Source organism: Phaethon lepturus, unplaced genomic scaffold (genome assembly GCF_000687285.1).
Source record: "Phaethon lepturus isolate BGI_N335 unplaced genomic scaffold, ASM68728v1 scaffold1212, whole genome shotgun sequence".
Classification (NCBI taxonomy): Eukaryota; Metazoa; Chordata; class Aves; order Phaethontiformes; family Phaethontidae; genus Phaethon; species Phaethon lepturus.
In genome coordinates, this window is record NW_010522362.1 from 9668 (window position 1) to 81756 (window position 72089).

At 37.9% G+C, this 72089-nt stretch overlaps 2 protein-coding genes across 2 annotated transcripts in view; one reads left to right on the forward strand and one right to left on the reverse strand.

Annotated features, from left to right (window-relative positions):
• CEP95 (centrosomal protein 95kDa) overlaps positions 1-7565 on the forward strand; it is a 17117-nt gene extending 9552 nt beyond the window's left edge. The window contains exons 12-23 of the mRNA XM_010281767.1: positions 454-572; positions 875-1004; positions 1185-1299; positions 1764-1942; positions 2217-2309; positions 3207-3357; positions 4547-4707; positions 5198-5272; positions 5788-5940; positions 7008-7154; positions 7247-7318; positions 7389-7565. Coding sequence (XP_010280069.1) covers positions 454-572; positions 875-1004; positions 1185-1299; positions 1764-1942; positions 2217-2309; positions 3207-3357; positions 4547-4707; positions 5198-5272; positions 5788-5940; positions 7008-7154; positions 7247-7318; positions 7389-7565 — 1572 coding nt within the window. The remainder of the gene's footprint in view (positions 1-453; positions 573-874; positions 1005-1184; positions 1300-1763; positions 1943-2216; positions 2310-3206; positions 3358-4546; positions 4708-5197; positions 5273-5787; positions 5941-7007; positions 7155-7246; positions 7319-7388) is intronic.
• Positions 7566-13467: 5902 nt separating this feature from the next.
• SMURF2 (SMAD specific E3 ubiquitin protein ligase 2) lies at positions 13468-53638 on the reverse strand. The gene is made up of 19 exons (XM_010281766.1): positions 53474-53638; positions 48188-48226; positions 46454-46562; positions 38107-38240; positions 36848-36913; positions 32900-32984; positions 31521-31604; positions 29914-30116; positions 29652-29736; positions 26736-26894; positions 22220-22430; positions 20599-20702; positions 18940-19054; positions 18312-18490; positions 17697-17834; positions 17337-17457; positions 15696-15897; positions 13868-13943; positions 13468-13567 (listed from the first exon to the last, which is right to left on the reverse strand). Exons 1-19 carry the CDS (start codon positions 53484-53486, stop codon positions 13468-13470), a joined length of 2223 nt encoding a protein of 740 aa, XP_010280068.1. The 5' UTR covers positions 53487-53638.
• Positions 53639-72089: the final 18451 nt, after the last annotated feature.

Here is a 72089-nt window from a genome sequence, read left to right on the forward strand (position 1 = left end):
GTACTAAACCAGTGTAACTAAATGGCATAAGGATGTGTTTTCTTTTAGTTTGCTATGAATTGCAGCTTAGTCTATACTCAGTGAGGTTCAGCTTACTCGCATTACTTAGCATTAGTCCCAGCGTAATGAGGTAGTACATGGTGATACTCATAACTTCACCTAGACCTTGTTCTTCTGATTCTTGTGATTTAGCTGTAGATGATTCTTGAACTGATCTTCTGCAGTTTTGCTAGTCTGTTTCTTTACACATCTAATTCTCACAAGCACACTATCTTCAGTCAGGGACTGGAACACATAACTTTTATATTTGTGTGTGTGTATATATATGTATGTAAAATCACAGGGTTTGAGAAGCTGTTGTAGGATCTCTCTACTCATGTGATCTATAGTATTTCTGATCTTTACTGTGAAAATCTTAATAAAATCTTAATTTACTTTTACTCGTTTTCCTAGGTTCCCTGGGTATATGGGACTTCATCTGCTTCCTCTTTACATCAAAAACTCTTACTACATGCTGAAAAAGTAACACAAAGTCCAATACCTGAATCTAGATATCTGCCTAGAAAGAAAAGGCAAGTTCAGTTTTTTGGTGCTGAGCCAAGCTAGCACTTTCATATACATGGCCACCCCGTGCCCCTTTTTTAAAATAAGACCTCTTCCTCCTTGGCTGCATGACAGTGAAAGATTGATTTTAACAGAAAGATTTCCTGACATATATGAGTTTTCTTAAATATAGTTATAGGCATTTACACATTCATCTTCTACTTAATCCTATAAAATTCTGCTCATGCAGCAAGTGAACTGGAATTGTACAAGCTAATGCTTATCTTCAAGTTTTTAGAATAGAAATGAAATCTGTTTTCTGTTTTAGCAGATATAAAAATTCTACCACAGATTCACTTGAAGAGTCTCTTTCCCACAAAACAACAAAGGAAAAGCCATCTGACCAAGAGCTTCATAAAGTATCAGAAAAACTCTCTCGTGGGTTAAATGAGCTCGATTTAGTAAGTGAAAACTATTCTTTGTTGTATGTGAGCCTTAGTAACGATAGTGGAGAGAACCAGAATATAAATTTAATATTGAAGAAAAGGAAATCGGCAACTAACAGACTAACCTGACTTTAGACAGTTCTAAATTTTGAATGAACAATTGAACCTGATGCCCCAAAAAATTCTATCCAATAGATGTTAGAGAGAGCTTTGAGTGGGCACACCAGAGAAGAAGAGTTGACAGATGAAGACAACCTGTCTCAGCACAGTGACAGCGTCATGGATTATCGCCGAAGGAAAGGTGAACAAGGTAACAATTCTTATGCCACTTAAGTATTAGGATGGGAAGGAATATTAAAAAAAATCCTTCTCATGTAAAGTTGATACACAGAACTACTCCTAGTGAGTTCCTAAATTTTGTATTGTTAGTTCCCTTCTATTTTGTCTTAGATCCAAACTTGAGCAACAGTAACAATTACAATTAAGTTCCCATTTAACACTTAAATAGCAGCCTACCTTCAGTTTTCTTTGCTGCTTTTTCCTTTCCCTCTTGAATATCTCCTGGCACCCTGGCTATTATATAAGCACCAAAATTAGCGATTTGGGGCAGGGATAATTCTAAAGGAAAAGGCTTTAGCTTTTTATGACTTAGTTTGTGCTAAACTTTTTTACTTTTATGCTGTATGTCTTTTTGGGGGATACTTTTCCTTGTGTTTGGCTGGAGGTTTTGTTTGTTTCAAGTTAGATACTCAATTAAATCACCTTTCCTTACAGACACACCACATCTAAGATACCCAAGCAGACCCCGATCCCTCTCTCCATCCTCACCCTCATCTCAGCATCAGCTCTTTTCTGAGTTGGAAGATAAACTTTGCAGTAATGGAACAGGCCAAATAAGGAAAATACGCAGCCAGTTGCAAAAAGAAAGGGATGAAAGGACAAAAAAAGCAAAGGTAATTTTTAGGTTAGACTTACTGGTCTTTCTTACCAACAGCTATACTAAAAGCATTAAAACTGAATGCTTTTACTTAATGGGGACATCCGGCCTACTTTAATAATTTTTGTACTGTTCCATCTGTAGACTGCTGAGGAAAAGACTTAAGCCCCAAATTTTGAGAGAGAGAGAAGTGGAAGAAGCTTCCTTGACCCATACACTGAACAAGTTAATGAGGTGATCATATGGACTGATGATTTTCTACAAGAAGTCCTCTTATTTTTATTTTCTAGATGGTTGATAAAGCTTATGAAGATGAACTAAGAATTTATGAAGCTAGGGAGAGGCTTAGACTTTCCAAGCTCAGAGAACTCATCAAGGAAATGGTATGTGATGCACTATGGTTATTGTTGGTTGTGTTTTGTTTTAAATTTGTCTAGATGATGTGTCCAGACATTGGATATGTCTTTTGGGTACAAAAATCTCCTTGCCTTCCAGTGTTATAGTTAGAGCATTGTATACTACTAAAATAGTAAACAGAAGGACAGCTTTTCCTGAGATAGGTAGAACCAAGGGACAGCTGGTTTTAGAAGTTTCAGCGCATCATGTATTAAGAATAATACCTGTTCTTATGGGTAACTGAACACCATGCTTTTCACATGAGGTGGTAACTTCAAGACCCTCAGGTTTAAAGAATTTAAGCTAAGTGAGCAAGTAGATAGCTTCCACAGACTGGCCTAAACTTCTATACACATGGGCACTTCTCACACACACACATCCCCAACAGCTAGGTTAATAAGGTTGGAGCCCCTGTACACTGTAGGCAATCATCTGCTTAATATTGTCCTAGCCTTTAACTACTCAAAAAGTTGGGTTTGTGCAAGGATGGTTCTCCATTATGAATGGGGCAAAGGGGTTTTTGCTACTTTCTGACATACTGCAACAGCAAAGAACTTAAGCTGAAAAGCTCTGTCATACTGACAGCATGAAAAGGGCCAGTGCAGCCTACATTGTCACCACCTCTGCAGCAGCACTCTATAGGCTGCTGCAGTAGCGTTAAGTGCAGTAAAAGAGCTGAGGTTATGCAACAGTGAGATTTAACCTTTATTTGAACCCTGACCTGCATCTGGTAAATTCTGGCCTTCTGGAGAATCCAATTCAAAATGTCCAAATTCTCATTCTAAGCTTTCAAAGACATGTAAGTTCTGATATCCAAACTATCTGATCTATCAGTCTTTCCCTTCTCATACCTGTTCTCCATCTGTTTTACATCTGCTCCGAAGGAACAAGAATACAAAGAAAACATCTTTAAAGAACCTCCAAAAATGCCTCAGCCAGTGAAAGTTTATTCTAGAAAAACCACACCTTGGAATCCCAAATACAGCCAGTGGATTCCAAAACGAGGGACTATGAAGCCAAAGAAAGCAGCTCCAAGTAAGAACTGCAAAACTATACGTGGTGGAAAACTGGCATCTTTTGAAAGCATGTGTTGAACTCCAAGAATAAAAGCATCAGTCCAACATATACCAGTCAGCTGTAGCATTTTCCCCTTCTTATGACCTCTGTATGTCTGGATTTTTGTTAGGGAAGATAATGCTTTAAGTGAATGTAAACCACTAAAGCACAATCAAAGCTGACCCATTTGCTACCTCCTTAAAATCCCCTGGATTATTTTCAAGGTTTGATTCCATTACTGCTACTCCTATGCTTACTCCACTATAGTCTGAGCTCAGTCTTTTTTTTTGCCCCACCCTTTTTTTTTTTTTTGCTGAGCATGTATCAGATTTAAAATTGGGCCTTCAGCTTGAGCAGGCTGGTGCTGAGCCATGTACAGGTAATAGACCAGAATCTTTCCATTGCTGTCATCTTCCTTTCAAGACCCTGCTGTGGTGCTGTTAACATTACCACTGGTTCTGCTGAGCGAGTGATGCTGCAGGAACAGCCAACGTGCAAGTCACAGGCTCAGTTTTGGTAAATGGCATTGTGCATGCTTATGTATAAGATCATGGTGCAATCCCCTACATATGAGTGTTGCTTTTTCACTGTTGCTGAGTATTGTTTTTTCAGTGTTTAAAAGGGCATATACTTGGTTAATACCCATTTGTTTCATCTCCCCATCATCTTTTCCTGCCAGAAAGGTCAAAGATGTAATGGTAATGAGCTGGCTGCAAACCAGTGTATTTTCTACATGTTTACTTGACCTGGATCTGTCACTACTACTCCTTTATTAACATATTATTTTAAGTTGCTGCAGACAGTGAGAGACACAAAGAAATCACTGATTAGTGATGGTCAGAACCATTTGAAGAAAGAAGTGAATACCTGTGTTAATGCAGTGTGGTGGTGGGAGGGAAATAATTCCTCAGCTAGAAATAATTTCTTCAGCAGGAAAAAACACCACCACACAAACAACAAAAACTTGGGACTACTTTCTCCGTTGCTGTACTGACAGAGTGATGTTATGTCCTGCTGGATTTAGTTTGACATCATAACAATAGCATGGTACTTGTATATAGTGTTCAATCTAACATATTTCATAACCTAGGCTGACACTGTCTGGAAGAATTTACCAGTAAATGTATTCTCCAGGAATTTATTACTTACATCTGTCTTTACCTTGTAGTGAAAGTAAGAGATGATGACCTCCTATTTCAGCTACTGGAAGAGTTTCCCCACCTGCATATTTCCCACCATACTATGAATAAAATGTGGCAGCAGCAGCTTGCACATACTGAACAACTTAAGGCAGCTTCTGGCAGAACTAGACCAAAACTCCAAAGTGAAGTGAGCATTCTTATTCTTACCTTCTAAGTATCAGCAGGGATAGTACCTCCGACAATAGTTAGCAGTCATCACTTTGTATTGCATAATAAAATTATCCTGACTCTTTGTATGCATCATAAATAGGGTACATGCACATCCTAAGCACAACATGAAAGGATGTATATCTGAGCTTGATTAGTTAAATAGGGATGTACATACCTAGACACGTGGGTTCAACTTTTTATCAGCTGCTGATAAATAGTAATGTTAATTTTTTATACTAGTTTATCTAGGATTGATTAAAAAAAATTTTGTAGTTTTGAGTGCTAGTTCTGAACAGTCTTTTAGTTTAAAAGTTAGTTATGAGATGCAAAAGTTGATTAACTTCAGTACTGTAACTCTCAACATAAAAACCAAAACGTAGCAGAGGGTCAATGTTTAAAACTCCTACACAAAACTGCCTGTCCTGCAGAATGATGGAATTAATTAGCTTTTTTTTTTAACCCCTCAGGTTCAACAAGCCCTGAAGAAGCATGAGCTTCTTGTTGCAATTATTAAAAAAGATCAAGACCATAACAAGAGACTGGTATGTTCTTTGAAGGATATTTGTTACATAGGACAAAAATTTCATGTTCAACTAGCTAGAATGCACATTCCCTGGCCCATTAAAGGGGCTTTTTATCTTACAACAGTTTTATGCCTCGAGTAGCTTTGGTCTCAAACGCCATGTAAGCTTTTTGTGTGTGGCTATTGAGGTCATGGGAATGGAATATTATTATTACACTGCACTGTTGCTTTAAGAGTGCAGGTAAATTCTAAGAATGTGCAAGGTGGAGAAACTTCAGGGTCCTGGTGTTGCTGGTAAAACCACCACCTACCATGGCAATGCTGACTCCTTAATTATATAGTGCTCTTGATTGCACCACTTTGCTAAATCAGTGGTGACTAAAGCTTTAAACCATAAATGCAATGTAAAATTGGCATGGGGAGAAGGTCCTTAGGGTAAAGGACCCTGTTTATTTAGCAGTGATGAACAAAGCTTTGCCTGCAGCAATATCTATTGGAAGCTTGGTGGTCTTACAGCTACTGTTCTCTCTTCAGCAAGAATTTAAGCAACGTATCTGCCGACAGAAATGGGCTCAGAATAAAGTGAGAGAGAAACGCCAGCAAGTTGCTCGAGCCAGGAAATATTATGAAGATTACCGGGTTCAGCTGCGTGCCAAGATGATGCGGGCTAGGACACGGGAAGAAAGGGTAAGTACAAGATATCTTGCTCTCCAGGCGTGGAATTCTTTTTTGTTTGGACCCCAGTGCTGAGGACCCATAGTCCAAATAATGGTACAAGTAGACAGAGAGCAAGTTAAGCAAACAGAGCAGAGGAGGCAGGATTAAATGGTTGGTCAGTCAAGGCCCCAGATTAAAAGGTTCCTTCTTTGGCAACACTGATGCAGTTTAGGGCAGACCACTGTAAAAAAAGAAAGGATGCTTTATGGGGTTAAGAGGAGGAGAGAAAGGGTGAAGTATCAGTATGGAAAAACAGGGCTGGTAATACGAGAAATTGGGGAAATGAGTTTTCAGAAATGGTAGGATTAAGAAGTTGTTCCTATAGTTACTATCCAAAGAAAACAATCTAAATCTTCAGTTAAGGAAACTGATCAAAAAGTCAGCTTTGTTATTCAGTTATGTTTGTTAAATAAAGTAGACTTTTGGACAGATACGATCTGTAATTAGGGTTGGACATCAGAGCTAAGGAAAGCAAGAAGAGTTATTACACTTTGAGAATTGTATATCTACTCTTGCACCTTTTAAAATAAAAGACTAGAAGGTTAGTGCATAATCCACTGCTAGTGATTTGAGAAGTGTTTGCCTCGAGCTGCAAAGCACTGTAGCTGGTAAGTGTTCTTTTGTATAAATGAAAAGCCTGAGTACAGGTTGGATTTCCTGCTATTGGAAATCTGGATTAAGGTCCTGAAGTTAGACAACAGAATGTAGGGTGGGCTGTAAATCACAGTGCATGTCCAAAAACCTTGGCTTGCTTTGTTGCGTTGTCTGAAGTGATTTAAAAAATGTAATATACATTTGCTGTTCTAGCCCCTTTTTAATCATATGACTAATCTGACATGAAAAATTTATGTTATCTATCAGAATTTCAACTGAGTAATACAAATATAGCTCAGCTGTATTTGTACCATTACTAGATACCTAACTGTGTACTTGTTTATGGGCAACAACCTATCTTCATATGATCACCATTCCATCAGGAGATAGAGCAGCTGAAAAATGTAAATGTATATTAGGTTTGCTTTTTTAATTGCTGGCAGATATTTAAAAACTTATTTGAAGAAGGCTTAGAAATTCAGAAGCAAAGACTGAAGGACCTGAGAGCATATGCTCATGAGAAGCGTACTGAGCAAAAAAGAGCGCACCAAAATGAGCTGGAGTCTATGGAGAACTATTACAAAGATCAGGTAAAGCTTAATCTGCATCAAAGACTTAATACTTTTTACACTAGAAGTCTGTCCTTTCTTTAATTGATTCAACTCAAACATGTTATGCTTAGTTTTCCATGCTAGCAGAAGCTTTATCTCAAGAACGCCAAGAAATCCAAACCAGAGAGAAAGCACAAGCACAAGTATGTATTTTTAATTTTGTGTAAATGTCGTCTTCTTACGTGCTGTGGCTAATGTCTGTAATTCCTTTAGATGCTACAGAAAGCAAAAAGAGAATTGAGATCCAGGATGGAAAAGGAAATACAGCATCTGCAAGCAGCAATAATGCAAAGTGATGATGACACCTTTTTTCAAGAGCTAGAAGCAGACAGACTGAAATCCAGACTTCAGCTGGCTTCCTTTCAGTATAGCAAAAACTGTTTCTTGTAAGACTTACGGTAAATATCACTGCAGTTCTCTCTGGCTAAGGTGATGAGAGTCTTTGAGAGCTGCTCTTAACAGGAAGATGGTGTGTGGCTGTTTTTCTCTAAAATATCTGGTCTGTCATTTTGACATGTAAGAGATGTAGCTGCTGGTATCTAGGATCTCTACAGCACTTTTATGATCACCAATAAAGTTTTGGAACTACTTTCTACCTTCTTAGTAAGGCTGAGATAATGCTGAGCTGCACACAAAGGAAGCGGGATGAAGTCAGTGTGCGTTAGTGGAACAAGTTGAACGCTCAGCCTCCTCTATGCTTGTGCTGGTTCTGTTGTTGCTGGAGTTGAAAAGCCACAGTAACACCATTAGCCAGAAGTTACTGGATGAGAAGGCTCACAAAGAATAAGGTGATCTTTAAAAGAACATGAGTGGTTCAAGTTTCCTCTGAAAGGACAAGTTAGAGAATGCCTGCAATAAACCTGACATAAAAATGAGTAATTTAAATATATTACGCAAGGGAGGACTACTTCTACACAATAGTATGTTTGCAGTTTTGGTGTTGCTGGCTTGTTAATGGCAAAGCATATGAAGTACTACTTCCTATGCTACAACTGTATTGGAAAAAGTAGTCTGACATAGAAAACAGTGAAAATTCTTCTGAAGCAGTAGAATATAAGCTTCTGCAAGAACTGAAACCTGGGAAGGACCTTTGGACAGCATTCCTAATTATTTCAACACGAGTATACTAACAGGTGTATTCTCTGTAGGGATTTCAATTGTTGGATTTTACACAGGGGTTTTAAAAATTACATAAACCCATGTGTAAACAAGCAAAGTTTTGTTTGAATTGATCTATTTCAGAAAGGAGCCATAGTAATGCAATATACAAATGGACAAGCAATAACAACTGAAGTAGTTTACAATGTTTGCTCTTAGAAGCAGATTATTGGCACAAAAGTTTTACAAGGGTAAATGTATTGAGTAGCCAGTTTAGTTTTTTTAGGGAAGAGCAGATTAGTTTTAGTTCTGTCAGTGTGCAGCTAGAGTAAATAGTGATTAAAAATTCCAGCATTCAGCTTTTACCATATTTTAGGTTGTACAGTTTGCTTCTAGGCAGAGTAGGAGCTGACAGTAGGCACTACATCTATCTTTATAGCACACGATGATTCTACAAAGTACATTGTTTAGTAGAAAATTCAAGTTTCAGCAGCCATGCACTATGGGCCCTATGAGATGCAAAGACAGAGGGATGAATACTTAAGCTGAGAACAAATTACATAAACCCAGACAGATAATTAGTGAAGCCTGGTACTGCTACATTCTCTTCTGCTTGACAAAATTGCAATTTTTAAATAGTTTATCGTAGTAATGAACTAAAGTGTAATTTTAAACAGGCTCTAGTAGAAGAGTTCTTACTTAAAATCACACATGTGAGGAAGTGGTACAGAAATACTGAAATTAATTGCATTGTATATACAGTATTTAAAGCTTGCCATGAGATGGTGTCTCTTATGGAACTGACAAGGTCCTCAGTGAATTAAAACGACTCATGCATTGGGAAATAAAGAAAAAGAGAAAAAAATGAAGCAGAAAAAAAAAAAAGCCCCGGCAGCACAAGATGCTTCCTTTACAGATTAAACAAAACAGCTGGCAGTTAGAGCATGATATACCTCACCAAGCCCAAACAACACACAACAAAAACCCTCCACAAAACCAGAAACCCACACCCTGACTTTCTAAACCACTTCCAGGGACTTGCTATAACCCAGCCTAATTCAAAGCCTTTATCTAAGGGACAATATTTACCAGCTAAAGTGATCAAATTAACAAGTATTTAACAGATTTATTTACCTTTTTTCTTCCCTTAAGGAAGATGGTTTAGCTTTGATGAATTTTGAGGAGGCATCTGTTCACCAGTGCTGAGATAAAAAGTCCTTGCCCAGGCATGTGTATGCCATTACATGAAAGCCAAAAGTAAGACCTTTCTTTTTTGACTAGGCCATTTAGCACAATCCTTATTGTAACAGAAAGACACCAAGTTTTAAGTATTTTCTCCTGAAACAAAGTTGAGTTACTTAAAAATGATACTGTTACATTTTAAAGTAAATATTTAATTAAGAAAAACTTAAAACTTTTAAAACCATTGATGCTGTGACAGTGCAAACAGCATACAATTTATTGCTCAACTTCTGCATGGGTACATACATTAAGTACTTAAAAACCATTTTATACAGATATTTTTTTTTTGTTAAAGCTCATGTAACAGCTGGGTGAAAATACAATGATACCAATGCTAAAACACTCTGTAATAAATACAATGGAAATGATAGAAACTAAGAACTGTCAGTTTGTGGAGGAGTAATTACACTTGTATAAACTAATTACAACTACAGACAAAGCTCTGAGGATGTGGTAGAGCCAGAAACCTACTACATAGTGTAAAGTACAACAAATGGCACCTGTTAACTATATGGTGCTGTTTAAAATCTGAAGCAACTGGAGCATGCTACATTAAGCTGTATGATGCATACTTATGATATAGAAGCAAAGCTTTTACTTCCATCAATGCAGCCAGTTTAAACGCACCAGAAGTTCAATACAGATGTAGTGTTGTAGAACAAGAATTTAAAAAACGGCTTGTGTGCTCTGGACTTTAGTACAACACAAAAATTTGGTACAAATAAATCAGTTTAGGGAAACTGAAACTATGTGCAAAAAAAAAATTAGAATACATACTGTACAAAGCACCATTACAAAACTCTTTACACCGAGAAATTAAATCCTCTGAAACTCAACTGTGTACTGTATATTTGAAATCTACAAAAGTCACTGTTCATAATTAAACATTCATAATGAAAAGCATAAAACCATGATGTGACATCTCTCTAAAACAACTAAAGACTGGATAAAGTAAAACCCAGTAAGAGGGACACACTGAAATAAATATTCACATTAATCATGGGGTGAAAGTCCAAGGTTAAAATGCAATATTAGGCTTAGCACCTTTTTGAGGGGAAAGTAGCTGACATGATATCGAAACAAAATTTTGCAAAGGAATCAACCCTTTAACATTTTCAGATAAAAATCTGACTAGGTGATGAGGTGCTTTAGTTAAAGCTCTCAGTCATTATGAAGGTAGAAAGGCACTCAAAATACTTGGTATATTCATCCTCGTCTGTCAGCTAAGGAAAGTCAAATGTAGGTTTGTCTAGTTTTGCCTGTAATATATTAAATTTACAATATTTATCTGTGGCAGTTAAAAACAAATTATCCATGCCATACCAAAATGTCTGGTAGAACAAACAGGAGTACTGCTAAGGCTGCTGTGAAAGCCAATGGTATTTATCGGCTGATCTAGAGTCTGTATTCTGCAGAGCTCATCTCCTCCCTCCTCAGAAATGCTTCTATGACGTAAGGGTGGCCATAACTATGTGTTCAATAAATTTACCAGTCTAAGTAGGCTGACGGGGAGAAGGTTCCTGGGAGGTGGGTACAGCTGATGTGGTCAGAGACACTACAGAGACAGTCTTTAAATAGTGCTGAGGTGAGCTGTCTGGTGCAGAGGGAGCAGCAGCATACCTTCCCCCTTGATTCACCTAATGGAGTCCTGACTTCTCCCAAAAGCTGGATTAAACTGGATTTTATGTTTTTCATGTTTCACAACCAGGGAGGCTGCAGCCATAGCCTGAGCAAGAGCAGGGGGGAAAAAACCCAAACCACTTACACAACACCAGAGTATCCATCCTGTGAACAGTGGCCAAAAGAACCTGTCTCTGTAAATAGTAATTCACATCATACCTCAAAACTTGCAGGGTGGTGAGAAGAGGTCTTTGGGAGTGTCTAAAGCAGTGGTCCCAACCACAGGCAGCGGTACTGACTAAGGAACACACTGAGCAACAACCTACTTTGCTCTCCCAGGCAGCCTGGACAGATGTAGTGGTAGCTTCTCTGGTAACAGTATTACCTGAAAGCCGTGAATTAGGGATCCCAACTGTAGATGCAAAGGTACCAGCCATTTTACATGAGTGCAATAGTCCCTTGAAATGAAGAAAAAGGGGTCTAATATATTTCAAACCTGGCTGTCAAAGCAAGTTTCTTGGCTTTATGTTTATATCCCTAAGTAGCCTCATCTCTGCAGCCAGCCCAGAATGGGAAGCAAGTCCCTTAGAACAAACCTTCCAGCAACAGCTGTACAAAAAAAAAAAAAAAAAAAATCAAATGAACATGTGGATTTGGCTCACCAGATTCTTACCACAATTCCACAAAAGTAGGCCATTGCCCACTATTCTAATACACAACATCCAGTAGTAGTTTACTCACTGTGGCAGTCAGATTTGGCAGAACAAAATCAAGCTCCATAGAACAGACAGAAAATTAGCTAGTTCACTGTGTGACTTACACTGCAAAAATGGAACAGCTGTTTACATCCCATTCTTCCAGCATTTTCAATACCCTCTCATTGGCAGTGTAAAAATAGTGCAGATTCGATGATTAATTGAAACCTAAGTCGAAAAACCACAACACTGATTGGAAATAAAACCGCTACTTCTTCCAAATATTCTCACCACTGAGAGGAGAATGCCACCGTCTCTTAAGCAGACTGATTCATCTACACACCACAAGCAGATCATACAGATCTTAACTGAGAATTCCCAAACTAACTTTAAAGTTCAGTTCCCTCTACTGGTAGTGCATTTTATTCCCCTTTGAAGAGATCAACCCATGTCATAATTCATATATATATTTACTTCCATCCCTACAATCAATAAATTATGTGCTTTTAAAACCTCATTTTCAAAGCACATTACACATATTTCAGTTAATACACGATTTTTCCTTAGTTGTAAATTAAACCCACATGTCATGAGCAGCTACACAAAGATTACAACATGTTTTACCTGATAAATCTTTAGCATCAACAAATATATAATGTGATTTGGCTGCATTCAAACAGACTTTGGTTGACTGGACAGGATGGGTTCTGAAATGAACTGCTGACAGGCTTCTGCTGTCAAATATCAACTCATCAGCATGCTTAAAAAGTTGAAAAATGCAGTGTTTAAAGTCAAAAGCAACAAAAAATACTCTTGACAGACTTGTTAGAAAAATGCTGTTTTAAAAAAATCAAAACGTCTACTGTTCATTAAAAAAGGTCTATCCCACATGTTAACACAAGTACTGTACCAAATACAGTATGTGTCACTCACACTAGAAATTTTGTTTAAGGAATCTGACAAGTGATATAAATAGGACCCCAAAACATCGTATTTGTAATTCATGCTTGAAAAATATAAAAAAAGCCTCCTGTGGTAACATTTAAGTTGAATTTACATTGCAGAATATAACGTTTTACTATAAGAAAATGCATTTAACATGTTAAGTGGCTTTAATTAAAAAGGTTAATGATTCTTTCAGCCAATTTTATGCAAAGTTAGAATAATCCAAAATATTTTTTTCAAAAAATAGCAGGTATAGATGCTGTTCAGTATCATACATTTGAAACAGGCTGAAACGTGACTTGTACCGACTGCTGAAGTTGTGTCTTGGTATCTGAGAATAGAAATCAGGTAGGCAAATATAATAGATTACCTTTTACAAAAATAGTAGTAGTCTTTAAGTATAGAATACTGCTTAACTGTTGAAATGTAGGAAAAGTCAGCATTCTGTATGTTCAAGATATTAGTTTTTAATAGCAGCTGAATGATCCTATGGCAGGAACCACAGAACCTATTTTCTTGAAATAAAAAAAAAAATTAAAAAAAAAAATCCAAAGTTGTCCTTTCCCTCCCAGTGTCCTAGTGTAGAAAAGGGAAAGTTTCCTGTATTTCAAGCATTTCTTGAGTCTCGGCTGAGGGAAGGGCTTTCTGGCTGACAGGAGTATAAATAGAGTCTCAGGTAAGCCTGCGAAGGGTCATTCCACAGCAAACCCACACGTTTCTTCAATGGCAGTTAGCAGCTTCTCGTATAGCTTGTCATAGCTTTCATAAGGAGGAATGTCTATTCGGTTAAAGCTGTGGATAGAAGGTAGAAAAGTTTCAGCTTATCTGGAACTTCAGGCACCATCTAGCAAAAGTTCTGTTATGCTTCATTTAACGTACTTGAACAAATGACAAAGCAATACTTAATAAGGCAAACAGAACTTCACAGAAATAATAGCAATCTCTAGTTTTCACACCTTCACTACTGTGTAATGGACAGCATTTATTATGTCAGAAAAGGAGGGGAGGGGGAAAAAAAAAAATGCTCAAACTATAGAGACAGCAAATTGGTCTTAATCTATGTATCACAACAGAGACCTGAAAAGGTCTTACCAGGTGTGAGCTTTCGGCAAATTATTAGTGCTGGCATCAATCTGGTGTATTGTAAATAGTCGTGGGCCTGCAGCACCTGAAAATCCAGAAAAGAGCTCTACTACAGCTGTATTGCATAACATGAAATGTCTTTGTTGCGCTGCAACAATAAAAAAGTAACTAAAACCACAAAAAAGAGAAGCCATGCACAAAGCTGAAATCATCAACGGGCAGGAAAAAAATTAGAACAAACTCACAATGCCCATCAGACAGATTCCTCCCTCCACCCACCCACAGTACTGATGCAGTTAAAACCATTGAAAGATAAACAAGAACAAAGCATTGATAAGGAAAAATAAAACACTCTTTTTACACAATGCACTATGTAATTCTAACACTTTTATATTTAAACTCCTCTCTTCCTCCAGAACAAAACTTATGCAGCTGTATCTGTCCCCATTTTATAACTGGTCTTGAGTAGTGGCCAATTCCATTCAAATTCCATAGAAGAGTCACAATACCAACTTCTTATATAATTTTGTGAAATTTATCTCACTATACAGAGATTCCCTTAATCTCTCTGCTAAAGAAAAAAAGACTTCAGCACTGCAGTCTTTTAGACTTAGTATATGTTGAAGAATTCCGTAAAACTGGACTTCTTGCTTGCATAGACGCACATTTAAGAATATAATAATACACAGGGTCAGGCTTTCTCAGGGGGATTCTTTGCTGTCAAATAATAACGTGAGCTTGTTGTGCTGCATTAGTACAACTCTGTCTAAAACCTGACAACCTTCATGTTCAGATCTGTAGGAAAGCGGGCTGCATTTGTTCACAGAAGTATTTGTTTTGCTAGTATAGTCATACTAAAACTTGCAGCGCAGGTGAAGTTAAACTGGTATTACTTCCATTACCATCCTCCCAACAGCTCACTCCCCCGCAGTAACAGCATGCCCATTCATAGTAGGGTTGATACTACTCATAACTACTGACAGCTCCAGTTTGTCTCAACAAGTCCCTCCACCCTCTGCAATGTTACTTAAACACTTAAAGTACCCTACACTGCTTAAAGTAACCAGGGTCTTAAAAAAGGCAATGTTCCTGAGCTTCTAACGTGCCTGAACATTTTTAGGGGGCTTCTATCCGATGATGAAAAAGAAACAGATTTCTAGAGCAACTGGCTTTTGTATTGTGGTAGCTTTACCGTAGTATTTGCGTTCCACCTGTTAAATGGTTTATGAGCAACGTTTCCCCTGGGCAGTTTTCTCTCATCTTGTGAGAGAGTAAAATAGGGGAACTACCGTGTTGACAGAGCAGCACAGGTTGCAGCCAGAGCTCCTACAACAGAGACCCAGAGCTTCGACTGAGGGTCAGGAGACAGGTCGGTAATTAAGGTGATCGTCTGTGATGCCTGGGCCGCCTGTGATTACGTCACTCTTACAATAAAAGTAGTCAGCGTTGCGAAGCGCCTCTGCTGTCGGCGTCGCAAGAACACTGCATGTTGGTGTTCCTTTGTCCCAGAGCTGTACGGGCGATGAGGGCTTGTGAAAGATAGAAATTAAAAAACAGGCTTCTAGAGAAAACATAAGGAGAACCCCGCTAAGACCTCTGCTGGTCAGAACTTCTTGCCAGAGAAGCAAGTGTGTAACTGAAACAAAAGAACCATTTACAGCTGAATAACAAGGTAATAAACACACAAAAGGACTATTTGCGATTGTTACTCATCAGACCATTAAAAATCGCTCTCAAAAAGTCATAACCAGCCTCATTTTCAGCTAATGTTTCTGTGATGTGTCCTACTGCTTCCTCCAAGTACAGGCATTTACAGTTCCTCCTGGAGAAACGTTACCTTGTAATGCCTTGAAGCCCTGCAGAGGCACTCGGGACGAGCCGGTCACAAACTGGAGAAGTCGTGCTCTCCTCTCTTCATCGAAGAACTCCACAGCTTTCCAGAACCATTTCACGATGTTGCTGTCTGGGGTACAGTGTTTTAACCTAGTATTTGCCTTCCAGTCATTAACATCAATTTTTCCCAGTCCACAAATGATGAGCTGTAAATTTAAAATATAATAAAGTATTTCATCATTGATGAATATGAAAATAGTTTTGGAGCTAGCCAAATGATGAACATCTGATTTTGAAAAATTGATAGATTTTATACCAAGGGCAAATTATAACCTCTTGCTAATCTTAAGCCATGTAGAATTTTTTTTTTTTTTTTTTACATCTTACCTTTGTACACAATCCATTTTTCAAATGGCCTCAATTCAAATTTTTAAAAAATCAACCATTTCATAAGCTTATACGAAAGTGTCTTGACCTGTCAATTGAATAACAGAAGCACAGATTCTACCCATGTGTGAAAGCGCATGCATAATTCACGTTTGAACTCAATTTCTTCTGGAGCGTAGCTAAGTGTGTATGTAGTTTGGCTGGTTCGGCTCCAGACCTCCAAAAGTAATCTTGTTCTTGTCATACCATACATGTAATACAAATCAGACTTCTTTCCTCACAAAAAGCTTTCAGCACTTCTAAAATGGAGATCCACAATGGATCATTTTAAGCTCAACAGGGATACAATTATGAAGACATTTTCTTGTGACTAAGAACATTGGACCTTCCCCTTTCTTATTCTGCAGCTGCAAAATGATTCTGGGTTAACAGTATGGCTGGCTTGCTGTTGTTGAATGACAATATTCAGGATAAAAGAAGAGCAATCACTGACATTCTACTGCCATGAACAGAAGAAAGAATTAATAATTTACCTTGTGGACACTTTAGACGGCAAAAACAGCTCCACAGCCAACAGGCTGTATATTAGACTTCAGTTTTAAAACAAGCTTGGGATCTATGGGATTTGCCTTAAGAGGATATTGTTTGGATGCTGATCTTGACGTTTTGTAGCACATTTGTCAGTGACAGCACCAGACAGCACCTTTCTTTATGCTGTATTTACAGGGCCAGTTTAGTCTGGCATAACTCAGCTCTGCAAAACCACAGAGCTGCCTGACACCAAAGTCAGTGCAGCGCGCTGGAAGGGCTGGGAGCAAGTGGTGGGAGGTAGAAGGGAGAGACAGACTGTTTTCCTGGCGGCACTGAATTTAATATCGTGAAACTGCACTGTGGGAAATAGGCACCACCGCCTCTGCTGGAGTAACGCTCTGAAACAATCTGAGGTCACTGCAGATACTTCTCAGTAGGTTCAGCTGGGTTTTCAGGTATAGGAGAGGGTCTCCTCTTCTACCATCTCTGCAGTTGCTATGAAATATCGCCTTGAGAAACACTCTCGTAGCTCTCAGTGGAAGCTGCACGCAGTCTCAGTGACTGTGTGACCTGGTAACCCCTTATGCTAACTGTATTTCTTGTAATAGCACACCTGCAAACCCCTAAAGCACTGGGGATACAACTTCACATGTTACTCAGTCTCAGAAGAATGCCTCAGGCTTTTATTGTTATACTTGACGACATAACGTAACATTAGTGGACTGACCTCTAACTCTTTCTCATCAAATGTCTTCAGCAGATGTTGTGGGATTACTTCATTAAATCCCTTCTGTAGAGCCAGAAACTGAGCTTCAATTCCTCGTAAAAATCGCCAGTTTACATAAAGTCTGAAAGCAAGTGCAAATTGGTTTTGTGAAAGATGTATTCAAATACAATAAAGCTGCAATTTATCCAGCCAACACCCCACACACACACCTTACTGACAGGAACACACAAAACACCACTCTTGCGCTACCACTTAGAAAAAAAACCCCCAAGAACGTAACACTGTCAATTATTTCAAATAAGTAAAAGCTCCTCCCCAGCACAGGAAATGTAAAAAATTTTGGAAAAGATATTGATGTACCTGACATACTCCTTTTTGTTCTCCTCTGTCACGGGGATGCTTTTGCCATTGGGTTTCAGTTCATGTTGAATAATTTCCCCATATGCATTGTGTTCTACACAAAACGTATGGTCCAAGACTCCGGTGATATCATTCTCACTGGTGGAAAGAAATAAGCAAGTGAGACTCAGTGACAACATATTCCGCAAATATATTGCGGACATAATATATCTGACAGACATAGCAATTTAGTTTTTCAATAGTATTTCAAATTACTGCTTAGAAGTAAATAGTGAACATGTATTTTTGCTATGTTCTATTTTAAAACCATTATCAAATTTTCAGTGTTATATTTTAATAACATGTTACTGTTAGTATTAGGCAAAATTAATAAACAAAAAGTTATGAACAGAGCATTTTACAGCTCAGTAATCATTTATTCCCCACCCCCATCTGAATACCTGGAGCATGTTAAGCCTTTAAAGAAGCTGAACTGTGCAAATGAGATGTTTCTTAAATCTGCCTGAGCAGGAGATGAAAACATACTTAATTTCTTGTCAACTGGATTTAGGAACGTTATCACATGTTAACCAAGACAGAATTCTAACATTGTGAGATATAATACACAGTACATACAGTATCCAGACTAAGCTGTTATGAAGATCAGGGTCAACCAATTCCATATCATCCAAAGTAATTGGCTTCCCTAGCAACTGCTTATAGAAAGGCAATGTGAAGCCCCCATCGATATAGTGTCCGTGAAACACAGCCATCCCCATTATCCGTCCAACAAAATGGAAATATGATAAGTGTTCCTAGAATTGAAAGAAGAAACTAAGCCATTCAGCTAAAGACAACCTCCAGGTTATATCTGCTGAATATGAAATAAAATTTCAAAACAAAGAAAAGGAAAAAAAAACCCAACCAAAACCCCACACATATATCCAGAGCTTTTTGTTTTGTCTGTTCTTATACACAGCACACTTAGTATATTGCTTCCAGTCCAGAAGTCTTACTACTAAGAATCAAAATAAACTTAATTTCTCCCAAAGGAAACACAAATTGACATCTTACAGAAAATTAAGAACACATTTGAGAAGTTTCTTTGATCAGTACTAAAAAGAAATTATCGTATTATTGCACAAATTCAGTCTCTAGCAATGCTAATGTGAGAACTGGGTTCCTAAGTCTAGAACGCTCTCCAGATGTATTTAATTTCTAGTCACAAAATGATCATTTACAGAACTCGTGTTACCACTCATACCGGGTTGACTGCAGAGTCAGGGTTGATTTGCAGTGTGTAGATATCATCTCGGGAATATTGGAAGAGACCGTAATACGGATTCAACATTTCATGGGACAATAGGTAGAGCCACTCCCTGAAGAAAATAAAATAATTTATTGTACACTTTAGACAAATGCATTCCTACACTGAGAATCTTTTCAAAATAGTACGATTTTTTTAAATCTTACCGTTAAACACTGAAGTGAAAGAAGTTATCTCTGAACATGCTTAGCTAAGGCTGAAATCAGAATTATTTTTACTGGCTCAGTAACTGCACAGCACCTGACTGCTGACGTATTTCCCAGCTTTCCAAGATTTTTCTCCAGGTTACTTATTTCCAAGAGAGTTTCTGACTATGATTCTCCTTCACGCGTTACACACTACAACAAGACACTATGTATTCTATTGACTCTACTACAGAGACGCTCGAGTCAAAGCTTTTAATATAAACCGTCTTCAGGTAATGGATATATTTAGTCAGAGTTTTAGTTGCATGTTCACAAATCAGTAAATAATAGTCTAAGAATTGGGAAAACCATAATACATTCTAGCTTGGTCTTCCTGTAGTCATGTATGGAAGATGCCAAAGGCTCCACAGCATGCAAACTAGAAACAAAAGCCATGCTGAAAAGCACTAGCAGATACTTCAGAAAACGGTGCACAATAACATCTGTAGCTTCTTTGTTTTGAACACTATTATTATCGTCAAACAATTAATAGTAATTGATTCAACAAGAATGTTTTACTAGTTACGGCTAATTAGCATGTTGAAATATTTAGGAATGGATGAAGTGAAAATTCTATTGGCCGTTTGCAAACCCATGAAGACACATGAAAGTTAACAGCGTAGGTCCCAGAGGTTACTTGCCATACAGCAACTACAGATGCAGAAGACGGGCTGTTTGGGAGCATCATCTGTACTTTAAAATCAATACTAATGTTAAAAAAATGCAATGCAATGCAATGCAAAGCAAACAACGAATACTCCTAAATGAGTCAACACTCATTTAGAGAGACTAGACCCACATGCCACAGGTGGGGAATATTTTCGGTGAAGTAAACCAGCATCTGTACAATTGGCCTACTAACATTGTTTTAAAATGTGAAGAGTATCTTCACACAATCAATAAATGTCACTTTTTATAAGCACATTGAAAAATAACCTCAGATTATTGATAAGATTTTAGCTGCCTACTAACTGCTGGTTTTTAGTATTTTGCTTCAAACAGTAGTGAAAGTTTGGAACAAAGCATATTTTTTTGATCAAAGTTCTGCCACAAAGCTCAGTACTTAGTCGTATAAATTCTCAGATACCCAAGCTTTACTAACCAAAGAAAAACAGAGTAATTTCAATAGATACCAAAAGCCTGTCTCACAGATATGATAGACCTCTGATGCAATCTGTAAGATGCATTTTGATTTATTTCCAATAAGTTAGTTCTTTTTTGATGCATTTTTTCCTTTCAAAGACTATCTGAAAATACATATTCTTCTGACATACAATCTGTTACAGAAATAAATATAAATAAGAATAATGGAAAAAGAAACAGGGCTGATATAAGGCTGGTTTAGGATTCAAAGCATAGGTGTAGCTGGTGGGGTTGGGGTGTGGGGGGAAGAGACAGACAGACTGTTCACCTGGCAACACCTCCATAATCAAGGCCTTCCTCGCCACGAAATTTTATCATTAATCGTTTCCACAGGTCTTTTGGCCTCATCTTCATGACTTGCCTGTAGGACTCCTGTAAACACATAACACTTTCTTTTATTAACTGCTATTTACAGACAAGAAGCTACTACTGTTTATTAGAAATGAAGGTAGTCTCAGACTCTTGAATCTGAAGGGGGTACTATTTTCATAGATACTAACCGGTTTCTTGAATCACAGACTTACTTAGTTTTCTACAAATGTGGTAACACTTGTCAAATAAAACAGATAGGTAAGAAGAATCACCTTCCCTTAAATTTCCAGAGGCGTACAGTGATTAGAACATTCTCTCTCTCATTCTCACATAACTTATTAAAAATTAAAATTTCTGTCAGTAAAATTTTGTTTCGCATAAAGGCTCACGATTTTTGCAGTATGAAAAGCCAACGGTGGAGCTTCTACTCTGGGTGTAACACATGTGCAAACCTTCATCTTAAGAACAGAAGCGTCACTGCCATCCCTGTAAATCTACCAAATTATTCCTCTATCACTAAGACTTCACCAAGAAAACACAAAAGCAAGCTGAAAGAGGCAAAACAAATGCTAATTTTAAAAAAGAAATTAAACAAAAAAGGTCTAGTTTTTATTTACATCCAGTATTGGTGCCCCAGTCTTTGGCTTTGCAGGACAGAAGAGGGAGGTGCTCCTGGCACCCAGCACGCTCAACTTAGTTTTCAGAACAAGAACCTAATAATTTTCACTGCTGTAGAGCAGCCTTTCCTCCCTTTCTTTTTTAGCTGATTATGAAGTGATTTGACTGTCTCCAAAGGGAAGACCAACACAAATCTTTCTTGGCTGGAAAAAACTGTTGACAACACAGTGGGGCTATCAAGTTTGTGGGTGGGGTAAAAATGCAACAGGGGTGGGTGGGATGGGTGATAAAGTTCTCAAGAAGACAGACTGTTCTCCAGAAAAAGCCAATGACTTGTAACAGTGTTTAATCAATTCAGCAGAATTATTCTGAATAATGTCAAAAAATAAAATTCAGGTATCCCACTGTGGGCATCTCTGGTCATTCAGAAGCCTAGACAATTCACAAAATTGGTCTGATTCGGGGGGGGACCAAAAAAAAAAAAAAAAAATCAACCAGAATTGAGATAGATGCTAAGTAATCCAAACTCCAAAGATGAAAGCCAATCAACAGTGATTTTATTTAAGTTACAATAGATGGAAGATCATTAATAATCGTTTGGTTTTAAATTCGTAACAGACATTAGCGTTCTTATACTCGAGGAAGAAGTGAGACAGTATCTTCAAATACATGAAGTGCTTGGACTCCTTCCTCTGTCTCTGACACAGTCTGTACATATCAAGCCACAGGGACAGCTTTCCTCGTTTTTCTTCTCTACAGCATAAATACATCTACTTTAAGTACACAACTGTTCTTAACACCCTTTGAAATGCTTCCTCTTCCCATTCGCCACCAGTAAAATTCCAGCTTTATCTCCGGACTTCAAGAGTTCATCTAACTGAATGACTTCTTTAGACCATTATGAACAACCCTCCTCCCCTTCCCTCAATGGTAAGAAATGGGTCAAATTCTCAAATTACCTCAAAAATCTCTTCCCTGGAGACCTCAATACGACAATGGCCAGCTTGAGGTTGCTGCTGTGACAGCTCTTGCCTCAGGATCTTGAGTTTCTGCACTAGGTCTCGCTTGTACCTTGGCACAGTCAGACACTCTGCCTCATCTGGAAGCTGACACAGGGACACTACCTGCTGCTGCTGCTGGTGTTGCTGATCTTTAAGTTGATTCTGGCGGCTAGAAATAAACACAGCTGTTTGCAGATATTCAAGTCATACGTCCCCTATTTTCTTCAGATGTTTCTTAAAGGTTAAGTCTGTGTAACTAAACTACTTTCAATTTACTATGATTATTACTGTGATTACGCTAAAGATGTCCGGGTCCAGTAAAAAATAAATTCAGAGAGATTTTATCCTGACTAAAGACATATGCTTCTGTCTTTCTTGGCAACTATCAGTTGTTTTTAGGGTTTGTTATTTCTATTAGTACTCTACAGAGTATGTAAAAGGTTACAGCACTATATAATAAGGTATTATCCATACAATTTTACTACTAAGCTGCTGACACTGAATTTCTCAGATACCATTTCAATATTTCCTTTGCGTGTTTTGCCTTCCTCCATTTTAGAATTCAGGGATCTGCCAAACACTATTCCTCTAATCTACAGTCAATACCATAGTCTGTTTTAAATGGCTTGTCTGAAAACGAGTAAGCTTACAAAAAGATGTTTGTACTGGCAGCTTGGCAAGGACCTTGTCCCTTGTACCTGGCCTAGTCTGGACCACAGGAATGTAGGAGTTCACATGTAACTAATTGGCACAGATAAACAAGTATTTTTACTAGCAATTCTGAGAGATTTTGCAAATCTAACTTCTTACTAGGAAAAGTAAATCGTGTTGCAGAGAAGTCCTCTCTTGCATCGTTTCTTGTACACAGTACGTGGATATTTTTATAGCTTTTTAGTACGGCATTTCCAAACAACACAGGGTAAAGGCTGTATTTTACCTAAACCATGGCAAGAACATCTCTGTGTGGAACACATGAGAATACCCTAAATTTACGGGATAAATAAGGAAGGTTACAATTCAGAATGTTTTCCAGTAGAATGTTAAGAAATTGGGGTTTTTTCAACATTAAAAACAAACAAAAAAAATTAGATGGAACAAAACACAGTTTTAATATATTTTAAGATTTCATCCTGTTGTCTGTTTTGAAACGAGGTCTCCTAGAAGGCTGTCCTGGCCAACCAAAATTCACCTCCAGCAGGCTTTTGCCACAGGAACATTCAGACTTGGCAATTAAAAAAGGGGTAGAGGAGTTCCCAGTTTGCCTTGTGGTTCTGACAGCTTATTCTGTTATTTGCAAACCTTCTAATTTAAAGCAATTTTGCACAAATCACCCCACAAGGGAAACTAACACCAGGTGACCAGGCAATCTTTATCAGTACTCTTACAAGCCTAACATTTAGAAACGCCTGCAATGGCACACACTGTAGATCACTTCAGCAGTAACTCAAAGCTTAATATTAATAAATAAGAATACCTCTTTACTCCTGGGCTCTAAGGAGGGAGTAATGCACAGAAATCCTACTTTGTTACTATGCCCTGGGATGCAGAACTGCAGAAGTTAGCTTAATGGATTTTGTTAGGTTCACTGTGTTTTGTTGTTTGCTTATGTTACTTTTTAAACTTTTATTCTTAACCTGATCGCATTGGTCTTCCAATAAACTACAGTTATTTTAAGTCATTCTTGAGAAACCAAGTCATTACAATAATTTAGAGACATACACTTGATGTGGTTCCAGAACATGGCTCTGTCATTTGTGCTACATGCATGGTACTTTCTTTTCACTTGTGATTAGTTTTAAATATGAATCTCACATAAACTGTATTTACAGTTTACAGTTTAATTTAGTATACAAATTAAAGCAAAATCATTCTTTCTTCTATCTTCTGAACTTTCTAATTCTACAAGGATGAGCATGTGAAAGTATTTCTCGTATATGCCTACCAGAGGAGGTCATAATTATATACTAAAGTAAGCATACGTTCATACTACCTTTAATAGTACGGAAGACACAGTCCCCTAAACACAAGGCTAGCCAATGTCAGTCTTAAAGAAAATGTAATCTTAAAGAAAATATAATCTCTAAAACGAGCATGAACTTAAAAACTATGCATCAAACTAAACCAATCTAAAATAGGGCAGTACTAGGAGGAGCAAAATAAAATGCCATCCTCCATATTACACTAAAAAAATTCAGTGTGGTATTATCTAAACAATCTGCAATGCTTAAAGTAATTAAATCTAATTTCTTAGTATGTTTTCACAGCTGAATGACTATGCTTGATTCTGTACAGTGGATATAGCTAAGTACTTTTCAGGTGCCGTAACTATCAAAACCTACCGTGAACTTTTGGCCAATATTTTAAAACAGAACTGGGTAACAAGTTTGATTATTTTTATAACTTATAATGTCATCACTGGAAGAACAAACTGCTTTACTCAGCTCGACAGAAAAGTCAGTATCACCGAGAGTAAATTTTTTATTGTGCCTTTAAACCTAAAACTCTATCACACCCCCATCACACCCAAACACTAAACTTATTTCTCAGATAATTTACAAAATGACAGGCCTAAGGCAAACTACTTCTTATTTGTTCTTAAAAAAAAAAAAAAAAAAGAGAGGTGGGTCTAGGGCAGGGAACGCTTTCACATATCCTGTTTGGTGCAATAAAAGAATAAACACCAGAAAAGATTTATCAGGCAGCAGACTTTGCTGATGACACTGTTGGTTGAATTTCTGAAATCCTTCCCTAATGAAAGACAGATGTACAAACGAAAAACTTAAGCACGCTGTAGTAGTACTTTAAGTTGAAAGAAATGCAAAATGGTTCTGTGATTCTGGAACTTGAAAGTCAAATTGGATTTTCCAGATAGAAAGCTAGCTATGTATTTGTCCTCCATAATACATGCAGAACTAGACACTATGACCCTATTGCCATTTAAAAATAAACCTGCCTGTCAAGGACAATTTTTCAAATATAGTCCAGTTAATTGAATTTTCTACAGTTTAAGAATTGTACTGTTGTAGCTAAGAGGGTCTGAAGTTATTCTTTGGGTAAAATATCTGAACTTTTTTGTGTACTGAACATAAAACATGCTCCTCCATGGAGCTCCTCCAACACGCTCCCCTGTAAGTTTGTTGTTTTATTTTCTTTTCAAGATCATGTTAATTGGAAACTAATAATCTAAAATAATCTAAATTTAGTAGTGATTTCTCTTTTTTTTTTTTACATTAAAAAAAAAAGTGTCTGGGCGATGGGAGCTCCCTGAAGTTCTGTAAGATACACGTATATAACCAATGATTTCTCTAAACAAAATATTTATTTGTCAATATTTAGACTTCTCCCTCTTGGGATATTAAGTTCAAATGTGTATTGGGCAAAGGCTAGCCAGCTTTTATGTATTACACAAAGGATATGTTGACCTCCTGGATATTACTTTCCATTCCTCGGTTTTGTCTTTCCAGTGCTTGTTCCCATTATTCTTTCCTTCAGTTTTTCTTCCCAATGATTCACTTCCTTAAAAGCACTGTTCCTCCTACTTACTCCTTGCCCAGGGCTGCACGGCTTTCTAGCTAACCAACTCTTCATTGTTTCTTCCACTTAACACCTACTCAATACTTTACAGGTGTTTCCCAAGAGTATCAAAAGGTGTTAGGAGAAGAAACAATAGTCAAACTCCCAAATAGCTTGGTCAAAACAGATAGCTATGTCTACACAAAAAAGAAACGTTTGTTTACTTTTTGGTTTCCATTTATAGTAGAAAATTCCCCAGTGTGAAATGAGTGCCTAGAGAATAAAAAAATGAGCCAGAATTATTTTAAGTATCCCCTTTTCTTTTAAAAAGTGGAATATGAAAATGTGAGATCAAAACACTTAAGGAAAAAATAGAAAAAAACAGTTCCTATTTTATTTTATTATTTTTGTTAAAAATCTGAGTTAAATTATTGGGGTCTTATTTTGAGAACTCAACTAGTCTTACTCTAAAACTAGAGGTAGGAACTCAATCATTTCTCCTTTATTCCAGGAGAATAGTTGGGCACTTGTGCACCCTTGCCTCTCGTCAGTGTTTCACACCAGTGGCTATTGACTGTAACCTCATATTTTAAAACAAGTTCTCCACAATTGAAAGTAGTACGGTGTATAAAGAAAAGGAAAGAAAGTGTCTCTCTTACAGTTAGAAAAAATTCTATGGGCCAATCTTTTCCAGTGGACAGCACTTGCTTCCCCCCCTGCATCACAATAGCCACATTCCTGCCTAACTACTGCTAAAGATTTTTTTTTTTCCCCAAGAACAATCAAACCTGTCATCTTTGCTATGTAACAGAGTAAGTTGGTAGGGTGTTAAAGAACACCACTACTATACTTTAAATGCTACTAAATGGCAGAATATATCTTGATATAAAATCTAGCACCCCTCAAGAGCCACTTTCTTTCCTCTATTACACTCAACATGTGCCAGAGACTTTAGACTTACTTTAAGACTAAATGCAAGTTAGCAGATAGACGTGGATCTGTAAACTGCGTTGTCCTGTTGTTATGGTCAACAAAATAAACTCTGCCTGTTGCTGTATTTCGGATCTCCCATCCAGGAGGCAGTGGACCAAGCTCTTCACAATTGATGTTGCTAAGATCCCTGTGAAAACAAATATAAAATGAAAAATACCTCAGCATTTGGCCTCTGAGCCAAACTAGCGTAAATGTAACAGAACAATTCCATGAAGTCTGAGAAAATGTATTGTTTCAGAAACTCGATCTGTTCAGCTGGAATCTCTACTCCCAAGGTACAAGCCCACCAAAGAAAAAACACACACCCCAGAACACATGCCGTAGGGAAAAAAAATTCTTATCAAATAACCTTCATTTTTACAAACTAACTTCAGATGTTAAACTAATACAGGCTTAAAACAAAAATAAAGACCATTGCCATATTTGCCAAAATGGAACTGCAGTTCTACACCAATTCTGACAGAAAATACTTTTAAAACAACAATTAGTCATGTAAGGAACTCTGAATCACACTTTAAAAACTCCTACAAAACAAAACTATATTTCTGAAGAGTTATACTTTCCATGACGAATTACGCATGGGATATGTGTGTATGCCACAGGCAGTTTTGCCCCCAAACCCCAAATGCTAGTGGGAAGCAGGCATCTCTCTAACAAAGTATTTCAAATAAAATATTAAACGAACAATGACTCAGCTCTGCACTGAGCAATGCAGAGATAGCTTAATGGGTCTCAAGAAAATTCTGCTGAAATTAGGAAAATGTAGGTTCATTCCAGAGGTTCCCTGAAAACAAATACTAGTCTTCAAAAATGTACAACTACTGATTTTTCATGTACATAATTCACACCTCAGACACCTCACACTGTCAAGTGCAGCCCTTTTCAAAGGCGTTAAGTCTTCAGATCTCCCAGTATGATGTGAGCTGAGGGGAGGAAAGAGCCGTGGGGTAGAATGGCTAAAAAGATGCTGTCTGCAGGGACTCAAAAGGCTGAGAAGCCACTGATGGAAATGCAAGGCTCTGGGACTGAACTGCTAATATTACCCATATACACACTGCTGCTGAACTGTAGGGCTGATTTTTATTAACTAAATGACTGGGGCATATTAGTGTAAAAACACAGTATTCCTTAGAAATGACATAAACTCTATCCTCATGCAAACAGCCAGTTTTGTTCTCAGAGACACTCGTGCCGTTTCTGTTGCCACACCTAAGAGCAGTGCTAACTTCGATTCTGCACAAAACTAATACACTGCAAACTTAAGGACTAGATCTTAATATAATTTTTTTAAAGAAATCTAGTTTCTAGCTTTGTATAATACACAAGTCATGGGAACAAATAATTCCTAATGCACAACTGCCAGCTGTATCCCACTCAAGTATACAGATAATACAACAAAGCAAATTATATTCTTGTAACACAAGCGTAGTAATAAAAACAAAAGCATCATTCGAAAATGCAGCGAACTTATGGCCATGAAGTGCTTCATCCTTCCTAGGATATCCAAAATCCACTTCTATGGGAACGAACACCAGCAGCAACTGACAAAGTTGCTACAATTCTCCTAAATGCCAACACTGGCTGCCAATTTCAAACTACAGGCACCACTTCACACCACCATCCACAGGCTTCAGGAGGCAATAATTTTCAACAGGATTTCTTGGGATTTTTAAAGAACAATCAGAAGCTAGCAATAATTTCCGTTATCCTTCTTTCCTTTCAAACACATCAGAAATAATCATGTGTACAATCATGTACAATATGTACACGTGTGTATTGTGTAAATAAAGACACTCAACTAAAAGGACACTTAAGATTTATTTTCTCCTAAGTGTCTTCTGCAATAGAAAAACAGTTTGGGTACTTTAATCACAGGTCAGTCTCTCTCAGTTTGCCCCTCTCCCCCAAATTCTTTCCCATTTATATGCTGCTAATGAGATGCTTGAAAGCATGTATGATTGCTTTAGGAATATCTGTGTTAGATCATTATAAAGAAAATAAATACTAATTTCTGCTCTGTAGCAGGAAACCTGCTGTAAAAAAGCTTGTGCATTTTTAGACGTTTGCTACTATACTCAAATGGAAACAAATTTTTTTTTTTTTTCCCCCCCTTCCTTTTTTAAAAAGGCCCAACATCCTGGCACTTCAAACACAGCTCACCATTTCAGCTTCCAGGCTTTTTATAACCCAGTGTCTCCAATTAGTTTCTTCGAGATGTACCAAGTTTCCCATTCCTTGAGTAAATTATATTTGGTAGTCTGAACATAGGACAATAATTCTCACAGACAAGTAAATTTAAGCTAATTTGATGATGAGACTGTAGTTCACTATAAATACTTTGTCTCAACATACAAAGGGCATCCACTAGATCTTCCAGGTTTTCCCCTTTTTCTGCTCCTCTGGCTAAAATGATCACATTTGTGTAGCCTATTTGTCACATTTGTTCTTCATAAATATATGTTGCTAAATTCTCAGGTCTTCTTTACTTCCAGAGCCTGAATTAAAAACCCAAACTAATCTGGTTTTCACTGAAGTATCTCAGTAAATCTAGATTTTTGGACGTGCTCAGAACCCTCTTTTTGTTTCACTATTTTGCAGAGTATTAAAACCTGGACTTGGCTGTCATTCATATGCAAGATCTAGATTCAGTTAACTATATCTATGTTCAAAACACCACTGTAATTTGTTTCTTGATTCTCCATCTTTGCATTAAAATAACAATTGTAAGAACTGAGGAAGAGAGACTAATTTATTTTGATGACTTGTTAAAATGATATCTTAGGGATCAAGAGTCAGAAATACAGGACCAGACAGAAAACTGAGAACAGTACTGGATAAACTATTTTGATTTGACACCTTAAGGTTACTTTCATCGCTTTCTTACCTAGGTACTCTTGGATCGTGCCACGTGCTAACACCAGTCTGAGTGTGCAGAAAATAGACCTGACCTTGCTGAGTTGTCCTTTGCTCTGTGAAATCAAGATTAATTAATAACTGTAAGAATAAAAAATGCAATTAGAACAAAGATAACAAAGACTGATTTCCCCAAACTAAGGAATCAAAAGGATCTTACATACAAGGAGAAGAGACAACCCCATTTTCCCAGTTTCTTGGGAGATCTACAATTAAAAAAAAAATTTACATACCATATCCTTCAGGTAAATCGGGAGGAGTGTGCAAGTGTGTCCTGCTCATGTAATTTCTGTGCCTCTGTGACCTGACTCTCCTCTCTGCCAGCCGGGGATCCGACGACTGCCCGCAGGTTGCGCCATTTGTTCCTGTAATTGGAGTGTTCTCGTCCACAAAACAGCTCAGCGGTCTGCCTGGACTGGAGTATTCAGATGCCGGCCTGTGGGGAAAAAACGTGAAAATTGCATTGCTGGCGGGGCACAGGGCTACATGACACACTTTACAGAAGCTTCATCTAAGGGCTCTTGGGAAATCTTTGGGAATGGCAGAACTGAGCAGTTGACTTGCCGAGCAGGATACCTCAACGATGGGCGGAAAACTTCTGTTCTGCGCTCACTGGCTCATCCCAGAATAATTAGTAAACCCCCTCACCTACCTTAGGGTCTGACCTGACACTTAGTATACGATGCTACAAGGTCAAGATCATATCAAACGCTCACGTGAGCAGTTCCCACCTTGAACAGAGTGCTGAGAGTAAAATTTTCTTTTTTCTTAAGTGAGCAGCATACAGCCCAAACTTTCTTGCCTTGCCTCCATAGGGCTGAGGAAGTGGTCAGGCCTTGTTATTCCCTCTAATTTTTAAGGATGGTTATTAGGCAAGGATGGTGCAAAAGGGCTAAGTAAGATAAAACCCGTCTGCTCTTGAGAGCTTGACTGCAAGAGGAAACAATGAATTACGTGGTTTCATCTCTCAATGCTGCTTTCAAAAGCATTTAAAATGGGTGAAAAGGGGATTGATAAGGATGCAGGAAATCCCAGAAACAAATTATGTATTTTGCACTTGGTTTTCTACTGTAAATATGTCTAGAGCTTAGAACAGCTATTTTAACATACCAGGAAAAATACAGATAGATAAGTTAAAAAGCTGTTCAGTACCTCACTCACTTCAAAACTGCAAATACTTATCAGAGCTGGCAGTGTTAACAATACAGATTATTTTAAGTCAAATATATCCACACAGAGACTGGAATAATATTTGAGGATGAAGGAAGACAGTCTGCAGGCACAGACGGTCTGTGGAAGCGTCTGAAAAACATGCAGACACTGTCTACAATTCAGGTAACAGCAAAACTGGTTTGAGAAACTCCTTGCAACACCCATCTGTTGTTATCAGAAAAGGTGATCATAATGATTTTGAAACGTGCTCTGTAACAATCAGCTTTAAAAGTTCTGGATTACATGGTCATAGCATGTACATAGACAACATCTGTCAGAGATTCAGGATCTCTTTTCTTCATCTCTTACAATGTCCACGCAATGTATGTGTGTGATATAATGATATAATGTCTGTATTTATAGAGCTCTACCATAGCAGCTCTACAAGAAAATGAAGGTTCTAGCATTAGGGGTGGGGGGGAACAACCTAGTTAGAACGATTCTTCCAAGTTAAATTTTAGGAAGACTGAAGGAGTAAGTTGTTAGAGAAGAAAAGCATACACAGTTTGTAGAGTGACTTGGACGAATGCTGAACACCCCATTAGAGTCACTTAGAATCGCTTGTGCTCAGTGCTCCTAGTCAGAACGCAAACTTCATCATATGCACGTCTCCTAAATAATTTCTTACCGTGTTGGTCGCTCCCACTGAGTTGTTCGTGTAATATGATTTAAATACTGGATCCTTCCAGAAGCAGTCCTCCGCTCCTCCCACCTAGAATTCAGACATTCAGAGATAAGGCAATGAGTGGTATTTCCAGGAAACCAGGGCACAAAATGTTTCCAACATAAATGCCAACTCAGGAAGACTTACACTGTTATGAATCATGTTAGCTGAACAAGGTAACAGGAAACAACTGAAAGTTCAACTCAGAATTAATTTTACATACTCTTCCCTTGGAACCAGGCATATCATTAACAATATCACACCTTCATGTTCAGTAACTATCTGAATTCTAAATCCAAATAGCCATATAAAGCAGCTTATTAAACATGATGTTTTCCAGAATGCATTTAACTTTCTTGACCACTGATCCTAGAAAGTGCTTTCATAGTATCTTCATGCACTTGCTTTCATTAAAAAGTCACCTTCAAATAATATGACTTTTTAATTATTATTACTTTTGCACTCCAAAATACATGAGGCTATACAGCTAGCTTTGCAGTTACACAATTAAGTAAGCAATATTTATACACGGAACATTTTGAAGTGAAAATTTAAAAGCATGTACAAAATGTTTTTGACTTCTCCAGACTCCAAATTAACAAAAAAATGCTGTTTAGGACTTAGATGATAATTTACGTTTTAAAATTAATCAGCTGAAAAAAATCAGTTTCTCCTGTCTTTACCTGCCAAGAATCACATTCAGAAGGTCTGCTTTTGCTCTGAAAAAGTTGATGACAGCACCAGAACCTAAAACTGAGCATTTTTCTGTATTCACAAAACTGTTTTAGGTGTTAATGATGTCATTAACTCTCATAGGGACAAACCAAAATCCTAAACCCAGCCTTTGGCAGGTAAATACAGCAAGAACTCAGGCCCCATTACCTTTTCCAATCATGTTTTCTTCACCATGATTTATATGGAAGAAAAAGTGATGCATTTTTATAATAGTGTATACCTCTGCACAGCACTGTAGAAGACAGCCAGGCCCGTGTGTTCGCTACCTTGCTACAAAACCGCTATATGGATGAAGTCAGTTTGCTGGCTGTGATTTAACATTAGTTTATCTGTTCTATAATTTGAAAGACACATATTTTCTTAGACAAGTATATTTTTAAATGCATTTATACCCTTATATGCCACCTTCCATTTTCCAAGAACGGACAAGTGTCAAACTGTTCTGTGTAGCCTGGCTGGCTTATCTCCTGCTCCTAAATTAAAAACTGCAGAACACTTGAGTGCAAGAATAAAAATAAATTAACCTATTTGTACACTGACTTCTCATTACTGCAAAAGACTGTTGTATGAGCTGTATTTGTATTTACATCACAGTGATGTCAGCTTACCCATCTGGTAAATCGTTATCAAATAACCGACTGCAATCCACAACTTGTCCTCCTGTGCCTATTCGGTCTCTGGACTGAAGACTTACTATTAAGATAATAAAAGAATTATTAAAGATATGACATCTAGATGCAAATTACAGTTATATTTGAAAGAGAAATGTTATAACTTGAAGGACTAAGCTGAATGTTCTGGATATTTTTTTCCCTTCCCACAAACCTAAGAAAGTTATACAGAAACAGTGTATGTTTTCATACACATAATTCTCTACATATTACTTCAAAAAGCTAGCTTGAAGAATATGAAGGCAAGTTAAGGCAGAAAAAGAAGTTAACTCTGAAGCTGTTATTAACTTTTCTCCGTATGAGACGGCCTGTGACACAGCAGAGCTGCGTGGCTCATCTGGCGGCAGCAGGGCGGCTAACCTCACACACGGCTGGGAGAGCAAGCGGGACGGTGCTAGTGCCAGGCTTGCACTGCTGATGGGACAACTGCTAACAGAGACCTAAAATAAGAAATTCCTGTATGTTTTTGACTCCTCCTTATGTATTTTGCATGTACATGGGATTCAACACACACGTACACGCACGCACACACAAAACCAGGCAAAACTTAACTACTAGAAGCACAACACATTTGGTTTATTAGCTACTTTCAAACACCAGTGGTAAGAAGTTAAATGCAACTCTCACACAAAGCAGTGCTCAGCACCCCGAAAAGCCCTTACAGCCCTCAGCAAAACTGTGTTACTTTTTTTTTAATTTAACTTTTATTTTTTTACATGTTTCATTGTAATGGATATTTATGCCTGAAGCTTTTGTACTACAAATATGAAAACAAAGATTTTTTGGGCAGCTTTTGTTCCCAATATCATAATTTGCAAGTGTCCAATCTGATAATTTATGACACTTGTTTTCCTGTGGGGTTGGGGGTTTTTTTGATGTTTTGTTTTGCCTTTAACAATAACACGATTACTTAAAAAGCTAGATACGTGCTATGGCACACATTTCTTGAGGTGGCACTACTGTACCTCTGGACAGCTGTCTTCAAGTCCTATGAATTGAAATAAATTTACAGACCTTAATCTAGACACAACCACACTTTTGTCAACATCAAAGTTACACAAAGATGTAGTAGTACTGGCAATTTTTGCCAAAGAGTCCAAATTTTCAACAACAACTTGTTTTGAAGCTTAGGATTTTGGGCTTTCAATAGAACAACCCAGAGCGCCTTGCAGTTCCTGCTTGCTTTATTCCTAATCAATATTAACAGCCAGTCTTCCATGAACCCTAACATTACAAAGCAACTTCTTACAGTGAAAGACACCTTAAATTTAATTTCAACCAAAACAGAATTGTAGATGGTCTATTTATTCTGCAACAAACCCACACATTACAAGTTCACATTGTTGCATGTAGGCAAGGTTTGGCAAGCAATACACACAGACGAAAATGAAACTAAACAAAGGCAATTACCTCCTCTTTGCCTATGTGAGGACCAAAATTTGTGCACGGCTTCATTTTGTAATGAGTAAGGACTCATATTTTCTGCACCGCCACATCAGAAATAAAATGGTGGCACAGAAGAGAGCTGCAAGATTAAGACACAGTTCAGGTGCCCTTTGCATCTACTACTCACAAGTGTCCCCTTTTCTTCCCCCCTTTGAAAATAACCCCAGGTATTTAAGATAAAGATCCCCTTGCTCCCTGTCCCAAATTATAAAGGCCTACCCACTATGCACTTGCTTTGTATGCTTATCATCTGCTGAAGGTATCAATTACGTTTTAATATTGTTTCCCAATCTTGCATAGCCTCTTAATTAAAGCCAGTTTATCACTAGAAGGACTGAGAATATATTTGTAACTTGTTCTATCTTCTTACTTATTTTTAAGCAAGATTTCTCCATCATGTAACTACTGCAGCAAAATTATCTAGTTTTACTCCTTCACCCATTCAACAAAATTGCATTAGTGAAGAAAGAGTAAAATAAAAGGAGATCAATAACGACAATTTCAATTTCAAAAAAAGACAGGAGTCTCTGGAATCTCAGCAAGGATGCATTAAATTAAAACACGGCCATGACGGAGGAAACCTGACCTTTCTGATGATATCAGCACAAAGCAGAACATACAGATTGTTCTCAGTCTGCGCTGTAACCTGACAAGCTGTGTTTTTTCTAGGTTCAATGCATGATCCAACAGGTCCTGCTAATTAGACACAGCCCCAGCAGCATGCCAAAAGAGCTGAAGCTGCTTCAGCTATACCGCTTTCCATAATCACATCAGGTTAAGCCAACTGGTCAGTCTAGTTTATGCCCACACTGCTGACTAGTTATCTCAGACAACTAGTTCTCTCTGAAGTGTATTTGCCAGGCCCACACCGCACAGTATTTGCCCCAGGCTTCCCATCTGGCATCCAAATAGCCTTGTCACCTTTCTGCTTTGGGGTGGGGTTTTTTTTTTCCCGCTTGTTTAATTAATGCTAGCATTCTCAAGTCATGATGACAAGGATGCATGTTGCATACTCTGGAGGGCAGCATGAGAGCACATCATGGTGTGAGGGTACGGTCCCTGCTAGTGTCATGCCCGAAGGACTGCTGTGGGCAGAGTGGATCTCTGCTGCCTGGAGCAGACCCCGAACAAGCTCTCCGATCAGCGGAGCTCAGCTTCCTTTTAAAAGGAACCCCACAAACAAAGCTAGGTGCATACAGCATGGATGATCAGGGGACCAGTACACCAGAGCAAAACCAAAAAGCAAACCAAACTGACAACACAATACACCCTAGAAAATTTACTATTTTATCCTTTACTCTTATGTGCAAGCTCACATAGAAAGTTTTAATATTCAAGAACGGTCTGAAGTGTCAGCAATGCACTTACAACTCCACATTTCTACCATCATTTGACTCCCCTGTGCCACCTCACTCTTATCTTAATACTGTGCAAACGCTTGCAGATCAGATGCTAGACAGATGGTTAAAGCAACATAAAGAGGTAAAGTCACAGGTATTATTCAACAGAGCACTTTGAGGAAAGCAAACAAATGCACTGAAGCCCTTATTTGCTGACTGGTATTTCAATAGTTTTCCCTGGCTGACAAAACAAGAATGTTGCTTGGATATTATTTGAACTAGGAACTGAACATAAAACTGAGCATGCAAATTCACTTTTCTTTTCCCCATGTCCAAATACTCTCATTAACATCTTGTCACAAAAATAAAGGCTCCTTATCCTGATCAACTTTTTTTGACTTCTTAAGTGACCTACTAGAACTTCTGCCTTCTGAAAAAACTTAACAATGCACCAAAAAGAGAGTCTTTGTGAAGTTGTATGTGGATGCTTGCTTTTCAATTTGCCAGCTTCTTTTTAGTTCTTAAGTTATTTAAGGTTTATGAGTTAGCAAAATGACAAAGCACAGTTACCGAGATTGGTGACAAACTTGTTAATAACCCGTGAAAATACAAAATGAATTGATCAAGCCATCCCAGACAGCAACTCATTCCTGTTAAGCAGGACATTTTACCATTTTGCAAAACGTACAGGAAGCACAGCTTTGCTGGAGCTCTCAATGGCCAAGAAATTTGCAGTCAGTTTTTCACAGGGAGTTCAGGCTCAAACTGTCACCATTCTTTACAGTGAAATTAAAAACTTTCTAAATAAAAATTCTGTATTATCCATGGTCTTATCTGTCCCAACACTTACAGTAATATTTGGGGGGTTGTGTTTTGGGTGGCTTTGGGGTGGTCTGGGTGTTTTGTTTTGTTGTTTGTTGTTTCGTTTGTTTTTTAGTTCTCTACATACACACTTCTAGCCTGAGGTCCAAAATGGCTCTGGCACTAGACACTGAATTGGAAAAAAAAAATTCAATACAGAAAACTGACATCTAGGAAGGGTATTTCTATAGCTACTATTAAGCTCCAAGAGAACTAAAAAATAAAACACCTTACTTACCTACTATCTGTCCTCTAACAGTATCATTGTCATTTGGCCCAAGCTTGCACAGATCCAATCTCTGATCTATGAAACAAGGACACAAAGCATAAGTCATACAATATTTTGCTGCCTTTGAAAGGCACGTTGAAGTACCATCAGAACAAAATTCAGCCTAGTGTAAGATAATTAAGGCTTCAAGAGTTGGGGGAAGGGAAGCAAAACTAAAAATCTTCAGCCAAGACTTCATTTTTAGTAATTTTACATCAGAAAACAATACTAGATTACTTTTGCTTTAACATTTTCCTACTTCACAAAGCTCTTTTGATGACTAGGAAATGACATTATCCTAGATTGGATGTCTAAAGTGATTGTAAGAAGTATTTTGAACTGTCTTCCCTTCTGAAGACCAGCCATTGTTATAATGCACTTCCAGTCCAACACTCATATTAGTGCAGCACAGAGCTAACCTCCAGCATCAATCCATGTGTTCCGCACTAAATAGGTGGAACTTTGTAAAATTGAGCAAAGTGCAATGCACTGAAGCACTGATCTAGTGACAAATATTTAAAAATGAGAACTTTGGTTATGCCTTTATCGCCAAGGAACCTGTTATTGAAGGTAAAATCACAATGCTTCTCTACCAGCATGTCACTTTTTTTTGTGGTTTTAAAACAAAGCACCACTTTTCCATCACAAACAGTGCACCAAATTTTGTACAGAAGTAAGCGGCATCCATTAGGATAATAAGAAAACAGCATCTCACATGTTAATTAACTTTTGAAAAAGTAAATACAAAGTGCTCAAAGTGTTGTAAAGCACTTAATATCTTATGGCAAAATTTACTAATTAATTTTGAAGGCCTACAATAATTTTTGAACTACAGATTCGGCTTCAAAATAGATTTACCCTTTTGTTTAAGTCTTAAGAATTCCATTTTTGAAGATAATAAAAAGGTAATTTGAAGGTAATTAGAATCTGTCTTCCTTTGGAATTCCAACACAGTAAGTTCAGTCTTGACCATCCACAGCGAGACTCCAACACTGACGTTACCACTGTCTATGGTAAGAGGGCAAAGGAGTTGAAAAGCCAAAGGTGAGCTACATTCTCTAACCTACTCGTGCTATCCTCAGCCACAAAACACCGTTGCAAACTATCCAATTGGAACATACAAGCTTTGTAAAAACCAACAAAAACCCAATTAACTGTCACTCTTCAAAAAGTCTGCACATGAAAGCTTGGTCTGAAAGAGAAGAAACTCTAGTCTTTAGCCTACTTACAACCAGTGTCTTTAAGGCGGTTGATTGCGTTTGAAAGAAGTCTCACACAACCCAGAAAACCAGCTCCCTGCTTTTTATGAATTTTCTTGTGATTCCACACACTGATTGTTATTGAATCCGACTTCCCAATATATCTGAAAAACGTGGAAAAACAGTACCGTGAATGGCACTTACTGAATACTTTGAAGACGCTCCAGAAATCACCTTGGGGAAAAAAAAATATTATCAACTATTATGTTAAATTTTTAACATACACTTTATCGGCAAGAGAGAGGTCATCTTCAGAGAAGATGTACATATTATACTTCAATGAAAGCACGTCTTACGAAGGAGTTTACTTGAATACAAACAAATCTAAAATCCTCATTCTGGAAGAAGGCATTCATGTGAGTCCAAAGTCTACCAAAATCTGTTTAAAACATGAACAGGCTGTGGGCTGGCCTGGTGACCACATCTCTTCAAGCAGCTACAAACATGCTCAGATTCATGCCTGTGCTCAGCCTAACCAAAGAGAACGGCAATGCTCGTGGCAGCACGTGTTTGTGAGCAGCTCTAGCAGGCCAAGCAGTTCAAGTGTCAGGATAGAAACTATCGGTTTTGCATCCTTTTGCAGCACTTCATCTGCTGCTGCTTTTCAGGCTACTCTTCCAACCGCCAGCAATGCAAGTCACCCTCACTTAGAGCTCTTCTGAGGGCTCAAGGGAAATATATGGCAAACCTAGTTACACATCTGCAGTTAACAAATCTTTGGGAAGCTAATGTACTATTAGGAAAGCTTCAGAAAGGCCCTATTTATAACGTACGTTACATATTATGAATGTGACCCATTACAAAAAGCCCATACAGTATTTTAGTTGAGATGTGCCACATTCTGCCCCTGCCCCCTGCTCACATGTGGACTGTCTCCTCACAGCATTACCACGGAAATGCTTTGCAAAACCGAGATCTGCATTTCATCAGCTTGGGGAAACCTGGACACTGTAGGCTATTTTATTTTTGCTTTTTTGTTTGAAGCTTTGTTCTTCAGAAGCAATTATTCTGTGAGCTAATTTTTGTTTTCAAAACTTTCAGAGGACAATTTCAAAACATCTAAGATAATCAGCTATTGCCAATACTGGCAATAACTTACAGTTATTTCAAGTACTGCTTGTCGTCCCACACCACAAATTCTGGCCTTCTGCAGTTTAGTTTCAAGTGCTTTTTTGTTTGTTTTTGAATGAAAACTGATCAAACAAACTCAACCAATGTCTAAATACATCTCCCCAATTGACTGAGACTTTATCAGCTTTAAAACACCTTTTCATAAAGATAGAAATGATACTGTCAAGGTTGGCAAACCAAACAATTGAACTAACTGTCATGCCTTAAAATTGTAGCTGTGATCAGGTTAAGTTCTCAATTAACACTTGTCCAAATTTTCCTTTGCCCAAAAGCAGAACTTTGACAACTTTTTCTCACCTGCAGACAGGGACTGACCCAAGAAGTAGAAGACAGAAAAGCCTAGCTGTAGGCGCATACCCCTGAGCATGGTTTAAAACAACCAGTGCACATCTAAAAAAAAAAAAAAAACCAACCCCAACAAACAAAACACAAACTTCACACAAAATACCCCAAAGTTTTTTGAATAAACTGATTGCACAATATAGATCAGATTTTTGGCCTTACAACCTTGACAATGCCAATTTTGCATAAAGAAACGAGATGGAGATGGGTATTCACGTGCACAGTTGCAGTCTACAATGTTTCATGTACTTAAAATAAATTCTTATGAGAACAAGTTAGGTGCACTTAAAAATAAAGACTTATCATGACCTGTCTTGAATTTTCCAGTTTTCCTTGTTGCTTTAAAAAAGTCAAAGGTATATGGTTAAAGACAATTTCATAACAGAACAGCTTGAATAATATGTAGAACAGCTGAATATACAACACAGTTTCCAAGAATTACTGTAACATTTCAGGGTGAGGTTCTCATGGTTAAAATGCAGACAGTAAGCCATCCATACCAAACAGGTGAGGACTTCTGTATTACTACTATAACCTACCCTGATTTCTGCACCAGAAAACCTGGCTGATTCACACATTTAAAGGAAATAAGCAAGACAAGCTGCGTTTTCCAAATAAAAATGTAGTTTGTTTTTTTTTTTTTTCTTTTTTCCCCCAAAGCAGGAAAAGAAATAGTTCACTAACTGTTAGTTGGCTTCAAAGCAAAATGTTTCATCTATATTTCTGCATCATTTCAGGCATGAAAATACATAGTTGCATTAGAGAGTGACAGTAGGACAAGTTGACATTTCCGATTCATTTGGTGGATAAGTTACATTTGTTTCACATCATCTGGCAATAAAATTCCAACATAAAAGCCTGAGCTAGGAATTTTGTTATTAAAAAAGAATGTTCCAAAATATAAAGTCAGTAATTTTAAAAAACAAAACAAAACAAAAACCCAGCAACAAAAAACACCCCCCCCCCATTTTGTTGGATGCCTCTCTCTTCCTCCTCATAATTAAAATTCTTGGAGCTTTACCCTATTTCACAGCTTCAGTAGTTCAACAGAGATAACTGGATTAGTATTAATGAACTGGAAACATGGAAATAAATTTCCATATACATTTTGTTAACTCCCACATTTCCTGAATCTGTAAAATTAGGGCTCTGGATAAGAACTGCGTGTTCAGACATTTTAAGAAAAATGCCTACTCTTAGCACTTCTGCTTCTACACAAAAATCAAGTACATGCCATAGTGGAAACCTCTAAAATATTTTAATCAAATTTTAAAACACAGGGACAATTGTTACTTTGTCAAGGGAAAATTATCTTTGCCAAGGTGGTATTTCCTTCTGAGCCAATATACCACTCAGGAAGGTTTGGTATCAAGTGACTTTTCATCCCCACGGCATTATATAGACGTCGCCTGAAGAGTTCAGCTTGGTAGAGAAAAGCAGAATGAAGCAAGGGGAAAAAACAAATATTCCTGAAAAAAACATACCTCTTCCTGATCACAAGCCAGACGTACTGCCTCCAGAAAGGGAGAAAAATGCAACATCAAGAGGTATGAACGCAGGCTTGGAAGCCAGGAATTCCCTATTTCTAATCCATTCTGTCACATACAGACTCTTTTTACGACCTGGACAAATTACTTGGTTTGTTTCTCCATTTTACCATTTCTAAAAATTTTCTAATATAATGGTAGTGTTATTCTTTGTGATATCAGCTGTTTTCAGACTGGGGGAGAAGAAGGTGCAGACATAATGAAAAATATCATCACAATTTTTGCTCTTCTCTCTTCCTTCATCCTGACACTGCTCTCGCCTCTGGTAGCAGCGGAAGGGTGTTTGAACCCCTGGGATGGTCAGAAGAGAACCACCCAGACGCTGCGGCTTAGACATGTGGCACTGACTGGCTGCTCCTTTCTCCTCCCAAGTGCTCCCCAGCCCAATGTTGAGCTGAGTCTACAAGACACTGTAAAAGCAACTGCACCAACCAAACAGCAAGCAAAGTGGGCTTCTACTCCAGATGTTCCTAACAGACTCACCTAAGAAGTTCAGCAAAGGCTTGTACACCTGATGTGCTTGAGCTGGAATGGCCAGATCTGCTGATAGGGGCCAAATACAATCCAGAAATGCTTCCACCCTAAATGCAAAGGGCAGCAGCTTCATCAAACTGCTCTGAACAGCCATGTCAAGAAGGCAAAGCTCTTGTAAGGAACTGTTTGACAGCTCTTCAAGAGTCTAACCTAGGATGGGACTGTCTAAACCAGCACTAAGCAAAGCTGTTGCCTTCTCTCCCTGAGAAAAATCCAGGATCATCAGCAATAACTAGGCAAAACAGAGTTGGGAAGTCAGGGGAGAAAGGCGATTCTGCCAGGGCAGCACACAGGCTTGAGAATGTGAAGGCATCGAAGAGCACTAGAACCTGCAGTGAGGAGATTTTGGGGAGAGGAAGAGTTGCAGAAGTTGGGTGAGGTTTCATTTCAGAGGTGTAACAAAGGAGAGCAACGAGTCCCATGCTAGAGCCTGGGGGTGCAGATTTGCAGGGCACAGAGTAAATATGGGACCAGGATTAGGTTTTGGTGGTGATCACGGTACAAATACCTTTTAGAGATAAATAGACCATATGACTTGCTATGCCTTAATGGCCAAGGCTGCTGGGCTAGAGTGCACAGGTGAGCGTGGGAAGGCTGTAGGAGAGATCTAGGCTATCATAGAAGAGAAGAGAGGGGAAGGAAAAGGGGATTTGTTAAGCTTCAGAACTGCTGCTTTAGGTAGTGTTTAAATGTTTTGAATGCAAGAAGGTCTGTAAAAGTGTTAAGTGGGGTTACTCAAAACTTTGAGGAAAGGCCTGAACAATAGGGAAAACACAAACAAGACTGAAAACAAGGAAGGGGAATACATCCAGGGCAAGCATGGTATTTTACTGACATTAAAATTGCATCCAGACAGCAACTATTTGGCAATTTCTTTCTGGAAAGTCTTCCAGACTCACCCCCTGCCCCATCTAGAGTGAAGACTCTAAGCAACTAACTAATTCAACCGTGTCCTTTCACACAAAGATCTGAATTATGAACCACACAAGGCAAAAGCAAAACCTTTTTTGTTCTTTACAACACTGCAGAAGTCTTTTCAAAAAAGTCTTATACAACAGAATATCTGTTACGCTGAATCAGGTTAGCAAGCCACAAAATTCCCTTGGAATGAGCAATTTAATTCAGCCATTACTGCATAAATATATCACAACAGATCCACCTTACTGTGCCATTTGCATATGCCGTTAGATGATACACGAAACTGTTAATTAGCAGTAGCGTTACCCTATTATATAAATCCTAGGCTGGGGACACTTCAATCAGTCCAACGCAACCAAGAGACAGTTTTACTGCACATAAGCGTATTACAGTTATTTAAAAACTAACAGAAATCTCCATGGTAGGGGGAAAAAAAGAAAGCAGGATTTTTCTTTTAAAAAATTCTACATAACCGCACCTTCCTCTGGTTGATTTCCTACGCTGCGTGGTGGCAGGAGCAGGCAAGCTGCCACCGAGACTCCATCTGTTATGCTTGGTGTGCAAAGCATTTCCTGTAACAGTGGAAGCATCATAAGGCAGAGACTAGCGTTCCCATGCAATGGTGTGTTGTTAGGGTAAACATTAGGAAGTTTAAAAACCCCATAATTTTCAAAGGATGAGAAGAAAGATTAAGTTCTGTAGTCTGTAAGGTTTGCCATCAAGTGCTTAGCAGTAGTATGGTTACTATTCCTCCCCCCATCTCCAAGTTAATTATCTTAATATCTGGTGCAGATGAAAAGCTGAGACCTGACACCAGGTATATTACAGTAAAAAGTTATCTTAAGATAAAAGCCAGGCAGCGAGTTGTTGTATCAAAGAGATCTAATTTTTTACTGCTATTTTAAATAGGAATTGAAGACTAGATGACTGGTATTTATAAATGGAAATAGATTTCCATAGAGTAAGGGATAATATGCAAGACAATAAAAGGGGTTAAATTATTATGAAGAAAATTTTGAGAAGGAAAGGATTATTTTCAAATCACCAGGCCTGACATAATGCTAAATTTTACTTTGGCTTAGAAATGCTCTGTATACTTCTGTCATCAGGTAATTCAACTGCCAGAATGAAGCAAAGCAGTTTTCCCTACTGGACAAGTAATTTATATAAAAAATAATATCCTAACTAAACAAAACCTAGTGGGTTTTTTGAGATTATCTTCCCAAAACAGGGGAAAAAACCTCAAACAACCAACGCCCCACTCCCCCAAATATTTCACGTAGGTCTAAATTCCTTTAGGACAATCCAGCACAAGATTCCCCAAATTCACCCAAGCAAAATACTTTGCCAGAAATCCCATTTCTATCTCTGCTTTTTATAATATGTTGTGGACTGCAATCACAGTCTTGCTTCAAAGCTAAGACAACTACAGTATCCAGATACAGACATAACTTATTCTATAAAACAACGTAAAAATACCTCCTCGTCATCCTTCCTTGAAAGTTATAACCAGAAAGGAATTTTTTCTAAATATTTTACTTTTTTTTTTTCCCCCATTGCTCTCATTGCATATTAACATCCTCCCTCATTTCCCATGTCCTCTGCTCCTTCTTTTCTCCAGACGGGAATCAAGACTCCAAGCCATTAGCCCATGGTGCACTTACCATCCCGTATAACCCATTCCTGTCAACTGCTTACTTGCGTTGTCACCACAGCACTTCAAACGCCAAGACACGACTGGCAGATACTGGGGAAGACGCAGGGAACCACTGACATTTTCAACACACAATTTAGTAGTAGGTAACTGCCAAATGATATCCCACTGTTCCTTCTTCAAAGTATCCCCTCCCTAGCTGTACAAAGGTTCCAGGAAGGCTTTACACACAGTTGTGTTGGCCACACATTCCACCTTACTCTCCTTTTAGCCTTGTAAAGCTATGCAGCAATGCTCGTTATGGACACACCTAACTAAAAACCAAGAGAAGTCTGTCCTCACACTTCAGGGATGTTTCTTTAGCTCTAGTCTGACCCTATCAACTTCAGTTCCTGTCAGCAGCAGGAGAGCATCAGTGGTACTCGGGGGAAGCACCCTGTGGTTCAGCTTCACCCAGTGCAGTGGGGTTCACCGCTGCACGAAGGAAGCCACAACACAGCAAACGGAGATGATCGAGAGACTCCCCACAAAAGCTCACTCCTGATGCAAGCTAACACGCTCATGCAGCCGCACCATTACTGACCCAACACAACTCATTTAATTGCCAAAGAATTACATGCTTCCCCCCCGCCCCGCCTCCAGCTACCTTCCCGTGGGCTATGGGAATTGAATCCATTTACCCAGAAGCCAGATACAGCCAGTGCAAGACAAGCAGCGTGAACACATGCAGTAAATTGGGAAAGGGGTTGAAACAGGAGAGAAAGAGGGCTTTCCATTTCTGGTGGCAGCAAGCTGCAATACCAGTGCGATCCACTCTCAAATTTCACCATTGGGACACTACATGGAGTATTAATTGCTGTTGAAAAAAGAACATTCAAACTAGATCTTCACAAATGGATGCTCAGTCTTGGAGAGGACGCAGAAGGGCAGAGGTCTAAAATCTGCATTCTATACAAATCAACATTTTGATAGGTTTAATAACATAAAAAAATATTTAACTTGGAATTCTTTAAATATGAAAAGGAGCCATTCCTACGTTAGCTTAAACTTGTTTTACATCCATTTTTCTAATGAATATAAATTACAGTCTCACATGCAGAATCTAAGGTTGGACTCAGTTTGAATAACAAAACTATAATGCTACAGCTTTCCTCAGAGAAAGTGCTATTATTTCACTACACTGCCAATGAGATTTTGTTAAGCAGTAATGAAAATGTTTTGCATACTGTACTAAAACATTATGAACAATGACTTCACATATTTAGTCTTGGATATTCAAATAAAGAGTAGGTCAAGATATGACTTTAAACCAGGCCTTCCACATTCTGCTGAAAGACCTATCAAGCTGCTTTTCTTCACTGGGAAGAAGGGGGACGAGAAATTCTCTGTGTACTAATACTTGATTTGCTCTAGGTTTGGTAATGTCCAAAGCTAACATAAATATGCTCAAACAATTTCTAATAATATAGATAGGGAATGGAGCCATAGGAAAAAAAGTCAGGTATCAGAACATGCCTTAGAAAGAAAGGAGAATACAATGAGGCAAAACTCGTAAAGATAAGAATAAAAGGATAAAAGACAGGGAAAATAAAGCATGCACAAACACGAAGAAACCTATATAAAAATAAAAGCTTTAATAACTCATATTATACAGAATATTCTGTGCTTTAGAAAGACAGAAGAAAAACATGACATATACATGCCGTATCGATTATATTGTTCGAAAGCACTGAAAGATGCTCAAGTGATGATAACATAACAATCTATAGTGTGAGGAACATCTGGGACAGAAAATGACATAAAGGAGAGAAAACTGAACAAGAGGCATACAGAAGAAAAGACACTGTAGCACTGCAATGGACAAAAATAGCATGAAGAGCAGTCTCAGGGAAATATTGTCAACTATTTGTTTCATTTTACAGAAATGTTATCATGAAAATATTACAACAAAATAATGCTATAGTACATGTAAAGCATGCTGCAGACATCATCCCTAGAAATCCAAGTGTAGTGTTTAGATTCTGAGGGAAATAAGAAAGTGATATTTTGACACATTTTTTTTTATTCAAAATAATAAACTCTGGGCTATTTTCCAAGTTGTAAATAGGACAGTATTATGAACATCTGACAATGTCTGTGTACTTTTAGAGGATTTCACTTCAAACCTTTGGTTATCACTGTTACCACCTACAGGTCATAATGCTGATTCCATTTTGGATCAAGTGTATTCTTCACAGTATCTGTAGAATGGCATTGGCCAGATCCGTCCACCACAACTTTAGCAAATGGATCAGGAAGTCCTAAGAGGAGGAAAAGAAAAAAATCTAGCAAATGGATCAGGATGCTTTCAAGTCCTGTATCACTGCACAATTTATTTTTTTAATATTTTATTTGAAGTTGCCTTTTATTCATAAATGAGAGCCATACTTAATGAATGGCAATAATATGACATTAAGCACAGGAAATGGCTAAATTCACAATTTATTTCACTGATACAGACCAAGAAAAAGTTGTGTAAGTCAAACATGCTGGGGAACAAAAAAAATCTGAACACCTTAATCTTCCTAATTCAAGATTGAGTAAATTCAAGTATACAAAGAATTCAGCAAAAGGCAGAGAAAACAGACTTACATTCTTCCTATTTTTAAGATTAATTACAACCACAATTTTGGTTGTTATTGGTATTACAGAAAATCATCTTATTTTGGTTATTCTTGCTTTTGAGGTCCACTTTGCTTTCTGCTAGCTTTCTACTTCATTTTCTGCCAGCTTAGTACCTTGGAAACACTTAACACAGGTTCAGCTGATCAACCAAAATCAGTGCAAAGATGATACCTAACTACATACCTGAGGACAGGAAAGAAGCAGAGCAGGCTACAATTAGCTCTACTGCAGCTGCTATTCTAACCGATCTATTAACCAACACCAAAAGGGATGGTCCCACCACTAATGCCCCTAAGTCGTGTGGTCCTATCCCTCTTTCCCCTCGTACTAATTCCTCCTCTCATCTGACTGCCCAGTGAGTCAGCTGAAGGAACTAAGGCGGTGAAACATTATTCACATTTTCTGTAGCACAAGTTCTGTACCAGTTCCTCTTCCTCAGGTGACTCACGACGGAGCCAGTCAAGCAGCAGAGTGGCTGAAGACAAGTGTCAGACAAGGCATGTGGGGAAGGGGAGGAACAGGACCTTGTGAGATCTGTGCTTCAGTACAGAAGCACATCACAGGTTTCAAGTCTTGAGGAGATTTTTTAGGCATTATTAAACTGTTAAACACCTGAAAACTTGCAATCAGTACAAAAATACAGACATAAAGCAAGTTTTAGAAGTATCACAAATTGCAATATAATTCTGTCCAATCCCTTCTTCAAGTTCTTTTCAAAGTTCAGGACTGATCTTTTGAATTCTTCTTACTCCTAGCTGGGAGGCAGCAGGCAGGTGATCTCTGCGTGCACGCCTACACAGCCAATAACATTCCTTACTGCCTCCTTCATCCACCTCTTAGCACTTCTTTCAAAACATTATTAAAATTAATTAAAATATAATTCCTGAGTGGGTAAGTATTATGACATTAATAATTAAGATGTACATCTGTCTGCTGGACCAAAAGTTCTTAAATGAAAAACATTTTAATAAATATGTGGTACTAAGCGAAAAACACGTAATTTGCCTGAGAGTGTAAATGTTTCCCACTCCCACCAAAAACAGAGAGAGTGTCTGTGTTTTAATTATTATTATGAATCTGTGACGACTGTCACCTAAGGAAATATTAGAAGACCTGAAATAAAACGGTGTGAAAACACCGAAGCCCCCAACCCCCTTAATGCAAATATCTTAATACAATGATCATGTGCGAACAGTGAAATACAGAATCTGCATAATATTTATCCCATCTATAAACGTATAAAACTTTAACAGCTACTTACGGAAAAAATCCTTTTTCACCAAGTTTTTTGCACACAGTACTGTAAGAAAAACAGAAATACAAAATTAAGTTACCGATTCCCAACTTTAAAACAAAAGTTACTCTACCTGTCCAGCTTTCCAGAAAATCCTGCGCAACATAAAACGAACGAACATAAACGAGTTGTGCTCCTACATCATTATATTGTCATGTAAAGTAATTCCTGAAAGCTGAGCCAGAAGTGTCATCTTTTGGCAATTTACCTTTAGGTAATTATAGTGGAAGTGATACGGCAGTGGTTTCCTCAGGCCATAGTTTCACATGCTTCCCCCCCACAATGGTTTTACCAACTCTGTGTTTGCCTGGTGAGGATACAGGACCATTTCTAACTAGCTCGCCGTACGGTGGCACAAACAAGCGTGCCAGTAAAATTAGTGGTATTTCACAACCAGCGTGTTATGTTCAGTTCTACAGATCGGCAAATGCTTCCTTGACCATAAAAAAAAAAGAGTGCATTAGGCAATCTAGGCTTTTCTGTTATCCTGCGTGGAAACTAAATGAAAGTTTTTACCTGAAAAACATTTGGGTGGAGTAGCCTAACTTCTAATGCCAGAGTTTTGATGGCTCCAAAGATATGTTTTATTTGTAGAGGCTAATAATTTTTTCAGGCTCTTTTGTCTAAATTAAAAGGGAGGAACATTTGCATTTGTCAACTAAAAATACCAAGGGGAAAACAATCTCATATGAGAATAGAGTAAATAAAAAAAAATTAAAATAAGTAAATGAAAAAAGGTTAAAGGGGACAACTAAAGATGCCAAGGTACACACAGAAAACTACTTCTCACAAAATGCACCACTGTTCAACTACATATGCTTATCTATTATCACAGGTTTAGTAAGCAGGAAATATTTGAGTCCCCTGTGAAACATTGAAATATTTACTGAAAACACAAAAGGGTTCTTGGGTACTGAGTGAAAGCATGAATTCCCTGAAATTCCCATGAAAGCTAGTACAAAAAAGAAAAAAGGGGAGGGGGGAAGAGCTATTTGGTTGGAACCAATGTTGCGGAAGACCCCTCAGTCTATGATTCCCTTGGATATTTTTCCTATGAGATTGCCAATATTTATTACTACCAGGAAATGCAAAGACAGAAAAGCGCATCCAATAATCGCATCCTACAGACACCACCTAAAACCAAACAAAATTGCTCATGCTTTCCCCCATAGAATAGCCTCAAACTGATCCTGCAGGGCTACTGATTCTCCAATTTCTTTTACAGTATCTGCCCAAATAAAAGTAAGCGGAGGTAGTCCATGAACGCTGTCATGGAGATTTCCATGGTCGCGGCAGAGAAGCATCACCCTGAACAGTTCTGCATGCTACCACAGTCGAAGTTCTGTATCATTCTAAATCAATGGAATTACTGTTTTCCCAATTTTTACATTCATAAAGATCTTTATTTTAGTGAAATTGCTTTCCACAGGAATTCTGTAAAAAAACAGTAAAATCTAGCTAAAACTCTACTCAGGTCTAAGGAGTTTTGGTTCTCCATAACACAGAAGGGGACACCTATTAATGACTACAGGTAGTCGTAAAACAATCCCTTGCACATTGACATATACCACAGGAAAGGTATATATAAGCTCCCAGGAAAGTTTCAGCATACTGATTTGATGCAAGGAGGTGCTAATAATATTGTTAATCTGGAGAAAAAAAAAAAAAAAAAATTGGCTGGTTCCAGGTTGGCTTTAGTTGTGGGTTTTGTTTTTTTTTTTTAAAGATGATAAAGGTTAAAAAATAATTTCTCTCCACTCAAAGACGTAATGGCAATCCTAAAGCAGAGCTCTATTTAAAGGATTTTCACCCAATAATTCCACTGTAAACAGTCAACAGTAGTAAAATACTAATAGAGTGCCAAAAGTTTTAGGTATTTCTGATACCTGGAATTCAAGCATGTATAGGAAACAGACTGTCACACCACCGTTTGCTCTACATTCAAATAAAGTCCTTAGGATGGTGTAATAAAAATCCACAGTTCCTAAAGACTTCCATGTGCCCAGCAGTTTAAAGTCTACTTTATCCATACAATTGATAACAACTTAAAAGACATTTAACAGGAAGCATCAAGTGAAGCTGAAGGCTTTAAATCCAATAGTTAAGTCAAAATTCATCTATAGCACAGTAAGCCATACAGTATGTTCCTGGAATTGTATGTATGTCCAAAATAGAAGGTCTGACTAGTCCTTTGAGAGAGAAATTGAAAGGTTAACTGATTCTAAACACTTCTTTTCAAAATATTAAGTGAGCCTGGCAGTGCAATTTAACCGAAGTCTCATTTTTATAAAATTGGGTACGTGCACAACATACAGACTAATCACCATTTCCCCAGCAATTAGCCACGAGTGAACAAACTAATATTTCTGGCTCAAGATTTCCCTCTCTAGTAACCACATTTAAGGAAAGTCAGATGTCAACCCATTCTGGCTTTGTTAGGTTAACAAAACAGGAGAGACGCTGAGAAATCTTCCATTAACAACACCCTCTCTGCCAGGTATTTCTAGGTGAAAAAGCCCAGGTCCCAGGAGCATCAGCTCAATTTTAAGTGAAACAATCTTCATCCATGCACAGAGTTCTAATCTATCTGCAGACTTTTTTTTTTTTTGACAAAACTCTTCCCCCTGGTGGGAAAAGTATCAGCATTTCTGCTCCACTTTTCTAACAGTTTCAACACTGTATTAAAACCTATTCTGATTATTCTGATAACCAACTGATTAATAGTTCCTTGAGAATAAAAACTAAGGAAGCTTGGTTTCCTATGGATTTATGCTTTATGGTTGACTGAAAGCTATAGCTGAGGCTTTTCCCACTGGTAGGACGTTTAGACAGGCACTCTCCCACGCAGACTCTCCAGTGGTCTAGCAGCACGGGATCTCTCACTGCAGCTTTTTCCTCTCATTTCAGGTCACTGCTAGGGTCTCCTCTTTAATCAGACAACGATTCTCATAGAACTCACGGGACTTAATTATCTTTGAGACCTCTATCCTATGTCAAATTTGAGCCAAAGTTTCAAAAACAACAGAAAGAATGATAACAAGATTTATTTTTCAAGACAAAGCCAAGTTAAAATGCTGGTGGTTCTGGACCCAAACCCACATCGTTATCAGATCTAGGCAGCTGCACCATTAATAGACCCTCTAGAGGCACAAGGGCACTGAAGAAGGTTATTTGTTATTTGTACGTACTTATTTTAAAACACCTGTTATTAAAATTATTTTAAAATAAAAATTGGTTTGGAAAAAAAGTGGGGGGAAGCATTGTACAATAAGTGCATCATCAAAAGACATTAATGGCTTCTAGTACACATATGTAGATAAAGTATTTATTACAAAAGTATCAATGAGTCAGTGGATAGCTATGTTTTGTATTTATTACAGACTTCCTGGGTAGTCTACAGAAAAAAGAACATTAATATTCCAATATGAAGGAACGATATATACGTGCCAAGACAAACATGCACATCAGTTTTACATACTATACATTCATTAAGTATCTCTTTATCACGCCTTATGATCTCATTCTAACATATGCTGCTCAGGTCAGTTCACAAAAATACGAAGAGAGCATAATATTATAAGCTACATAGTCTCCTTCCATGACTGCTTTGCTACACGTATTTCTCAAATACTCAAAAATAGGAATTAAGTGAATCACATTTGCCAATTTCCTTTTTCCAATTTATTACTCCAGTGACTGACAAAGAATGGTTTACTGAAAAATAATTTAGCTATTGCAAGTAAATGCAAAATATTAAATATCCCCAAACTCCTGTAATCTAATTTATGTGTTAGCTATTAAAATTTACATGCAATTACAGAGGGGAATGAAACAATTGGTGGAATCCTCAAAAAAATTGAAAGGAACTATTGAAAACATTAATTTTATAGAAAGATAAATATTCTTCTCATTTTCTGAACTTTTCTTATTCTTTTTGCTAGCTACTAAAGAACTCTTGTTACAACTGCTTTTTATTTTGGAATAATTTTTACAGAAAAATGAAACTTTTTATAACATCAAACTGTTGTTATGGAAGGTGTCCTATGTTATACATTACCACTACTTTATGTAAGTATTAAAACGTATGTTTATTTCAGAATAGTAAGTATATATATAACACAAGGTCTCCATACTTAAAAGGAAGAACATCATATAGTGAAAGGAGAGTGCCATTGTAGGAAGCTTGCAATGAAAACAAGTAAGAAGTGATAACGATCTATGAGATTTCACAGAATCACCACATCTTAGACATGATCTAAGAGTCTTCAGTGATCTATTAATAGTAATAATTAACAGTAATAGTCTTCATGATCTATTCACCTTCAATGGTTGGGTAACACACCTAGAATGAGTGTTGAGGAAGGCAACATTAAGAAAACGTTATCTGAATTTAAGGAACTTGGACATTTAAGGGTAGTGGTCTTGTATTCAACCCTCACAGGTATTTCCAACCTGTATCAAACTGCTTATAGCCAATTTGTTCACCACGTCCCTTTATACCTGCAAAACAGGATTACTACTACTTTACCTCACAGGTACGGTTCAGTGTTATGTTACTCGCATGTTTCTACACTCTCATCTATCTGTTACAATGGGTCTCTTGATTTATGACAAATTACAAGGTTTAAATGTGTTTGCACCCAGCAACATGAGGTACTAGTACCTCAAGGCTACAGCTGTAGATGATCACAATAGAAATATATTCGTTTTAGAATTTCTGTATTAGAAATTAACCTTTCTTAAGCTACCTTCTAATGTAAGTAATTTTAAATGTGTATATTGGAAAGACATCAATACTATCAGTGGAAGATACAGGAAGACAGGGAAGAAAGGAAGAAGTAGCCACTGATGTCCATGGAAGCGAGCATACCAGCTGAAGCAGCAGAATCAACACATTTAAAACTCAGTAGGTGACTTAGTAAGAAAACAACCCTCCATCTCATGCCAGACATCCGTAAGCAACCAATACTGTGTCAACAGACAGCCCCAAGTTTAGAGGGGGAAGAAAAGGACAGGGTCCAAAGCTAAGATTATGTTTACTAATCTTCTGGCTTTTCACGTGTCATCACCATAGAAAAACTGGTTCAGCCTTCTGAATCCAACCAGCAGTTTTAACATTATGATTCCTGTTTTTTGGTGTTTTTTTTTTTTTCTTTCCCCGAGGGTTTTTTCTCCCTGAAAAAGTGCTTGTTCCAGAACATATGTAACACCCGGGACAGCGAGGAGAAGGACAGGCTGCCTATCAATTTTAACCGCAATAGTTCATTTTGAAGACAAGTCTTCCTTCCCCCTACAAAACACCATCTTTTAATGAAAGCCATTAGCATTGCTTTTTGTGATCAGATCCCAGTTGTTTGCATGTAATATGCAGTGCAATACAATCACTGAAATAAGTCCCAGCTGTAGAAACACAATGCTATGCTGTTGCTAATGTGTGTTGTACTGATAATGAATGGTCGTCTATGCTTTAATCTGAATAAAGCTCCCAACTGCTCTGTCTCTCCTTGCCAAAAATTCCCCTTCCTCCTCCAGACTGTGGTTGCATTCCAATTACACTGCTGATTGGAATGAGCCTGCTTGGGGGAGGGAGAGAGGGAGACAAATGAACGCGCGCGCACACGCCCCTCCTCGCCTTCGGATGGCTGCCCCTGGGACCCAGGAACCGTTTGGGGTGTTTGAACCCACGGCTGACGTGATGCGCTCTTCTGCATGTTGTATAAAGCTCTTTGTAAAATAATTTATTTATTTTAGCAAAGCGACGGGCAAACAGCACACCGTGCACAGGTTCCAGCAGGATAGCTCAATACTTTAAACGTTTCTAACAAATTCCTACTGTTTTCTTCCATTGCTGGCACGCTACCGAGAAACCTAAGATTTTTCTGCTTGCATTCCCTACTTGGGCCTGCCTAAATTCTCACATGGGAAGATATAAAACAGGAGGTCTTCAACTATCCATCAAACAAAGGGCTGTAAATAACACCATACGCATTTGCAAATACAGCTGTTAAGGTAATAACTTTCTCAACTACAGTTTTGAAGTAAAATTGTTTATCCCAACTACTCACATTAAATTTTATTTTACAATTAATCTGAGGATTTTTTTGTTAGTTTTAATTTCCTTTCAATTTTCATTTCCTTTGAAAGGTGTTTTTTCTGCAGATGAACAAACTAAGTGATGGAACGTGATCATAAATTAAGAGTTTACTTTCAGTTAATGAAATTCATGCATTTTAGAAGATTGCACTCAATTATTGTCCAGAAGGGACACACAAAGATAGGTAAACCCAACAAATCTATGTTTTACAGGTGCGCAGGGGTTTTGAGTAAAGAAGGTATTGAAACATGAAATGGGTTTCAATACCATTATTCTAACCATGATCACCGATCAACATGAGCTGGAGGGTTTCACGTTGCACCTAGCAATAAAGAGGGCTGCAGCTGTTCCTCTCTCAAATCAGGTCCAGCAATCATAGGGAAGCAAGGTAAATCAGGAAGCTGAACTGGCTTAACAGAAAATTAACCTTCCGGGGAGATGGATTAGTTTGCCATTGGCTCCACGAGCTGCGTTGACTTATCCTGCAGTCACGCCATCCGTAGATCTAACGCAAAGGAAGCGGCAGAAGCACATGGCTGCAGAGGAGGGAGGATTAGCCAAGACTACCTTTCTGAGGGCAACTTGCAGTTGCACTGGAAAAGTGCACTCCAGACCTGGGAGTTTTTCAGCTCTAAAAATAAAATACACACCCCCTCAATTTTAGTTTTAATGCAGATGGCTAGTTTTTCCTCCTGTGTCTGTTTTGCAGCTCCAGACATTTATTTTATTAAAATAAAAAGTTAAAAAGCAGATTTTGCCATCAGGATACCAAAATAACTAATAACCAAAATAAGACCCTTCAGAGACACAATCTTAACCTTAAACATTCAGATGAAGTTTTCTATCTGAAGCACAGAATTAGAATACTGAAAAAAGCATTTCTCTTGCAAGTATACACACAAGTGCTTTCAGGCTGCTCTATTTTACTTATTTACAGTTGCTCTTTCTGAGTCTCACAAAGGACTGGAAATTTAGAATAACCTAACAAGCTCTAAACCAGAGTTAGTACAAAACGTGCAAACAGAGGCTGGCATGCCCTTCTTAAAGTACTGGTGAAAAGAATTAAACCATTTTATTTGAATTTCAGTGCTACCCAAATTAAAACTCCAAACACCATCCTCTGAAGACGTGAGTGAGCTGAAAGTGTCACTGGTCACTCCCATGCCTCTTCTTTTCTGGGACCAGTATAGAGGCAGCACACACTGAGATGAAGGTGCCATATGACAGGCACAGGGAAGCCCAGTTCACCCAAGGACACCGGACAAACTGATGCTGGTTTCAGACACACTCTGCTGGATTAGCTTAGATGTAAACACTCCTGACCATCCGCTAGATCCATAGTTCTGCGGCAGGAAAGCGCAGTGTGAGCACTGCCTTCTAGAGCAGCCAGGTAAACCTCAACACCATCACTAGCTGTTTCATCCAGGTATCTTTTTCTGATGTGAATTAGGAAATGCATAACCTGATCCCTTCCACTCCCAGAGCTATGGGAGCCAGTACAACTTGGAAGGGATGGTAACTTCTTCAACAGGCACAGCTATCTGCCCATACTTCTAGCACGTACACTCACAGTTTATACTGGTAGGAAACTAATTTCCAATTCTCTTTCAGAATTACAAACCTAGTTTACATCTAAAGCAAATTTAGAATCATGTACCAATTCTAACTGTCTTACTAGGAATATGCATTAGAACGGTTCAGAAGTACTAACGAATTTTTAAAGTGCTATTAAATACTAAGCTGTCAGGTTGAAAAAAAAATTCAACACTAGTTCTAAGTGACATATAAAAGCATTATTGCTAGGCTGATATCCAAACTCAAGGTAAACAGCTTTAAAATAAACTCTTAAAATATGTATTAGGATAACCTTAGTACTAGAAAAGCACTTTTAACAAGAATTTCCTTTAATAATTGTTAAAATTCTAAATTGTCCCATAAACATATTTCTGCAAGTTCAAATGCAACACAAGCCAGATGCTAAATCCTTAACATACTGCATGTAAACTGAAACCTATTTCAAAGGATCACATGCACCTGCTTACAAGCATTGTCAGTTAGAAATCTGTGTCTCAACAAATCAGAATTATTCCTCTGGGACTACACAAACAAAACCACAATAACCTGCTTTCAAGCACCAAACAGTGAAAAATGTCCTAATAATGCAATATACTTTAAATCACTGCAAAACATGCCAGAAACTAATATAGTAACGGTACATTCTTCTTTCAGACAGATTCACTGTATTAAATTCTGCCTGTAAGAGTAGGTTATGCTTTGACTGGATTTAGAATTCTAGACCCATGTTACTTGCATGTAATATAGTTCATGGAGACTAAAATTCAAAATGAAAACATCACTCATTTATCATAGAGGAAGCGTTGGTAAAGATGCATCGCATCACTGAATATAACAGTTAAGCCAGTAAATCATTCATCTCATGCAATAATAAAATTTTGGGACAGAGTCTCCAAGGCTATTTTAAATTCCCATAAGGGGAGGACGACACGACTACAACTCAAGACTCCAGCAGTCTGTGCCGGCGATGTCTGACTGACTTGTGGACATGGCCAGATGGAGTCTGCCTAGATTTGCCGTGTTTAGACTCCTGTTTTAACATCACGATGTCTACTTCACAGTATTGTTTTACTGTAAACAAAAGGCTTCCTTTTCCACTTCTCCTCCCTTATTCCACTCCACGCCAACAGTAAAACAAAACACAACCCCCCCATTGAATTCTTCCTTCAAGCAACTATTGCATTCACATTTCCTAGATTCATTCAGTGATGGGCTTACTGCCACACACGTCACCAACTCTATTCATGTGTCCAGTTTATTTGATACGCCTGTCAAGAGGTAAAGGAAAGAAATTATGCTGCCACTTTTGCAATGAAGGTAGCAACCCTCCCCAGGCATTTCAAATCTTACCATGAAGATTTACAAGTCTCTTTTACAGAGAGTCATGTTTGAACCAGTGAAACCGAATATGTAGATGCAAAACTTTAAGTTGTTTTTGTTTTGCCTTTTTTTTAGCTATATACCAACTACGCAAATTAAGTTTGAATGATACAGGATGGAACCATCCCCATCAGGGCTCTGTGTAAGCTAGGGCTTCAGTCACAGCCTCAAACAGTGAAAATGAAGCAGAAGTAACACGTGGGAAACTTTAAGAAAACAAAGGCTATTGCGAATATTTGCATTTCCTGGTTTAGTGGGGATGGAGCCTCTCAGACCAGCCAGGATGTTTCTAATGCATAACTTTCATACACTAGAAATTCCACTTCACTTCTCCACCCTACTCCAAAATGGCCTAACCCTCACACCTTGTCCATTTTTCAACATCTGAAAAACCACTACTGTACCTTGAGGTCATCATAAATGCACCGCTTACAAAGACTGAATACTATGCTGGTCAGCTGGGATGGAGAGGGGGAGAGGGGGAACAACACAGCTTTACATTAACAGCTATCAGAATGCTTAGAAAAATTTTCAGCAATCAAAGATCAATTTTCAGACCAATTTCAAAGTTACCTCTTCTGTTTCTCACTTTTACAGTAAGTATAAAATTGCATTCCAGTAAAGAAAATCAGGGTGGGAAACAGAAAACCATTAAAGATAAATGAACCCACCAGCTTTGCTGTATGATCGTATCTATTTTTTTTATTATTTTATCTTCCTGCAGTATTAATAACATAATTCCCATTAAAAAAAAAAAAAAACTTTAAAGCAACATTACCAAGACCAACTAATCTCAAACCTGCAGAGGTGGTTATTACATGCAAGTGAGTGAAGTAAACACCATTACAAGCAGTAACTCAATTATCATAGAAATAAAATTGTATTTAAGGCAGAGAAAAGGGGGTACTCTTAAGAATCATCATGCTAAAATCTTACCTCCATCCTTAAAGACTTGTTTGAAATCCCAGCAGCTATTTTTTAACCAAAACTCAGTTTAGACAGAAGTGATTAGTCCAAAATTATCAACCTGCAAAATACTCAGAGAGAACAGGATTCTTCCTCTGAGGATGGGTAAGTAACATGGAAACTCACCCCCAGATTTCTCAGCTTGTTTTGATAGGAACAGGGGTAGGGGGGAAAAAACGCTAACACCAGAAACACGTTATAGCTCTGTTCTGTCTGATGTATTTCATGCACCTCTGAAAACGTGCTGGGGGAAAAAACACGCTAACAAGAAGCAGAGCCCTCAGATTTGTTTCACTGCAGTAAAACTCTCCACCCTCTGAATGATCTATAGTAGAGGCAACAACAAAAGAAATTCATGATCGAATTATCAACCAGACAAAAAAGCCTTGAATTTTAAAAAGGGCTTCAGACAAGAGGCACCTGCAACTAGCCCAGACTCCTGTGTATCAGGAATTGTAGATACCAGCAGCTTTCCAGACAGCAGGACCGCTGCCATCTCTGTCGGGACACAGTCACACGCTTGATTTAAACAGGAAGTCTCAAAATTCTGTCTCCACTACAGACATGATCCTAGGGGGACATGGCTGCTGCTGGGGCTCTTCTGGGAAGAGGTGAAAGGAAAAGAACCACCAAAAAAAAAAGACACCAAAAGCATGCACATCAAGAGTAATTCTCATGCCACTCTCCAAAAAAATGCCATAAATATTAATTTTATCAACACTAGCAAAAAGATTGCCAACTGCTTTATAAGAAACAATTCCTAAAATCTGACAACATCAAGGGTGACAACTTTGGTTAGAGGGGGAAAAAAAAAATAAATTCTAGCATTTCAAATACACAAGTTTAAAAAAAAAAAAAATCACTCTACTATTTCATCATTCCCTAATAAACAAAACGTTAAAGAGCTCATGAGGACCACGATTTCGATACTATCGCTAGTAAAAATCACTAATTAAGTGTCCACCTTAATCTAAACTCCTAGTTCAGCACAATTACGTTTTACTACTAAATCTGATGTACTGAAATCATATTATACAAGGAATACAGATGAGTGATGTACTCTTTACATCCTCCTGCATGATCATCAATATCCACAACTTCACACATGGATTCTGATCTGTCTCCTTGATAATATGTGGGTCCTGCCCCCTCTTCCTTTAATGTAGTTGAACTATTTCAAGCACAATGTGCCTATATTTACTTTTTTGGGGAAAATTGTTTTTAGTGGAATGCTTTCAACTCTGGAAACTGCCTCTCTCTGGAACTTGACGGTTTGCCTCTGCCAAAAACAAAAAAAGAAAAAAAAAGAAAAAATCAGCAACAAGATGTGTGGACTATATATACACCTTCACCTCGTTACTAAGCATATGCCTCTGATGCTGTATTTCCGTCTCTACCTGCAGAAACGTAACACCATCTAAGTGAGGAAAATGCCAGCTACTTAATGTACAGAAAACCAAGACAACATCACCATTCATACATTATTCAAATTCCCATGTACCTTAGTCCAGTCTTTTTCCCCCCCATCAGATAACCATGAAGCCTCATCACCAGGATATAATTATATCAATAGTCTGTACAATTTATAAACTGATTTAGTTAAATTATTGCAGTCCTTTAATATGAACAGATTCAGTTTAGTTTCTCTGTGTGAACAGATGTATTCTACAGAACAAATCCAAGCAGTTTAAGAAGCTGCTGCTGTTAAACAGAGAAGAGCTACTTGGATGAGCAATCCTATTTACTTCAACAAAAATAAAGCAACTTGTATTAAAGACCCATTTTTCTTGTTTTGCTTTGTATTCGCACAAGTTGCTTATATTTTTTAAGTCCAATTGGTATAATTCATATACTACTGTAAGAAATAATATAAAAGGGATTTTAAAGAAACAGAACACCAACTGATTCACATGAAATAGCTCACCAATAGATTAAAGGAGTCTTGCCCCCAAAAGGTTTACCATGCAATTTAAACTACAATTTCAGAAATTTTTTTGGAAGATGCAATTTTCAAGTGGTGAAAAGAGGAGAATTTTTTTGAGAAAGAGAAGCACATGGCAGAAGATAATAAGCAGTAGAGAGCGAAGAGTAAGAAAGATAAAGGGAAGCAGGTGAGACTGAAAGAAGGACGAGTATAAAGTTGATTACATTAATGTAAAAAGTTTAACACTCTGAATCAACACTCCTAGCAGTACAGCAGATGAATAAAAATTCAGGGCGATATTTCCAAGAAGTTAGAGGGTATTTTTTTACTAGGCATCTACAAAGGCAGAACAGCTTTCAAACCTAACGAGCCCGCAGGTATCTCCATTGATCACAAACACCAGTTATGAGCTTCAGAAAGTCCAAGCGGACACGAAAGGGATTTTGAGGAGACACAGAAACGGAAAGCCCCCATTTACTCTGGTGCCTTTCACTCTAGAAACCCTCAGCCTCTTGCAGTTCCACTCACAAAGCACTGTACTAAATACCACTTCTGATTTCTACCATGTCTTACATGGTTGCACATGCAAGGTAAGAGCAAGGATGCCAGGCCCAGTTTTCCAGAGGAATCTTTACATTAATTTCCTAGGCACACTGCTCTTTGGATATCTCAACTGCTAATTGAGTGCTAACCCATCCCCCCCCCCCGCCCTCCCCATTATTTGCTAAACAATATATTAATTACCAAGTAAAGTCCTTTTTCCTCTCACAACTATCTTCTTACATCACAATTACATAATATTAAACACCTTCCAATAACGCAATCCCTTTTATTTCTCCATCATCTGTGTATCTTGGAGCAAATACCACAATCTATATTAAATAAAGACCAAAACCATGCTAAAACTCTGATCAGCTGTATGAATAATGAAGGAAGGGTATCTGCCTTTTCCCCCCTTACACTCCTTCCACTAGCTTTGTGAACTGCACCTCCTTTCCACGTTGATTATTAACTGAAGAATTCACAAATACATTTCCTGTTTATCTTTGTGCATTGTAGGCTATGAATGGCACTGTCAATGCTAAATAGCTACAAATTTTTAAAACACTAAAAATCAAAATGCAGTGACTGCCTTGGAACTGGCATGCTACATTAAACTGCATCTCTGGCTAATCATGTATTTTCACTAAATATAAGCAAATAAACTATACTAAGTCAGTTTACCAAGTTCTGCCAGCATCACTCATGTCATGCTTGCATTCCAGACACGTAACAGTCCTCACTAAAAGGTGATATTGCCAAAGGGTCACAAGATGGGAGGGCTTTTAGGATGCATGCAAACATTCTGTGATTTAGCTAAAAGCCAAAAAAGTACCTAGATACATTCAAACTTAAAAAAGAGAAATCAGAACAAACAAGTGAGCCTTCTAGATTTTGATCCTAAATATAGACTTCTGTTCAGGAGACAATAAAAAAAACACAGGATTGGAGAAGATAAAGTGTTAATCGCATATTTGGTGGTTTATGAGCCAAAGCAGTCTGAGGTTTAAACTGCTTCTGCTCAGTGCTCATCCCATTCAGAGACGATGAATCATTTCCCATTTGGCAACACTTCTGCCTACAAGGCTGTCTTCTGTGAGATTTCTCCTGTATCCTTGTAATAGATTTGCTAATTTAGTACACCTGACTTTGAGCAAAAGCTATTGTTGCCAGCTGTCAGACTAGACCTCGTCCTGTTTATCAGACACATCTAAACCATCCTGTTCTGCCCCAGTCATAGAAACAGAACACTCTTTACTAATCCCAGTGCAGTAAATTACTTTCTAATATCCTTGTTTTTCTTGCTCTGCTAAAATACCAACACATCATAGATTTAAAGCAACAGCAAAATCAATTTATCCACAGCAGCTGGGCTCATACCAGTTTATCCAATAACCAGATTTTTTTTTAAGTCATATTTGCTGTTCTAGTCATTCTGTCCATGAATTCCTGAGTTTCAGCAGTAGAGGTTTGACTATTTAAACAAAGGTAGTATAAGCTCACAGGGAGTGTATTCTAGCTTTTTAGGCAGGCCTCCACAGCTCTTTGAAAGATAAATCAGAGCAAAACAAAGTATCAAACGCCTCACACACACTAAAACATTTCCTCATTTTCCCCAGGGCTTTGTGCATGCAAAAGAAACTGCATTACTTTCTGTTTATAAATATTTGTCTGGACAGCAGCTTAAAAGGGTAGGGGCAACAGAGAAGATGTTTGGGGATATTTGTTGTGGGTTTTTTTCTTTTAAACCTACCTACAGAAAATCTGGGAAACATATGAAGAAACAATTTGTGCATGACATTTTTACCCCTAAACAAAATCTAACAGAACTTAAGTCTTTACATTCCAGATTACATAAATCAGTTAAACGGATGCAAAAAAGTAGACTCAGTCTTTGCAGGTTTTATACACTGCCCAGAGCTCCTACTGCACTTTAAGAAGCTCACCATGTCCACAGAAACACATACTCACACATTAGATGCTCTTTCGATCCTTTTCCAAATATTTTAAAACTCGGTATAATCAGAAAAAAATTGACAATGCATCCACTCTTCTAACAAAAAATACAGAGTATTTGCATTCCTCTTGTCCATTTTCAGGGGGCTGTGGAGCTGCTTACTCATCTCAAGCATTCAATTCTGGCTTTGTTAATTCATGCTGAGCAGTCGAGGAAGCGCACCTGAACTCTTCCACCTGGGCCTGCCTTGGAAGGCCAGTCAGATGCTGCCATTCGACATGCAGTGGCCATTCACTGTCAGCAGGTTCCACGCCACCCTATGATCATCTTCTGCCATATTCGTTGCTAAAACTAAATTTAACTGTATTTGCCTACTTGTAGACTAGCTGAGGATCCCTGCTAACATCTGTCTTCATGACAATGAAGGCATCCATACAACATTCGAAACAGGCTGATGTCTTGACTGGTTTCAGACAGAAAAAAAATAGTAAAATAAATAAGAAATCAAGAGCACAAGCTCCACATAGGAAAGAACTGGAAATTGTTTATGCTATAAGTAGCACAGATTGCTTCTAGAATATAGAGGGAGGACTGCACGCAGCATTCTAATACATGGTATGAATGAGAAAAGTTGTAGCAAGTTCCTAAAACAAGAGGAAGCAAAACACAAGAAATTTATGGGTGCAGGGAAAAAACAATTTAGAGCAGTTGATAGTGGTGTAGCAATCCTACATGAGAAGATGACGCAGTTACATATAGGGCATGCCTATCTACAGGCAATCAGAGCAACTCTTTGGGGATTTGCAGACCATCCTCCAAATAACAGAATTGAGAAGCAGTATTACTTCATTGCCCTACAACAGGTACGTAGCCAGTCTAGTCCCCTGTAGAGGTGTTCACTTGAATAGAAGGAAAAAGACCTATATATACATTTTCACAAGGTTTTTCATTGTAACACTTGAAGCGATGAATCAGATACTGTATTTCAAGTATTATTCATCTGTACAATTTAAGCTAGCCCTGAGTAATCATTAAAGAAAACTATTTGCCAGGAAAAAATAACCCAGAATATATGATTCATTCACTTCTGAAACAATAAAGCAGTTCACTAAAACAAAAATAACTACATTGTAAATACTTCAATTAAAAAGTTAAAAACACAGCCAAATACAATGGAGAAAGCATGTCCTTAAAAAAACCAAACCCACACAATGCAGATGTTTGCAAATAACAAAAAATCTTGTCAGAAAAAGGTAATTCCATAAAATACTGTTAACACCATATCTGATGGAAACTGTACTCTGTTCTTTAGCTAAGTTAGTAGTCTTAAAACAACAAAAGATATGGCTCATCTCTCAAACTCTGACAACTCACTATTAAGCTGATAAACAAGTATTTATTTCAGCACAAAGGTAGTGCATGTCATGTATCTGAAAAAGAAACAGACCTCTAGCTCTGCAAGGTTCAAGACAGTAACATCACAGGGACCCCTGAACAACTCCCTGGGAAGGAGTTAGGGCTTTCACAGACCTTAAATCATAAAAAAGGGCATCAGCTAAAAAAAAATTAAAAAATCAAATACTGATTGCTCAAAACTCAAGAAGGTGTGAAAAAGAGCAGCTTTTGGGGAAAGATGTCCTCATAGGAGCAGGCTTTGCTTTGGCCTTCTATCCATTAAACATTATGGGGGAAAAAAAGAGAAGCACTTTTAAGCATCAATGATTAACACTGCAGAATATGAAAACAGTTTAAAAAAGCCCACTTTTCTTCATGGTTAGACAATATTAGTGTAAGTTTACTTAAAAAGAAACCTTACAGTTTCATATTGTATCAGTTCATTTATTTTTAGTTGAGAAAAAAAACATACATGTGATAGCATTCATAACTTCTCACTTTGCCTATATATAGCCTTTTTCTGAACAGGCTTCTAAAAGAAACTTCAAATAGGACACGATGCCTTTTTCTTGCTGGAGATACACCTGCCCACTACATGTAATTATGGATTTGTTTCTTCAGTGTTTAAACTCTTTTGCAGACTTGGATGTGTGTGTTTGCTTAATATACAGAGAGAGTGAAGATCCAAGTTTTTCACAGCACAGGCAACTTGGTATAAACAAAGCACAGTATATTCATCAATCCACGAAGACAGCAAGCTGTTCCTCTACAAATCCAGCAGTGACTAATTGTGTAAAATTAGAGGGTGTTCCCCTCTTCTAGAGAAATCTTTACATACAACGCAAGATCCATCAGAATACACAAATGATGATAGCCAGAGCTTTCTCTGTCCATTTGATATTTAACATATTTGTATTGACTGTAACTAGAAAAGGTCAAATCTTTCATGCAACTAACTGAATCAACAGCAGATAACACTTACCTGAAAAAAATATTAATTGTAACCCCCAAAACCTTCGTGAATAGATGGCACGTAAATTAGCCAAGGAAACATTAAAAACCTACATAACTCAATTATTATCACATATTACTTAACAGAAAGTCTCCTCACCCTTTTAAAGCAAGAAAATACTAGCATTAATGAAGGGACCAAGACATCACATAATTTCTTAGAATCAAGGAATTTTTTTTTTTAAAAACTTCCCAAGTTTGCTAAAAGCCGAAGAATTCCTTTTGTTTGACACGTAAGGAGTAATCCTGATCTTATCTATAAGCTTTTCTTAGAGTTATGTTACAGAATCATGGCCACTTCGAAGCTAGCCCTTAATTCCCTAATTCTATATAGGATCAAGGTGATGAACATATGGCACAAAGGAACAGACAGGGAGAAATTTTGGGGCTGGGGGTGGGTGTTTTTTCCTGTTTGTTTTTAAACTTCTGTCCTCTACCCAACTGTAACTGCTTACATTCTTTGCATTTGTTATACGTCTTAAGTTCTTATAAAACACCTCCGCTATAGATGACCACTTCTTGTAAGTAATATACCCAAATGACTAACAATAACATAGCATGTGCAGCAACGGCATTCCCTGGTTACAAAGCCAAGTGTGAAAAAGTTTGGAAACATGAGAATCCAGGCTGCCCTTGTGACCCTGTGTCACGTTCATTGCTATAACACTAGACTCCGGACACCAAAAGATTCCCAGTGCCTTGTCCTGCCAAAAATCAGTCTCCATCACCCACCCATTTGTCCTGGATAGTTCCTCGTTCCAGGTCACTCCCTTCTTCTCCACGCTCATTCAGCTTTTGAACCTTCTGCATTCTAATTAATGCCTCTCTTCACACCAGGACTGCACCACCGAGGTTAGCACTAACAGGATGAGATCAACCCCTCTCCCAGCCATTTGTTAAACCACACACTACTTACTTGGCTGATACTGAGACATCTGCCTCTTACCACATCTTTGATAATGTTCCTGCCCAAGAATAAAGAATTCACAAGAATAAAGGATTTTTAAAAGATGTGCAACATAATTTTAATCTCCTTGAAATTGGTTGAATTTTGAGACAATCTTCCCAAAATAAATGCAGCCTGATTTAGCTACTCAGTATGAAAAACTTCAGTGCTAGCAGGATGCTTAGCAGCTGAAAAGACAATCTTATAATGGGAAGCGCCAACTATAGTTGGTGTTACGAGCTCCAACTTGGTATTACACATTCAACTAGAGTTATAAATTCCACTGACAGCGAAGAAAAAGCAAAGATGTTCAGACAGACAAAGCAATTCAAAATTGTTTTCAAATTACATGAAGTAGAAGCAACTGCAGGAACCAGTGCTCCTACTCACCATGCTGCTGAAGTGTGAATGTAACATTCAAAAGGGTCAGGTTGACCAGGGAAAATTTTTCTCTTCATTTACTGCTACTCCATCACAGCAACACAGGGTGGGTGCAGAACAAGTGCATCTCCAGTCTTGGACCGCACTAGGAAGAACTGTTTAAATGTAGAGAGTGAAGTTTCTAAATGTCAATAAACTTACAAAAAATATAAAGCATCTGAATGGGTCCAAAGTACTACCGGGCATAGATTAAGTTACATTATGCTGATACACAGGAAATAGCTGACTTATTCTACAGGACGAACAATTCACCAGAGGAAAGGAACTTTCAGGAAAAATGATAAATATTGTAATGAGGAAATCCGAGGCACATATTCACAATGCCACATTCAGATTTCACAAATGAACAGAAATTTCTTCATGATCTCTTGGCCACAGAAGCAACTAAGATACAGATAAATGTAAATATATAGTACCTCCCCAGGCAGAGCAACCACTTGCTGTTACAAAGGGGGCCCGAAGACTTTATCGTCTATTCTTGTAGACAGGGCTACAGATATTTTAAGATCCTTTTACCATCCCCTTGTAAGACAGGTATTGGGAGAACATTATGAACTGAGAGCACAGCTTAAGGAAGGGAGAAAAGACTACACAAGTATTTCATTTTATGACAAGCCAGGCATGACCCATGTACTACTGAAAATTACTGAAAGTCACTTTTTCCTAAAGGACTTCCCTCTTGCAGAAGAAAGCAGAAACCAGTAACGTTTTAAATCATCCTTTGACCCAGTTCTTAATTAGAAATCCCAAAGGTGAAAGATTTTCACAAAAGGGATACAATGTAACATGGCATCACAACTTCAGGATAAACCTTGGCCACCTCTGCATTAGTACAATCATAAAGATTTAAACCCTTTTGACAAACTTTTTGACAAAAAGCAAATATCCAGCTATTTAGGTGAACCAGAAATAGCACATGGCATCTTGGAATTTACAGATAGCATTTGCAAGCATTTCCCCTGTGCAGCAGCATTAAGTAGCTTGAACAGGGGTCAACAGCAATTTTTCCCCGTTCCACGTATCCATACTCAACCAACAGTTTATTATAATAATGTGTGATATACACATTTGAAGATTCTGTTCACCAAGACCTTGTGCTTTACCAAACATCCAGAATTGCTAGTTAAGCATTTAGAAATGTCATGTACACAAACCACTTGAAATTATGAAAGACAGGGCTTAAAATTTTTACAGTTGTTGATAGGCTTCAATTACCAAGAAGTTTCTGCAATAGCAGTATAAAACATTTTTGAACTTTCTACTAGAATCCTCTCAATAAAGTCCTAGAAATTTCCACTTTCACATGCATTATGCCCTTCTTTAAAATTTGGTCAATTAATGTGTCATACACTGTGAAGCCAGGCTTAAAGAAGCCAGTCATTTTTAATTTCATAATTAATAATGCTAAGCAAGTGCTCTCCATCATACGTGAGGACCAGGTCCTTCATGTCCAATTAAATGGAATACTTAGCAACACATATTTTGTGTCTCTAGTATGTATTAATATTAGCGTGACGAAGAGAAACGCTCAGTATCTTTGGATTTTCACATTGAAAATGCAATCATTACTACTTGGCTAAGAAGAGTGTTGTAATCAGTAGCGTGAAACACAGGAGAGAGATTTCTGTATGTTTTAGCTCAAGTACCGGAAGCCGCATTTGTTTTCTCCTTCCACTATAAAGCGACACAAAACCTGGTATACTCACAGTCCCGTCAGGTCCCCGCATCAGCTCAGCTCCTGCGGCCAGCTCCTGCACAGATCTGCCCCTCTCTGTCCGGTTTCACCCTTACAAATGTCCCCTTTTGCCTCCGAATGACACCACCCGCCTACGCCAGCTCCACCTTGATATTACATCACGTCTGAGCTCACCTTTTATAAATTGATGAAAGTACTTATTTTTCTGCGAAACAAAAAGAGAATACCTCAATATTACTAAACCCAAGCACTACACTACTACTCATTTATTCCTGCATATAGTCTTCTATACAGAGCTATAAACCATTATTTTAATAAATCCCTGAGGGGAAAACAGTGGATGAGAAATTTTTCTCTGAAAAGAAATGTTTATATACATCACAAAATAATCATTCTGGAACAATAAAAGGTGAAAAATTTCTGTTAAGATTGGAATTGAAGAATTATTTGTCGTCAGGATATCTAACATACTTGGCACATAGTTAATACTATGAATTTCTAAGCCCAGGCAGCTAAGCATTAATGTAATTCTATGCATTTTACCCAGACATGTTTAGTTCTTTTACACGTATTTAAGGATTTTTCTTTTTAAACCAGACACGTTTGTAAGTACTCTCACGCAGATAAGATCTTTCTTCCTCCACCAAGAATAAAAGAGGATTAATTTTAGTACATTTACATGTTTTCCATGAAAAATAATTGCAAAAGGTAGTAGACTACCTTTTACTAAAATGAAACAGCAGACTTTTATTAAGTACATCCCATCCACTTTCTTCACATCTTATGATACGCACAAAGCAGAAGTTTTACCATATGTAGTTTTAGAATTGCACAGCCTGGTCCTTATTCGTACTATAAAGAAATCACCAAGTTGGCTCAAGTTTTCAGAAAACGCCTCCAGTATTACTGGTGCAGATTCCCACCTTCAATTAAATACAAGCACAAATGCATCTATAATTGAATTTAGGTACGTATCTATATATAAAATCAAAATCAAACAGGTATGTTAAAAAGAAGTATCATTACAGATATAATTAGTTATGACTTCATTTAACTCCATCAGTAATATTAAAATCTGGGTCAGGGCAGAATGAAAACGAGTGTATGTCACTTGTTTAAAACTATTTCATGTGATGAGCCAAGATACGCCCCCGATCCACAAACAGCCTGCTGTTCTGCAAACACCTGGCTGACTCAAGCCACCACTCACACACACAAGCCAACCTAGAACAGTCCTCCTCTACACCCAGCTAAAAAAGAAAAAGGAGGATGAGAGGAAGAGGTTGATTTTAACTTAGATATATTCCTCAGCCCACCCCATCTGACAGCCCGGGATGGAGCAGAGGGATGCATGCATCCCGAAAAACAGTGCTGCAGGTTGGAAAGCTTTACTATGGCATGTCACTCTAACACTTGTGGCAAGGTGGCATCACACATGCTAATTTAAGCATGAATGGTAGAATCTGGGGACATATTTTTACTGTGATCTGTAAATTAAATCTGTAAAAAAAAGTTAAAAAAAAGTCTGTACATGCTCTGCATATTTGAAACAACTTAAATGAATTTATTATAGAAAGGACGCACTGAACCAGTTTATACTGACAATACCAAAGCCATGGTTGGAGTGACTCTCCCTTTCTGCAAAAAAACAACCCTTGAAAATTGTGTTAAATACATACCAGCCAAGAGTCATTCCAGAAAATTAACAACAGGATACAGCCACGTAAACTCACATACTGCTGCTGCTTCTTTCACTTTCAGAATTTTGAAAATGTGAATAATACTTCACCTAAGCAACACTTTTTACTCCTTTAGGGGATATCAGTCCTCCCAGTCTAATTTGCCTGAGAAGCAGCAAAAAAGGTATTTTGAAGTAGGAGAACAAAGTAATTGCCAAGAATCTGTAGGATGCTAAAGTACAGCTGATAGTGCAACACAAATATGGCATATAAGAGAACTGAACCCAAATCACCCCAAAGTCTCAGACAGACCAAAACAGAACCATGTTTTCTGTGGATTTAAACTCAAGAGAAACAATGTCCATGGGCAGAAAGTCAAAAGATAGTGGCTCTAAATCCCAGCTTTACCTGCTTTATCCTTTTCATGTTCTTGAGCTTGTCTGTTCTCCATTCCGTATCAGTCTCCCCACTTAAACTCAGATGATAATGCTTAGCCAATTTTGTCCTGAGCTTTGTTATCTACAGGTGAAGATTTCTTTAAAGTTACGAGCATTCTTATCTATGTTTTCTTTGAAAGTATTTAAAGAAAAAGTCAACAGTTTGCTTCCTTGAATATGCTATTGCCAAACATCCCTACAGATTTTGATCCTCTTTCCCAAACAGGAAACGTGCTCTGCTAATAGCAGACACACATAGTAGCTACTTTTATATGCATCATCTAATATTATTGAGATTAATCTTTACCAGCCTCTCAGAAGTCACTGAAATTATCTCAGACATTGCACGTGTCGTGAGCGTTTACATCTTATATATTAAAGCATGCACGTAGTAGCCTGCGCAGTAATGTACTCATGCCATTAAGCCAAGTCAGAATTCAGGTCATCTCATTATTGTGATGAGAGGAGGGAAGACACCCAAATCATCCACCTTTTTAAACATCTGCAAGAAAGGTCTGGCCCAACGGTGAGATGTCGTTTTAAGTTAGATGGCAAAGCAAGGACACACTTCAAAGGCCATGCGATAAAACAGAACAAAACATTAAAAGCTGTCCAACCCATTCACCTTAAGGACACAAAGACAAAATGTCTTCATCTGGGGCCTGATCAGATTTTCAGTGCTGTTTGTCACCACTAGTTGAGTTACTCACCTAAGTTCAGCTATGCAGACAGACATTATGGGACAGCTTAAACCCTTTAAATGTAACTGAAAAGTACAATTCTAAAATTTACATGCTATTTTTCCACCCTCAGGATTTCTATTTTATTTTTTTCCCCAACAGCTTTATTTTTTTAAGCATTAACATTAGGACTGTCTGCAGATTTCCCATGTATCTCCTACATACGTCCCATGTTACCTACACACGTAAATCCTCTACTAGCTTCTGCTTAATACTTTCCTGATTCTACAGCCAAAGATGAATATTGGGCCTTTTCGCTCTTTTAATTAGAGCTCCTGTAGAACTGTTTTCCTGCTATGATTTCCTCCCCGAAATCCTTTTTCATCTTTGTTTTCCTTGCCACAATACCCCATTACATATCCTTGAACACAGATACCTAATTTTATACCCAAATGAATAAAACTTTGTCATATAAGCTGATCCTGTTGAAACAAGCAGTTGAGACTTCCCCATACAGCTGCTCAGTTGTTTATCACAATTCTTTGGCATCTGTGTGATGCACAACTGATTTCTATGTATATAAATATCTATAACTACATGCTGTATATTATATAAAGAGTGTATATATACACACATACGTCATACTTTGGTGAAAATATTGAGGGCCAAGCATCCACCAATCCCTCTACGATCTGATTAGACACATGCCTATTGACTTTGTTATGACTACACTAGTTTAATCCACCTAGTATGTAATTGATTGATTCTGATTTCTTAAAGACTAGTTTTTAGTAAGTCATGTGTCATTAAGTCAAATACACCTTACATGAAGGAACCCCATTGTTTTATTGTTGACCAAAGCCTTACATTGTTGACCCCTGTAGCCTAACTACAGGCTGCTGGTAAAAGAGGCAGTCCTGTCCTTTTTTCAGCTTCTTGTGTGCATCCCTCTCTTTCAATGCAAAAAACTTTTTTTTTTCCTCAGTAGGATGAGCTTTCAGCTCATCGTATAGCTACACAGTTGCTGGAGTCAAGACAAGGAAAGGCCCAGAAAAGCAAAGCCAGGGACTACAAGAGGGGCAGGGGGGGGAACAAACCAGCACTCAGATTTTAAACTGATCTAAAATTGCACCACCATTTAAGTCAAC

What these genes read in the sequence shown, in the direction of transcription:
- SMURF2 (XM_010281766.1), bottom strand. An exon ending in CCGCCTTAAAGACACTGGTT is followed by an intron (nt 36,914 to 38,106) that starts GTAAGTAGGCTA and finishes CTTGTTTCATAG; the next exon opens with ATCAGAGATTGGATCTGTGC. An exon ending in CGATTTACCTGAAGGATATG is followed by an intron (nt 29,737 to 29,913) that starts GTATGTAAATTT and finishes TTGATTTCACAG; the next exon opens with AGCAAAGGACAACTCAGCAA.